A 62,142-nucleotide genomic window follows, 5' to 3' on the forward strand; every position below is an offset into this window, starting at 1 on the left:
TGACCAAAAGAAATTATTATAAACGACGCAATGTGTTAAAGAGGTTATTGTTGATCGCTAAGGAAGTAAAAATCAATTATATATTTGCCCGTATCTTCAAGACGTTACGCGATATCATGGTAAGACCGTATATTTTTTGTAGTATAAAGAAATTTCGACTGGTATCGCAGCTTCAGTCGTAATTAATCCATAGCTAGTATTCCATATTAAATGACATATGACATGTGAATATCTTCTATAATAAATACATCGCAAGGTTACATTTCATTTGAATGTTGTGTTGATGCCATGTTGATGTCGTGGGGATGCAGGTTGATGTCATGGGGATACTTGATGTCATGTTGATGCCATGGGGATACTACCAACAGCACAGTATTTTGGACACACATATCTTTATAATCCTGAGAAACCATTTTAAAAACAAATAGCTATCAATATACCTTGAATTAAAGTCGGAATCACTCATTGGTATACATACAGGGTGTTCCTAAATAAGTGTCGCAACGGAAAACTGTAAATTCCTCTTGAAAAAAGAAACAAAATTTTCCTCTTCCATTTTTCTCTCCGGGCTTTCGTTTTCGAGATACACGGTGTCAAAACTTTATTTTTTTTTTTAGTTTTTTGCCAATATCTTAGGAATCGTTTGAACTATAGGACTAAGCTTTTGTACACGCATTACCACTATTAATAGCTACTTTTTCGCACCCTTCTCGAATTTATTGGACGTGCCAGTGGTGGACATTTTAAGGTATCGTAAGGGTTCCCCCCCCTAAATTTTACGCCACTGGAAAAATTGACTTTCTAAAGCGCCAATGAATTTTAAGATATATAAGAGTTCTCTTGGTTCATGAACAAAAGCAAACATTTTGCTAACGTTTCGAAAATCTTTTGTAATTCAAAAAATAGGTAGTAATAATTAACAATTTTAACGAAATTTAACAACAGATAGGATTTTAACTTTTTTTATCAATTTGCGAGTAAAATTTACAGAAACTGTTCAAAATTACGTCCGTTGGCTTGAATGCACGCATTACATCTTCTAATTATGTTTCTTTCTGCTGCTGCGGCTTCACCTCTATCGGTCAACGTTTCGATAGTATTGACATGGAACGTTAGCAAAAATGTTTGCTTTTGTTCATAAAAAGTAATTTTTCTTGAAAACGGTTGACTTTAGAGCAATGAATCAAGAGAACTCTTATTGTGTAAAATTCATTGGCGCTTTAGAATTTGCTGTCAAAAGTCAATTTTTCCGGTGGCGTAAAATTTAGGGGGGGAAAACCCTTACAATACCTTAAAATCTCCACCACTGGCACGTCCAATGAATTCGAGAAGGGTGCGAAAAAGTAGCTATTAATAGTGGTAATGTGTGTACAAAAGCTCAGTCCTGTAGTTCAAACGATTCCTCAGATATTGGCGAAAAACTAAAAAAAAAAATTAAAGTTTTGACACCGTGTATTTCGAAAACGAAAGCCCGGAGAGAAAAATGGAAGAGGAAAAAAATGTTTCTTTTTTCAAGAGGAATTTACAGTTTTCCATTGCGACACTTATTTAGGAACACCCTGTATATTCATTTAAAAATATGGATATTATGGTACGCCTAAAGCCTAAATTGATAAATATAAACAGAATTACATTTATGTAAACCCAATCCTGCTTTGAGAACGAAAGTAGACTGATTTTCGAAGTTATACATGAGGTGATATGGCGATTTTTATTTTTAATTTAAATAAGTGTCCACTTTTTTCAGTGTAAAATATTCACCTGAACAAAATAATTTCAAAATAATGCACATGGTTGATGGTATTTTTCACAGGGGAAACATATAGTCTTCAATAAGCAAAGGTTAAAAGAAATATGACACAAAAAAGTAATTACAAACAATATACTAAGTGTATCATGTACATTGACAAATTAAGGAGTGATCCTTTGAGTAATTTTAAGTTAAAAATGTTATAAAGGGTGATTACTAAGGTAATATTTTTATAGCGTGTAAACTTTGTTAAATAAATATCTTTCCAAGCTCACTCTTCACGAAAACTAAAAAGTATAAAATTATTATCTTAATTTCAAAAACAACTTTCGGTGCTGCTTACATAACCGTAAATGAGCATATAGTTTCTCGAAAAAAGTCTGAAAATATCTTTTACGTAGACATTTTGCAGTTAGATTATAGCAGGAGACAACTCAATAAAAAATACACCATTTACATTTCGAGATGCTGATGATTGCATTGTATTTTTAGAAAAAAAAATCTATGAACTTTTTTGCTAAAATGAAGTGTTCAATATTCATTATTGTAAGTTAATAACAGTAATAATTCCAAAATGGTACATTTTTTAGAAATGTGCTGAGTCATCGATTTTCTAAAGGTCTTGTGTAGAATTTTAATGAGAGTGACAATCGGTATCTTTGCCATTGGTGTACGTATTTATATCAGAATTTAGTAGATTAGCCCTAGTTTCATCGTTCTGTATGAAACGCCTTCAGAGGCACCTACTTTAGGAAATACATAGGTATTTTACATGCTTCATCACTTTTACAACCTTTTTAATTAAAATCATTCAAAGAATCGCTCTTTACGAATACCCAACGTAATTAACACCCTGTATACGATCTTTTATGATAAAAAAATACATTTAGAGGAGTGGCAATTTGTGACGTAGGAAATCAGTTATAGTACTCTTGGATTGGTGAACCGAAAATTTGCTGTATTATATTATTCAACTCAAATCATTAGAATTGTTTCAAAATCTTATGAGCTTTGACCTTGATATGCGCAGAAACATAATTCCGACCATCGGCGTCGCCTAAATTATTCTACGTCCTAAAATCATTACATCCATTATTCACAGTCTATCTGGAGCTCTCGTAGCGTAAACAAGCCTTTGCTCCGATTACAAATATCATAATAAAATGTTCTATTCTTTATTATTTTAATTTAAGCAATAAAAATATATATAACGAACGTTCGCCAGTTGACTTTATTGATGCCCGAGCGCCGTAGTCCATTTCTGGTTGTAACGAGGCACGTGGTCTAATTCTGAATCAATGTTTTCACAACGTGATTATTAGAAGAATTATGTGGATACTCCACGCCTTTCGCGCATTTCGCGGTTCATGAGATTTTGAAACTACTCTACCATTAGATTTTATGAAAATATATCAGTCAGTAAACATTAAATAATGTCTTTATGTAATATCTGAGTAATTAAACTGAGGATTTCTACATCTGGGCAGAAATATCGGTTAAAAAATCATTTGTTAAAGAATTATAAGTATGTTCTAACTCTTATCAGGGCGTATGTGATCAACAAACAAGTTTATATCTGCAGATATACGTAAAAATGATGTAAAATATTACTTTCTGGTTTCCAGACACCTTGCAATCGCCTACCTCTATGTCCAGAAAGCTTGCAAATAACTATACTCGTGGTCTTCGTTTTGTGGTCGCCGCAATAATTTGTGGATATTTGCTAATTCCTTTGTCTCAATGCCACAATAACAGTCCGAAATGAGCAGCTGATGGCGATCTGGAAAAAAACCTTAATCATCGTTAACGTGAATCACTTGTTTTGCATTTTGCGGGACACATTTACTACTTCCATAAGGCAATCGCACAAGTTTTATATATTTATTTTCTTTTTAATTTAATTTCATTCTAGTATTAAATTAGTTTTTTCTATTAACTTTATAATATGCAGATGCCTTTAAAATTGCTGCCTCTTTATACTAAATGTTTCTTTAAAAATGGGACACATATTGTTGGGAAATTTCTGAGATCAATGTGACGATTAAGTCAAAATCAATCAAGTGCTGCTCAATTCCAATCTACATAGCATCAAAGTATAAAAAATTGAGTATATTTTGAAAATCTTTGCAAGAGCCAAGGTGTATTTATCTAGTTTAGTTCTTGGTATATCTTTGGGCAGGCCTACAGTAATAGATTAATAGACTGACAGGGTTAAAAGGCAACATTTAATATTTCTGGGAGACACCCTAATAACACACTGAAATAAATAAAACTATATAAAACTATTATACTATTGTGTTTCAATATTTTATCGACATGCCATTCAAAATAAATACCTACCCAAGTCTTCAATTTCTTTTATTACTTCGTTTTTCTTGCAGAAATTAATCATATTGCATTTTTAAATATTAACAATATATGATTTTTTTATACACCGTTCAAAAACCGTTGACGTAACATTATTTTATATCACTATCTGATATAGAATTGATCTCACTATGCATATATTTTAAAATCGTCTGCAAACATTAAGCACCAATATTATTAATGAAGATGAGAAACACAAGTGGTCCCATGTTAAAGCCTTGTGGCACACCAATGTTAAGTAAAACAAGGAGTCAAAATTTACCCTTAGTTTATTAAGGGTGAAGTCTGACTTCAAGCTTAAAGATGAGCTGCTAACTATTATTTTGTTCAATATATTTTAAATTAGTTAAAGTCTCACTTCCAAAATTACACATTTTTGACTATTCATGGCATATTTTCAGGGAAAAACAAATGTATTGAATGAGACACATTTTTTCATAGCTGCCTCGATAAAAATATGCCAATTTTTATTTGTCTCTTGTATGTAAATGTAAATTTAGATCCTCTAATATGAAACAGTGATGGTAACTGAAACTCTTGAGAAATTTTATTAAAATGCACAAATTTCTAGTTAAATTTAAAAATGTAGGTGTAACAATTATTACCAAAGACAACTCACCAAAGAAAGTTGTTTGTATTCAATTATTTACATGTTACATAAGATTTTTTTTATATTTCGGGTATTTTGCCACCTACAAAAAAATTTAAAAAATTAGTGAAATAAACACTTGCGCCAAAAAGATTAGTCAAGGGTTGTTTTTATGAAAACGGTTTTGTCTAGACAAAAAAATCACTAAGCAGAAAATACAAAAACAGCACATACAGTAAATAAGTTAAATCAGTTCATTTCCTTTTAACTAGTTTAATAAGTTTGCTGGTAACTGATGAAGGCATATTAATATTAAAATAAACATGTTCTCATTTAATAATAGTTTATTTAATATTTACCATTCATAATGTTTAATATTAAATAGTCCTGAAATGTATTAGATTTTCGTTTCTTTGATTTAAACTAACTATTTTCAAACTTATAATAATTTAAATGTAAAATTATGAAATGTTATGTACTTACAGGTAAATGTGATATTAGATAATAGTTTTCTCAGTTTAGAGGATATAAATTTACATGTTCCATCAGACAACAGTTGACATATTTTTGCAAACTCATTTGTTTGGTTGTAAATATGACTCATCATTCAAGAAAAACCACCCCACAGTTCATCTTCAAGCTACTCTATTACCTATATCTTCATAAGGAATCAGAATTGAAGCATAGTCTATTCGATGTGTTAATTTTTTCCAAGATCATCCTGTAGATATTTGGCAGTCAAGATCAGTGACACTCTGTATAAGATTTGAAACCTACAAGTTTCACCGGCGAATGCCAATTTTTGCAAAAACATTAGACGCAGTAGAATAGACGCATTTTCAATGAAAGACCCGGCGTAATTTAAGCCGGGTTGATAGTCCCTAATAGCGCATTTAATTAAAAATAAATAAGAATAAATTACAGTTTTACGGCGTCATTAATAAAGCTAAACTGTTGGTGTGAGCGGTCGCCATTTAACGCAATAGCGGCAATAACATTGTAAACAGCGGACTGTAAACTGTTTTGACACTTTTTATGGAGCGTAAAATTGCGTGAATACATGATCTTTGGTGCACATTTGTTGCTCTATGGACAAACGTACACACGTGGCGCTAAAAACGCACGCCATATTTTATAATTTCATTATGGCGTGGAAAGATTCCAATACGGTGTTGCGAGGAAACTTTGTGCGCTTTCTTGTAACGCTGATTTAAGTATTAAGCTCGAGAGAACTTGGAGGTTTTCCAAAACGCGGTGATCCGAGTTTTTAATCTAATCATGAACTCATTATTGGACTCGGGGAATTTGTATTATACCAGAGGCGGACTTGAAACTTAATTATGAATTTTCATTTACTGTGGTTAATGACATGAATATTATTTTTCGCTATCAACACATTGGCTATACATAAATATATGTCGGCATAATCCTTGTAACCGCTTATGAATTCGTAACCACTCGAAGAACTGTCGCCGTCGATGGAACGTTGAGGGCTTGTTTTTGTTTATGTTACAGAAATATTAGAGTATCAAATTGTTATCTCTTCAGGGTTAAGTTTTATCCTGTGTGTGAAAGGCCATCATTATCTAACTTTTGTAAACACTTCCTTATATAGTCATGTTTGGTAAAAAGTAAACTGATAGGGTAGAAGAATGCACTGGGTAACACCCCTGTGAACTGAACAAAACTGAAAGCCAGGGAAGCAACTGCATCATTCAATTGATGAAACCACTATGTGGCTTTTAATTTTATTATTATTATCATTGTTTTTATAGAAAAGTAGTGAACAGGTTGCTAGGGCTGACAGTGGCGAACCGTCCTATTTTATAACATGTACTTTAGTGTTCCAACTTGTAATAAATAGTGTCATGTCTCCGACATATACTTTTACAAATATTGTTCATGGTTGGTTTATCTCCTTTTGATAATCGTAAGAACAGCTTAATAAAACCTTGTAGGATGATACTTACATCTAGTATAGTATTTCCGATCTTAATTGAAGAACCAAGAGGTTGCCAGTATGTACTAGGTACGGACGCTGACGCAGCAACTCGGCATGGAAATATTTGAAAAACTTGTTCCCATATTTGTTTAGCCATACCCATATACAGGTCTGATCGGACTAAAAGTGGAGGTGGTAGAAATGCGCGCGTGGGTAAATGGCGTACACAAACAACCGAACTGGGCGACTGTGCAATAAATCTGAGCTGTTGACAAGTGGTCTGACAAATTGCCTAGCAGTGCAGTGCAGCAATGCGGAATTTGGTGTGATTCAGGTAATTTTAATTAATTATAGGCACTTTCTCTTAATCATTCATATTACAATTACGAAAGGGAGAAATAAAAGAGATACTTCGTTTATTAATTTTATTACAAGATGGCATTTTGCAGAACATTTTGTAACGGAACAAAGGAAATTTACCATCAATATGATAAAATTGTTTGAGGACATAAATAATTTAAATATGTTGTTGGTCAGATGAACATATAATAGACATTTTCTACACGTTATATACAAATTATTATAATTTTTTACCTTTAGTAGAAAACTTTTTTTAGGGACTCCTATGAAACTCATTAAATTTTATTGCTAGGCGTTTCTATACATGTTCAGCGGACTTCGGAAAGACTATACCATAGAACTATTCAAATTTCTATTGCACTTTGGTATTGATTCTTGCAATTGAAAAAGTTGCTGGCTATCGCTTAGTCTATTGAAAACTACTATAAAATAGTGTAAGAACTACGTATTTCAATTTTCATTACATGATTTTATAAATACGAATTTTTACGAAACGTTCTAAGCGTTATAATTTNTATATATATTTACGAAAAATTGACATACTCGGAAAGCTACATCAAAAACTGTTTTTCGACGTAATCAATACACTTTGTGATCCAAGAGATAAGCTTTCTAATACCTTCGTCAAAAAAATATAACGCCATCTTACGGGTCTATTGTTTCACTGGACTGCGGATATCATTGTCGATAGAAAATATTTTTCCACCCATAAACACCTTCAGAGAAGAGAAAAGATGAAAATCAGAAGGTGCCAGGTTAGGGTTATAAGCATGGTGGTTGATGGTGTTCCAACCGAATGAATCCAAGAGTTGCTTTGCGGTGTTGACTATGTGGGCACACTCCCTTCGTTATCATCCATGCAGAAGAGATCTGAAGATTTGTGGAAACACTGCGTTCATCTCGTCCAAAGTCAATCGCAGTCACCACGAAGCATTTTTTCGATCTTGTTCCCTATCTCATCAGTCACGATTCAGGGACGCCCACTGTTTTATTCATCATGAACACTCGTTCTGCCAGCTTTATACCCACCACAGCACTTGTACACATTACTATTCATCACGCCATCCCCTTTATCAGTTTTAATTTCCTTAAAAATCTGGAATGAGCCTTTCTCTTTGTAAGAAGAAACCGGATTACGTTCCTCACCTCGCAGCTGGCGAGATTCAAAATAGCGGCACTCACTTCAACACGCCGCTACAACAGCAGTTCTCAACTCACTGAAACAAATGAGCACGCGTTCTGCAACACTTTGGCGTTGAATGAGGTGTTGCCAACTTTGTCGAAAATAAAAACTACAGTACTCTTACTTGGTGGAAATGCCTCGTACTTGTCAGTGACGTAGATATTGGGAGACAGTATTCCTAAAGCGTTTTATGCCTATGACATTTTAAAATATTTATATATACTTGGTTAAAGCAACACATTTACAAAAAGGTTTATTTTATTTGTAAAATTTTTGTGTTTGTAAATTTTGGAATAAATTGTATAACAATGATTGAATTTTCTGTTCGTGTTACAGCTAGAACTACAGTTTCCCAAAAGAATTTTAATTAATAGAAAAACTTGGAAAAAATAAATGTGAACGAGGTTGATATAGAAAAATAATAAATAAACATAAATTAAATACGGAAAAAATTGTAAACATAGTTTAACATTATTACGACAAAACTGTTATTTTCTAAGTAAGAAACAGTGCAGTTTGTTTAAGAAAAAGATTACGGTTATGTTTTTGAAGATTAACTTTTTATAAAAAAATACCAGCAAAATGTCTTGTAACTTTTAACTACACATTCCAAGGTAAGCAAAAAAAAATATTTTTACCAACTTTGTAAATTATTAGATATGCCCGATATTAACACAGATCAGACATTTTGAATCTGTAATGTTTTGATTTTAAGATTTGTAAAGACTAAATAACAATTTGGATGGTACCTAACATTAAACTTAAATATAAAATTTGTATCATAAAATATAAACCTAAAAATATTCTTAACGATAAAAGGTCTGCTCACATTGGTCGCAAAATGTGGTGCTTACTATGAACATTACATAATACGCAACACTGAGCGATGCAACTGATAACCGGTAAATATGTTTTCTTTTATTAAATAATCTTATGTAAATCTCGCATGAGAACCAAAAGTCACGATTGCAACGACTGTCGCGAAATGCATTTACAATGATTTAGAGGCAGAAACAAAAACGACAATTCTTTCCCTTGATTTTGCGAAAGTATCCTCGTCCTCTGATTTTCATGCGAGATTACTCATTTACCGCATACGGGGTGGTCCAAATGTGGACTAGTTGCATCAGTGACTGATATTATTAAACGTTTCTTCTAAGTAATATTTGTATCTGTTTAAGACAGGACTTTCTTAGAAAATCCTATGGACAAAAATGAGCAGTAAAATTTTATTTAAACTAAGCTAGATATTTTTATCAATTTATCAATCAAAAATGGCATTAGGAGTTTAGGCATTGTACTGTTTATTACATAAGGCGTATAAACAGAAGAAATAGCTATTCTCACATAGAGACACAGCAGTATTATTAAAAAATAAAATAGGAACAAGGAAACATTGGAGAAAAAAAGGAACACAGTCACAAAATATAAAAATAAAATTATTTGCAACTAGACAGTTTAAGAAAAATATCAAAAAATTTCAACAAAATTACAGGAACATTTTTTTAAAGTACATATATCCGATTATACTTGCAATTTTAATTAGAAGGAAATAGAAACACTGTACGACTTGATATTATTGATAGAGTCGATTTAAAAATGTAACATAAATATGACCGAGTAACCAAACTATGATTTTTTTTTTTTTGAGATAATATAAATGATTTATGAACTGTACCAGCCAAAAGCGCGCGTCACTCTGTACACTTTCACTGCCATTGTTCGTTAGCGATATGTTTGTGAATCCGAAATGGCATATTAACATTTTTAGGTGTTCGGTGTCGTTGCTTCGGCTGGGAGAAATCGAAATCTCGTTACATAAATCTAGAAACTCTTACTTTGCACTAATTTCCTTGTACTCGAACCAAATATCTTAGTTTTAAGCGTTTTCTAATATTTAACTGAGTGACGACAGCTCTTTACGTAACCGCTCCAGTTTGAAGGATTGCTTAAATGATCCTATACAGAGAGAGCGTGTTCCGCAATTGTTATCAAATTTGTACACAGACTGTTATGCGCTTCAACAGTGTGTTCGCTTTTATCTCGAGAGCCTAATAAATTAAAATACGAACGTACAATTAACGTACATATACAAAATACGGAGTGATCGCAGATGAAGTTTAAAAGAAAGAACACCTTTTTATTTTTTATTTTATGAACTAAATTATTGTCGCCTGCTGTTGTTTAAAAGATAGGAATTAATGAACCAATATAATGGCCAGCGAAATCTCCTGACCTCTTACCACTTGTCCATTTTTTGTGGAGGACTTTTAAAAGCAGGGTTTATAAAACCACCATAAACTGTAAACTGACAAAATCTTATCTCTCTCACCATCTAGACTGTCTCGTGTTTCTTATACAGGGTGATCGAGAATGATTGACCGTGCCGCCTCATACTGATTTTTGATGTGCGGCATACCAGTTTTTGATACCAATACTAGAATCATGAGCGCAGGTTGAGGGATTTTAATGGTAAACAAATAATTACGTTCAAACGTCAAATAAATTAGGTTACTGTCAAAATGGAAACTCATAATAAAAATATCAATTATTTAACAAAAATCAAAGTTATTTCACAAATTAACCAATACTGATGGACCAATAAATGTTATTATTGTTATTATTATTAAAGAGGATGTCAGAATCAAATGTAGGTTTAGCCTAACTTTTCCAAAATTCTTATTTCATTTACAATTAGAAAAACGTTTAAATCAAAGTTTGATGTAGCTAATTTTGAATAACGACTGTAAGTGCTTCAGCGATTTTATTTTTAAAACGTTTTGAGTTAATTTTAAAACAGAAGCACTATTGTGGCTACATTCTTGGCATCTAAGACAATTCAGCTATACAGCGATACGCTGCAAGCTGCTGTTTTTCATCAAAGCAAACTGCTGTATGCTTATAAGACGACTATTTTGCAGCTACTGCTTTCACACTTCTGAATATCAAGCGCAAGCGATCCAGCCCAAAAATTTATGCTGAACATTTTAGTTAGCTGTCGAAATTCAGGAAAAGTGTCTTTTGAAGCAAACGTTTGCTTCAAGCAAATGCAAGCAGTTGGAAGTGCTTGATTATGTTAGATGGTAGGATTGTCTGTATGACCGAGAGCAATAAACAACAGTTACATGCAATATGTAATAACAGAGTAATTGGAATTTTTTCACATTTTATTGAATATTTTACCTTAAAATTACATAAAATCCATAAAAATATCTATATTTTTACAATAAATGTTCAATATGATGTCCATTGTTGTTCAAGCAGGTATTAATTCTTCTTTTCATATTATTAAATACATTATGTAAAACATTTTGTGTAATACTCCTAATTTTGTTTGTAATTGCCTTTAGAAGTTCTTCAATCGTGTGTAACCCTTGAGCAAATACTGAATTTTTTAAAAAACCAAATAAATAATAGTCTAAGGGTCTAAGGTCAGGGGAACGTGGTGGCCATCTATCTCGACTAATTATTCGATCATCATAATACTCTCTAATCAACTCTAAAGTTTCGTTAGAGATGTGAGCTGTTGCACCATCTTGCTGAAAGTATCCTTGATGGATTTCATCGTCGTGAAGTTCCTCAAAAAATGGTAACAATATTTGCTGCCGATATACCTGCCCAGTTACATTTTCACGGAAAAAATATGGTCCGATTATTCTTCTACGTGACATAGCTACCCTAACACCAAGTTTAATAGGGTGCAGAGTTGTTTCACGCAAAATATTAGGGTTTTCTGTGTTCCAAGAGCGATAATTTTGGGAGTTTACGTACCCACTTAAATGAAACCACGCTTCATCAGAAAAAAATGTTAGATCTAGAATATCGTCGTCATTCAGATTTTTGTTAAACCAATTACAGATTTGCACACGTTTTCCAAAATCTAACGGAAGTAGTTCCTGCACAACACTAACTTTATAAGGATGAAAATGCAACTTCTTTACTGCTTTATGGCATGATCCATATGATATTCCTATAAACAATTTAGGAATAATGATACAAATTTTAGAATAAATATTTGTTATTACCTGTTTGAGCAGATAACCGACGTAGTGATTTGGTTGGACTAGCTCGTAAGCGGTTTTCAACATCTTCCAAGACTTCCTCTGTAAGAATAAACTTTCTGCCTGGAGATTTTCCTCTACAAACACTTCCAGTGTTATGGAAGCGTTCCACTAATCTCTTCACGTGTCTCGAAAAAATTTCATAATCAATTTCATCATTTGGAAATTGTTCTTGAAATTGTAAATGACACGAATTCATCGAATATTTCCAACCATTACCATTGTTTTGTCCACTACGAAAATAGGCCTCCAGAAGAAATTTATCATGTTCTAATGAAAATGCCATGTTAACCTAAATTAAAAAACCGATTAGGTTAGGGAACAACATACGCAATAAATTAATTACTCACGTATAATATCCACCTACCCTAACTGTAGTATTGAAAAATACTGTTTTATAATGTCGCAAAATATATCAGGTAACAACAAAATCTACAAAATAATATTCAAGCCAAAAAATCCGTGCGCCAATGAACAGAACGTCAAATTGTGAAATCGCCACAGAACACCATGACATCGCACGGAAAAAAAAGTAATTTTAGCAAACGGAAATCAGTTTTGATAGCAATTGAGACGGGGTACGTTCAGAATCTGGTCAATCATTCTCGATCTCTCTGTATATGTCCTGTGCTCTGCAACTGCCGATTTTTCTACGTTGTTCTGCTTCAAGCAAACTTGTGTTTGTCGATAAGATACTTTGTAAGGGACGCTGTATACACCATAGACTGCTCTTGCAGTTCGTCTCGAAAAAGGCTATCCTTGTTTGAGATGCTGTAGATAATATATTGATATCATTACTGTATCTATCTAGGATGCAACTTATCCTATGAATACATACTTGTAGAGCTGATATATCTTTACGAGATATTCCTTCTTTTTTTTGCCCTCAAGCAATGAATTCCTCCATCTTCATGGCGAAGCTGATGTCGGATTGTTCATCCATTAATCCAGGAATCTATCTAAATTGTTGTATCCATGAGACTAGATCATACTCGTAAATATATCGTCATAAATATAACATCTCGACTTTAAAATGATTCTAAGGCTTTTCGCTTGAAGTCATCAATGTAGGTATTTGCTGGGGGCAAGAGTGGTTCCCAATTTATTCATACAACTGATCCTTAAAAGAGAACGAGCACATTTCTCTCTCTACTAAATTCTCATCGTTGTCTGCTACTATGAGCGTTCGATGACATTAATACAAAGGTTTGTGGTTTGTGAGTGAATCAGAAAATAATAATAGGACTCAGTTTTAATATTGAAATATAGTTTAAAATCTGAATTTTAATTTACTCTGATTTGTAGTTAGTTTAAGTAAATAAAAAAACGTTTCAAAATAATTTTGAAAAAGTCATCATTTTAAAATAAGCCAGTTTTTGGTTAAGCATAAACAAAACAAATCTTATTACATATTAAATAGGTAACTTAAAATTAAAGGATTAAAAGAAACACATTCGTAGAATGAAAAATGTCAGCTATTTTAATTTTTTTAATGAACTATTCCTTTTAATTTTTAACTTTGAAACGTCGTATCTAGAAAAATATACTTTAATAAAAATAGCATAAGGAATTTTCCTTTATTTCCGTCCATGGAAGCTAGGGTTCACGCCTTGACTTTCTTTTTCGCAACACCCTGTATAAGCAACTCCTATGTTGATAAAATAAAAGCATTTATTTGCTCAAGATTCTCCGGTACTGTTATTTAAAGAAGAAAAACTATCAAAATGACTCATAAATCAGCTGGCAATGTCTTATTTGCAATCACGATTAAGACATTCTACGGAGCTCACCAGAAAATGAGATATGAAGTCAGATATGACTTAATTGTTGCCATTTATTAATGAACGTTGCTCATTTCGGTCATGGCTAGCAAACAATAATACTCCACCTAAAAATGAATGTTGAAATACATCTGTTACGATCTGTGCCATTTTAGACGCATTCGATATGTAGGCATTTATAAATAGAAAAGAGAATGTAATCGGCGTTTGCAGCACCGAAATGTAAATTACGTTCAAATTTACCGCCCACTTTTTATTAACCTGGAATTTTCCTGGTAAAAATTTCTACTGCATGCAAATTAGTATAAATAATATGTTTCGAAATGTAACTCTCTAAATAAAAAATTCCCAGTTATTTCTATAATTTTAGCAACAAACCCCATTTATGTCAGTGGAGCACTTGGTAGAAACATGTACAATTATCGTGTCCCAAAATTCGCGAAAAATTTGAATTTTGCGCCATTTGTGCGGTAAAGTGTTGCAAACGAAAAAAAAAGATAGCTGACAGTTCATAGTTATTGAAAATGGAGCGCTACACGAAAGAACAACGCGTTTTCATTGTTGACCATTATTTTATAAATAATGAAGGTTTGGCAGCTCGAGTTTGACCTTCAATTAACTTCTAGAGGTCACTTTTACTAACAGATCCACATAATTTCTCGCTGTTTCGGATTCCGGGATTAGAAAAGTTATACCATTTGAAAAACGAAATTTGACCTTTATTTGACCTTGATCTAGTCGCGCTGGGGTCACGAGGACATTGGATTCGTGATCAGCGGCCCAAAAAACGTGAGGGTCAACTAGTTAGATATCCGACATCTTGTTTCGAAGCGGAAATTTCAGCCGGTAGATTCAAATCTCAGATTCGACCTTTCAATGACCTTCAGATAATCTCCAAAGGTCAACACATATTTGGACGTAAAATTTTTTACTGTTTCAGATTCCGGGATCAAAAAAGTTGTATCATTTGAAAAAGGAAATTTGACCTTTATTTGACCTTGTTTAAACGCGCTGGGGTCACGAGGACATTGGATTCGTGATCAGCGGCCCAAAAAACGTGAAGGTTAACTGGGCCAAGATCCGGCGTCTCGGTTCGAACCGGAAATTTCAGCCGGTAGATTCAAATCTCAGATTCGACCTTTAAATGACCTCCAGATAATCTCCAGAGGTCACTTTCACCAATAGGTCAACACGTATTTGGACATAAAATTTCTCGCTGTTTTGTATTAGGTGATCAATATAGTTATATATCAATCAAAAAACGAAATTTGACCTTCATTTAACCTTGATGCAGACGTGCTGGATTATACAAATACCGGAATCCTGATCAGCGACTTCTGATATAGAAATCTTGGTAGCAACTTTTTTGAGGCTCCAATATTATTTATTCTGCACGAAAATTATGCTCTTATCAAAATTTGCGAAACCATTTCGTTTTTGAGTCGTTTTTATTCAGGAAGGCCCAATTCTTGCAATTTTAAATCAAACTAGTGATCGCGTGACATAATATGTTAAAATCCAAAATCAATTTCTAAAGAACCAAAGAAAAATTCATCTATACTTTTTGCAAAATTAAACATTAGCTAAATTTAACGACGATTTTATTCCATTCAAATATAGCCACTCCAAATTTTCTATACAGTATTAGATTTCACATATTGAATTACTATTATAAGTCCCTTTAATAATAAACAAACACACTGTAAGTCACAAATACTTTGATTCATTAAATATAGTCTATAATATATTGCCAAGTCATATACCTGCAAAATAACAAACTTTCTTCCCCGCGCACTTTCTAATGGTCGATAGAATTAAAATAAAGCATACTCCTACTAGGATTGTTTGTGATAAACAAAAAATTGTGTCACTGATTTGCATAGTTTCAACAAACAAACAAACATACTGTCCGTAGTTAATAAATGCATGTACCATTTTTCTGTTGACATTCCTTACAATGCTTTCAAAATTATTCAAATTGCTTATGAATAAATATAAACTAGATCTAAGTATTACATACACCGAGCACATTCTTAAATGTCAATATTTGTTATAAAAATGAAATAAGTAGTCATACGATAAGTAAAACGGATATTATAATTTTTACAGAAATTTGCATGAATGTCACCCATTGCATGTCACTATCAGGTGGAACTTTACATATTTTTTTTTTTAATTATGAGATCCTGTTGCATTTCTAAAGACAAAAATTGTTTTTAGTTAAAAATTTAAACACAAACGTATTTAATTTAACATTAACACCCCAATGAAATTCCAAAAGGATCCGCGTTCCCCGATAATGTTCCCAGTTTGAGGGCTATCAAAAAAAACTTCACATAAAAATTGTAGTCGCCAATATTCTGCCGCCTTGGATTTGACATTGTGTTTCAAGGTCAAACCAAAATATTAGATGGAGTATCCCTTTTTTGTGCTAGCAATCGATAGAGCGTCAAATTTTATGTTCAACTTTGAGGTCGCGAAATTTTTTCTGTATGCCTTGTAGGTTATTTGTAGGTGAAACTCATTTTTCTCTGAACAAGTCGATAAAAATGTTTCAAGCAAAATTTGTAGGAAACTAGGTTTGGATGACCTTGGATTTGACCTTCAACATAAGGTGCAAGGTCAATCTAAGGTCAACTTAATGTCAAATGTTCTTTTTTATCCCTGCAACCGATACAGCTACAAAATTTATGTCAGGATCTGGGGTCAAAAATTTTTCCAGAATCTCCTTGCAACTAAAACTGTTCTTGACAATTTTTAAATTTAGCACATAAACCTGGGCGGATCTGTTCGAAATATCCCACTTCTTGAATCTAAGAGGAGGCAAGCTAATTTTTGCTAGAATACCTTCAGTACAACTCGCATAATAAAAGTGTAGATCCCTAGATCTGGGCGAGGTCCGGAACATTTTCAAAATTGCAAAAATATTTAAAAACCTTTTTAAAAATACCTATTTTATCTGAGTTTTTTTCTTATATATTGGAACATATGCATTTTGGAAGAATATTAAAGAGAAAAAAAAGTATGTATGTTAAAATTTATTACCGATGTTGCAAAACAGCAATAATTAATGAAAAAAGGCAAAATAATCAAGTTTTTTGGATAATTTTTTAAAAATATTTTAACTGCTCCGAGGGCATTCCAGTTTTGGTAAAAAACACCAAATTTCATTAAAATCGGTTCCATAGTTTTCGCAAAATATTTTTTTTTCAGAATGTTGCACAGCCTCAAATAAAGCATTTTTTCACATCAAAAAGACCGCTCAACTTTTCAAATGGTTTTTGAAAAATTGAAATCGGTTGATTATTAGGATGGCCACAGTAAATTTTTAAAATAATTTAATTTTTAAATATATTTTATAAAATTAAGAAAAAATAGTACTTTAAAATTATAATTTTTGAAAAAAACTAATGTTTAAAAATAAAAAAAAGAGTGTTAACTTTAAAAATTTACTGTGGCCGTCCTAACCAACCGATTTCAATTTTTCAAAAACCATTTGAAAAGTTGAGCGGTATTTTCTATGTGAAAAAATTTTCAAGTATCTAAATAGCTTTATTTGAGGATTTCTTTTTTCAAATTTTGTTCAAAAAATTATTTTGCGAAAACTATGAAACCGATTTTAATGAAATTTGGTGTGTTGTTATATTATACTCTAAAATTTATTTTACCAAAATTAGAATGCCCTCGAAGCAATTAAAATATTTTAAAAAAAATATCCAAGAAACTTGATTATTTTGGCTTTTTTTCATCAATTATTTAATATTACTATTTTGCAACATCGGTAATAAATTTAAACATTTTTAACTTACAGTGTATAGTGCAAAATTCAATTCTAACCCTTTTTTTTTTTCAATATTCTTCCAAAATGCATAGATTCCAAGATATAAGTAAAAAACTCAGATAAAATAGGTATTTTTAAAAATGTTTTAAACATTTTTGCAATTTTGAAAACGTTCCGGATCTCATCCAGTTCTAGGGATCTACACTTTTACTATGTGAGTTGTACTGAAGGTAATCCAGAAAAAAATTGTTTGCCCCCTCTCACATCCATCTCAAAACAGATCCGCCCTGGTCTATAATTACAGATTCTTTTATGATAAAAACTAGGTTATATATCCCAGACATAACTAGATGTGGCGTCAATTCTCAAGACGCCCTTTTTGCTTCACAGTTCGCTTTCGTTCGCAAAAAATCCATCACTCTGTTTTGGTAATTACCAAGTGTCCGTAATTTAAATTAGTTAAATTAAAATATTAACTAGTGTCGCAATGATAAGGGTAACATTCCAGCGAGTCTCGCGGGCATCTGCAAGACCGATTCACAATTTGTAGTACTTAACGTAGCAAATGAGTACCAGCAGAGTTCGAGAACGAGTTTTTTCTTTTATTAATTTGCGATATGGCGTGGCTAATATATGGAGTGAATAATTGGACGTATGCCCGTAGTTTGTGGCATAGAACGAGCCAAAGTCGACCTTCACGGGATCCTGTCTTCGAGTCATTTAACCAACATTTTAAAATTTCTTTGTTTTGCCGTCTGTAACACTTTTTTGCGTCGTCTCCCTCACTGCTGCCAAGCTCTATAGGAGGCCAGCTCGCATCCAATTTCTCAGTCTAATCGTTCAATTATGCAATGAGGAATAATAAATATATGCATGCACTTTGATAATCGAATGTTCTGTTATCTAAATCGAGATCGAGATTTTCAAATATTTCTGATAATTTGAAATAAATCCGTTACTGTCACTAAAACTGATTTAAAGAGTAAAATTGAATGCCAAATTTGTTCTTCTTCCGCTAAAAGTATTACTTCCAGTAATATGCAATACTTAATGAATATGAATTTGTCTATTTATTTGGTTAAAAAATCTTGAATATTTGTGTATAGTCGCATTTACAAATATATTATCTTATTGTATCCATGATGAATACATCATTTTAGTCCATGACTGAAAGAACATGATGTAAAAAGATATTTCATAAAATATACTCAAACAAAATTCGTACAATTTCTCGAAAATCAAGTGCCTCTGTCAAAAATAATATGACTATTTTCCTTAGAACATCTCATTTATTAAAGTTTGATACTAAATATGTATTAGGTATACACGAAGCGGAATACTGTTTCACAAAATTGTAGATTCTTAAAGCATATTTTGTAAATTGTCAGAAGACGTATTTAATAATACAAAATTTTAGTTTCTTCAGGCCTTAACTCTCATCATTATGTTTTGCGATGAACTTTCCAGTTTCTCCAAAACTTGTTTAGTTGCTAATTTTGTGAACAATATTACGTCAAAACTCACTGGGATATGATCTAAATCTAGTTTTTCTTTGACCTTGATGAAGTAACCCCGCTCAAAATCAATGGAAATGGGTCCCAGTCGATTTTGCTGAAATTGCAGTATGCTATAGTTTTTGACTTTCTGATCAAAAGTGATCCCATGAAGAGTTTCAGAGATAAAGAAGGGGGAAGTATATAATTTTGGCTGTAGGCCTGAGTAAGCCTCACGAAGTTTCAAGTTGATGGATTCAAAAGCTGAGGCATGTAATAAATTTTGACCAGTAGGCTTTTGGGATCGCTGAACCTGAATTCGGGGATAGCTTAGCTATCTAAGGTCACCTGGAGGTCAGGTAAAGGTCGTTTCAAGGTAAACTGAAGAAGGTTTGTACCAGAACACCAGGGAGTGTATAGGTTTTTGGGCTCGTAGAATCTGAATCTGGAGATAACGTAACCCTAAAGGTCATTTTTAAGTCAATTCAAGGTCAAACTAAAGAAACGGATTGAATTGAATTTCAACCAGTGCGTATATAAGCTTTTTTGGGGAGGGGGAACTGAATTCGGGGATAGCTTAGCCCTACAAGGTCACATTTAGGTCAAGTCAAGATCATTTCAAGGTCAAAGTAAAGAAAAGGCCTTTCACGAATGTTAAACTGTAAGTATGTATGGTATGTATGCTTTTGAGGTTGCTGAACCTGAATTCGGGGATAGTTTAGCCCTATAAGGTCACCTGGGGAGCTTAAATTGAGATAATTCAAATTAAATAACCTTGACTTGATTTCCAGGTGACCTTATAGGACTAAGCTATTCCCGAATTCAGGTTTAGCGACTTCAAAAGCATACTACATACTTCATTCGTGAAAGGCCTTTTCTTTACTTTGACCTTGAAATGATCTTGACTTGACCTAAATGTGATCTTGTAGGGCTAAGCTATCCCCGAATTCAGTTCCCCCCAAAATAACTTATACGCTCTGGTTGAAATTCAATACAAGCCTTTTCTCTAGTTTGACCTTGAAATGACCTTGAATTGACTTCAAGGTGACCTTTAGGGTTACGCTATCTCCAGATTCAGATTCTGCGAGCCCAAAAACCTATACACTCACTGGTCAAAATTCAATACAAGTCTTTTTTTCAGTTTGACCTTGAAACGACCTTTATCTGACCTTCAGGTGACCTTAGATAGCTAAGCTATCCGCGAATTCAGGTTCAGCGATCCTAAAAGCATTGTATCTACTGGTCAAAATTCATTACATGCCTCAGTTTTTGGATCCATCGACTTGAAACTTCGTGAAACTTATTCAGGCCTACAGCCAAAATCACTTTGAGCTTTCCGTTACATAGGAATATATCTGTACAGGAAAACAGGCGGTGTATTAATTTGTAAAGAAGTGTTATACCATTAAATGTTTTAATGATGTCATAAATTACTCTCAACTTTTAAGCACCATTCAAGGGATTAGCTGCTGGCCTATCGACCAAGCCATACGTGTGTGATACGAATATCAACGGTGGCACACGGGGGCAAAAAACTCCCGGCTAGCGAGCATCGCGCGAGCTTTCGTACTTTTTTTTGGTCTGTTTAGCGATCGGCTAAGGTTCAGCTTTTATTGTTTGATTGCGCTGTTATTTTGTTAAAAGCCGCACGAAGCCGGTCGACTCTGTAAAAAGATACCAACCGACGGCCGAACCGCCGCCTGCGGATATTAGCGGACTGGTTGCCTCTTCTGATTTTTGTCTTTTTGAATCGGCTCGTTCGATCAATACCCTTGCAGAATGGTGATTTATTTAACCACCCAAAGATTACGTGTTCGCACTTCACTGCTAAAAACTGACCAACAAACGTGTGTAGCTATACTATACTGGTATGGTATAGCTACACTATAGCTATACTGGTATAGTATAGCTACACCTAATTGATGAAAAAAGTATTTTCTGTAGAAATTTAAATCAAGTTTTACAAATGCTGTCAAAAACACAAAAAAAATTGTTACTTCGTATAAAAAAAGATACTAAATCAGATTCTTAGATATACAAGAGTGAGCTACAATATAAAAAGAACTATTCCAGAATATACAGGGTGTTTTTAAATGAAGTAGCAAAAATGGTACCAGTGAATGTAGACCCAAAAATTAGAGGATTTCAGTAAAAATACTTTATATGAAAGTTGCACTCCTGAGGCGATCTACCCACTTAAAGGAGGGGATTGAAATTCACATGTTAATTTTTTTCTTTAACATGAGGAACGCTAGAGACACAAAACTCGGTATGAGCATCCTACTAATAAAGAGACAACTTTTCAATCAATCAATCAATCATTAAAGTATTTTATAAAGGAGTGAAACAGTCAACCCTATTGCAATATTTTATTAGAAATTTTTTATATGAAGTAAATTATTTATTTAAAAATATTTACTGGAAAGACTGATTTATTACGCAACTTTTTTACCTCTTGTAATTTTTCGATAAAACCGATAGTTTTCTAGTAAAAAAATTAGATGCGTCATCATTCATTAAAGGGGTAATTGCGAAAATTTGTATTTGTTATTTATCATATTAATAAATTGACACTCTCTGTCAATAAACTGGTAATTTAATAATAACATTAAGAATAATTTGCTATTAATTAATAAAAAATGTTTAATAACTTATGACTATGGGACATGGGTAAAGTTATTTATCTGAAATAAAAATTTAATAGTTTAGTTTAGTTTAGTTTATTGGTGCTAGGTATACATAAGTATTTACACAAGTCAAAAAAATAAAGAAAGGGGAAAAGCGAATGAACATAATAATGAGGATAGAGTCCTATAGTAAGAGTAAGATTAAAATCAACGTCTAAACATACAAAATCAAAATGTAAAATACACATACAAATTAGATACAATATAAACATTAACATAAATAGTCAAACGTAAAAATACAGTAAAGACTGACAATAGGAATACATAGATGCAACATAATAAAATAAATAAAGCAACAAATAATTAAAACAAGAATAGACCGGAAACAGATGGGATGCATCTACTGCATATTTGTATTTAAAAATTCATCTATGCTATAGAAAGCATGTCTTAATAACAATTGTTTCACTTTACGCTTAAAACTAATAAAATTTAAAGTTTTTATTTCATGTAGTAAAACGTTATACAATTTAACACCCCAGTATGCTGTTCCATTTCTTGTTCTACTAAGCCTCAGGTACGCATTATTAAGCATTAATACAAACGAAAAACAAGAAATGCAAAATTAAATTTAAAGAATATTCTCGAAATAATTTCCATTTTGCCGCAAGCATAACTTAATGCGTATGTTGAAGTTATAACGCACTCGCACAAATAGTTCTTGGTTATTGCGAAGATCATCTGCTGCCTGAAATATTCTTAAGCGTAGTTCTTCTAAGGAGGCAACAGGAGTGGCATAAACAATACTTTTTATGTATCCCTACAAAAAGAAATCCATATGCGTTAAGTCAGGTGAACGTGCAGGCCAACAAACAGGAGCATCACGACCACGAACAATCCAGCGATTCGGGTAATTTAAATTTAACCATTCTCTAACGGCAAGTGTACTATGTGTAGGCGCCCCATTGTGCATATACCACATCACCTGACCTGTAGCGAGGGGTACATCCTCAAAGTAATGTTGGAAGAATTTCGTTCAAAAACCTAAGATACTCGGCCGCTCCAAACCTGTGTGGAAGAATAAAAGGACCTACTAGAGTATTTCCTAAAATTCCCATCCAATCGTTTAAACTGAAATTATGCTGACATCTTGAAACAAATATTTCATGAGTATTTTCTTCAGACCATGAATGAACATTATGAAGGTTTACTGCACCTTATTTGCTTCATCGGTGAAAAGTATATTCATTAGGAAATTTAAGTCATGCCTGGAAATATTAATGTAACATTGACAAAAATCCACGCGGTTAGGTAAATCTCTTAATATTAACACTAGTTAATATTAAGAGATAAACTTCGCCGTTTCACTAAAAAAAATGTTTTAACTTCTTCCAATACGCTACGGAAGTCTTGTCTCAACACTAAGATTTGTCGGGTAAGTGGTGCCAATTAAATTTATATAAAAATTTTATCTTCTACTTAGCCTTGCTTTTTGGTAATAGTACTATGTTGCGACATATTTTCTGTAAACATATCAATCTTTTCATTCGTAATCTGATTACGGTCCTGTTAAACTCCGCGCCGCACTAAGCCTAGTGGTGATATTGCCAGAAGGAACTACAATACGGGCTATATGCCTCGGCTAGCATTGAATTACACTAGTAATATCATTAAATACAGCTAGATCATTCATCGATCGAACACACCAGACGTATACAGGTTTTGGTCTTGTTAATCCTCATCAGTATGCCACGGCTGCGACAACTGCTTGGATTTCCTAAATGCATCTATGGCACACTGACGAGGGCTAACAAGTCCGAAACCGATAAATGTCTAGTGTCGTCGGCTGTATGCTTTAGCTGTATTTAATGATATTGTTGATGTAACTCAATATAATGCGTGGGATATGGCTCGTAGAGTAGTTATTTCTGGCAATATCATCATTAAAATATCCGGGTGCAAACTTTTTTAAGCATTTCGACGATTCAGATTTTGCGTCGCAGACTTCTAAAAAACCCGTGCCGCTAATCAGATTTAAACGTACAATCCTAAATAACGCCAGAATTTATTAAGGAGACCAGCTCGCGCAAAACCCAGTAAACACCCCTATAAATAATCACATTACGTCGAAAACACAGGTGTATGATTTTTCAAGACTGCTTAAAAACTCTGTGGGTATAATATAAAGCACCTGTTTATACGCGGCGAAGACGAACATTTAATTCTCCCGTTCTCGAGAACATCTATTCGAAGGCGAGTATACTGCAGGACACAGGTGCATCTGGGTCGAAAAGAAAATTAAATAAATATGTTTATAATTTTACGAGGTAGGCAGATGCACGGCCGAGCGAAGAGGAACCACCGTGTAATGAGTTTCTCGATTGTTATCGCGTTTTCGGCATCCTGTCAGGGTGCGAACGTTTCTTATCCGGACATATGCATGTAACTTTATATTAATTTTCAATTGCGTAATGGCTCAATACACGGGGTACGGAGTATTTGTTGGTACGAGAACAGAGTACAAGCTAAAAATTCAGTAGAGCTTTAATAATAGTAATCTTTCGAAAAGGCGCAGTTGCCGTCGTAACAAAGAAATCATAGACCATCGCAGATGACAAACTACGCAAATCGGAAGCAGCAGTGCGGAAAAATTTCCAGAATTTCCTTCAGTAAGGCTACAATTACCTCCAAAATGTCTCAGCCATATCAGACGATGCTGATAGCGCTTGAACCAAGCAAGAACGCACCAAGATTGCCACGCATGTTTTGAACATTTCCACCTAAATCATCATCAAGACGTAATTCACCTATCTTTCGAATTTTGGCAAAATTTAGTAAGTCCAAAAATTGTAAACTTGAACTCCAAAACGGTCATAAGGTCAACACGAACCATAATGATTTGATCACCACCACTCTTTCGAGAAGGCCACCACCAACAGAGCAATAGTTTTCTAAATTTAAATTCATTCAAATCTGGTGGGGATCCCACAATTGCGGATCCAGCGTCACGAGTGATCGAACGTCAGCCCGAGGATCATGCGGTTCAATAATAATGTGTGGGATACTGGCCAGCATATGCTGTATCTCCAAATTATTTTCACGATTTGTATTATATGTTCATTTATTGTTCATTAAACACAAGATAAGCAATAAATCTCACAATTTTCTCAATATCAAATTCGAGTTAAATATATCCTAAAAAAATTAACACGAACTCAAGGTTCCCATTGCTTGCATAGTGCACCTACCACCCAGACATTGTCCATCCTGCGGAGAAGATCCTAAGGGACATCAGCTCATAAAGTTGACATACACGAGCTCTAAAGCTTCCATACAAACACAAGCTCCTAAAACTACCATACAAGCTCCTGAAGCTTCCATACAAGCACCCTAAAGAGTGCAATAAGCACATAAACTTTAGTGCCTTAACCCAGCACACCATGGATAGTGATAACAAAGACAAGTATCATACTTGATTATGCTCCATAAATCAAAGTGATCAGAGTAAAAAAAACAAACTGAACCTGTTCAAAACCTCATAAACAAAACAAAAACCTTATATCACGCGAATATACTGCTACTATATCATGATACATATAAATTTCTGTCTGATCATTGTTGAACATGATGCTTGTCATTTTAAGATAGTAGTATCAGAAAGGAAGGACTATAGAGAAGTGAACTCCTGTTAAAGCCAATTTAGTATGGTATACGGACAGCTGGAAGACAGACACAGTAGTCGGAGTTAGTATTCTATGGGGCTCAGGGGAAGGTTAGAAAGAGAAACACAAAACCAATGAATCGTTATTTACTTCAACAGTGAGGCAATATTAAAAGCAATCTACGTTGTTATGAGATTGTTATAAGTCAAAATAATGTAACGGCAGTTTGGGTATCAAGACATGAGGGCCAAACAACGAGAGGCCTTAATCCACCTGCAGCATTATTACGACAGAAAAAAATACAACATAAGGATAGTAAAAATAGTGAAAAATAGTGAATAGTGGTCAAATCAATGTGAATAAGAGTAGAAATGCTACTGGTATATCGCAGACATCATACTTTAGTAACATTGGTCTGGTAAAATACTTGTCAAGGGAAAGAGAAGATCCTAGACTATGCAATGTACGAGTGTAAAGATCTAGCAAGGGATATTGGATAGAGAACATTTGGAAGTTGGAGTTTACATAAAGCTGCTTTCAAATCTGTAGAACATAATTGGAAGAATAGTTATATTTAAGATCATCGAGGTCCAGCCGTTATAATCTTATTATTTATGGTCTTATAATTTAGAGTATAATTTGAAATAGCTTGGATAAACAATGTTTTTTTAATTTTTATTGTTTGGGGTCTACTGTTATTAATTCTTGTAGTGTGTGTGCAATCTTTGAAAAATTTCTCATTGGAATTACAGGATTTTTTTTAATTGTATCCAACTTCAAAACCATATGATGCTCATTCAGAAATCACTATTAGTTATTGCACACCGAGAAGGGAAATTTTATTTCGAATTGATGATAATGAGGTAGCTACACGTACTGAATAGGTACACTGCTCCATCTATTGGTGTTTCAGTCAGTCCAAGCACATGTACAACCAAGTTATATCCAAAGTGTAGATACAATTGAAAATAAAAATGTAGTTATTTATAGAAATGAAGGTTTCCCATCTCACATCAACCATATCTCTTATAAGCAAAGCTGGATGCTGAGAATGTGAGTTTTAAAACAAATACCGTCAAAATTTATTAGTATGACAATTTAAAGTATCCCTGCAGTTAGGTGGACACTAATGGGGACGATTTAAGAACGTACCAAGAACTCGGGTAGATTATAATCGAGCTGATCTTTATCAGCGGATAGTGGCAAATTGCTCCAAATCTATATAACAATTATGGAGCGGATTTAGTGTCTTAGGAAATAGAACAAATATACAAATAAGTTGTTTGATTGTCTTTGTTTAACAACAATTTTTTTTTAACTTGGACATACTACATTAAGATAAAGCGAGATTAGAACTTCTATTTCTTGCGACTTTTAATTCTTTTTGACCTTTCTCTTTACAAAAATTTCTACTTAATAATTTTTTCTCATTTCAATGGGTGCTTTCCTCTTCTACTCTCGTAGAACAATTTGTAAAGTAAAACTCACAAATCAAAAATAGCAAAAGAATATTTTTGTCTAGTGGTGTGCTATAATTTTTGACAAAGCAAAGATTTAACCACCGTACCTCATAACTAAGCCACTTGTTTTAACTGAGACTTCATTCTATATGTTCATGTTGTTGGCAAAAAAAATTTTTTTTCTACAAACATGAATCTTGGGAAAATGGTGAGGTTTCGAAAATATGCTTATTTAGCAAAGAGCCATTTTCTCTACGTACACTCTGTAGATTCATTACTTGGCCAAATTGTACTGAGAGATTCTACGCCACAAATCAACAAAAAAAATTGTTTGACTTTATGCGGTTGGTGGCTGAGCGGTTCTAGGCGTCAGTACTTGAATCGATGAATGCTGCTGTCGTGGGTTCGATCCCAGCCGCTGTAAATAAGCGGCCGTAGATAAGCTAGATCGTAAAGAGAAATTAGGCACCCTCTCTGCGGGTAAGATAGGGTGGAAGAACGTTGGTTTGGGTCAATGTGAGAGATTGATACCGGTCGGCGTTTTACCATCCGCCTAATTTATGAGGTTTTCAAGACTTACTAACGTTGGTCGTTCCTGGGCGCAAATGCGGCCTACTGAATAATAATTTTCGTTTCTAGTACCCATTTAAGTATCTGCTACGAAAGTCTTTTTCATCGATTTCTTCAAGTTTTGTACTATTTTTCATGTGGGTAATTACTATGTTTTCCTGATTTTTGCATCCTTTCTGGTTTCAATTTTCCAAAGGTACATCTGAAACCCATTTTTTATTCCAAGTATTTTCTTATGGTTGTCCAATTTTTATTCCATGGATAGAATACATTTTAATTTTTATCGTTACAGCAACACATACCTGTATGTTTTGGCTAGATTTACCTCCACTCCAATTCAAAAATGGTGACGGATAAGTAACTAAATTTTCAAAAGGAGATTGGAAAACTTCTTAAGAGTGGAACTTATTTCGTTTAAAGCATAATTCTTTAAATCTAATAAGAAATAGTAGATGAGAATGGTTATGGTTAATGAGGAGGCCAACACATCGAGCAGAACTAATTCCTGTACTTGGTTGTCTCACGATTATTAAGGCCAGTTTACCTGCGGCTTCCGCGACTGCACAAAGGAGTTAAACAGATCGCAATCGTGGAGATTAACTCGATAGTAACTATCACTGCTTGTTGTAACACCGGTCTGCTGCATTCTTCGCGAGAACTCGGGACTCTAAAAATTAATTTTACACCCGAAGATATTTTAAATAGAAATGAGAGTTTACAAACGATGCCAGCACCAGCTTATCGAATACTTGTTTCCTTCGTGGACACAACTGCCCATCCTGCTCATTCTTAACTTAATAATATACAAATGAACATTTAAATATTAGGCGCAGGAAATTATAGCGATGTTTATCGAAATATTTTTAAAACAATTTGCATGACCATTGCGTACTCCAAAAATTTGTGAGAATTGCGAAGAATTTAAATAAATTTGTCGTAGAATATTTCTATAATTTCATGATGCGGCAATATATGGAGAACAAAACCGAGTCGAAGCGATGAATTTCTTTAAGACTTTACTAACATCATATGGGTCACAGATTATTATAAAAGTATCAAAATTTGTTATATAAAAAAATGGAATATTTCCAAAATTGACGCAAATACAAGAGTATACAAAATAGGTCACATAAATACAGACGTTACATTTGAAAACCTGAAAATATGTTTGCTTGTAAATTGGGCATGGCTATAGAAAATACTCTTTATAAAATAATGAAAGTTCCATAGATCTGTAGTAGTGAGTTTTGTTTTTCGCACTGTCAAATATTTTGTTTTTTAATTAAGTATTACCATTCAATAATTATTACAAACGAACAAGATGTTTTTTGCAGAATTTAAGGAACTTTAAGGAACTAGAAACTATACCAAGCTTGTCTTTAAAAAAGTTCTTGCTATATTTTGTAATTTTTTTGATAACTGCAATGTTTAATTTTTTTTCTTAATTCCAAATATTATAGATTATTGTTTTCATAACGAGGCAGGCTATGTCCTATGAAAATAGACAAGGGCGTCGCCAGCCAATGGGCTAGGGGAGCGCAAGATGAGACAGAAGATGGGAGAAATATAAATTATAGGTAGAAGTAGGTACAGCGAATAAATTTTTTTTAGAAACATTTTTAATAAAACAAGAAAAACATAAGAAAAAATACAACTAAAAAAATAAAGAAATTCAACGAAAATTACAAAATATATAAAATTGGTGCGCTACATATACTCATATAGCTTTATAATCCAATCAATAAATAGGTAGAAGAGCTTACAAAAAATACCACCTGGAAACAAAAAATATGGTAATATAGGAAAAAAATTCTAAAAAAATAATGTTTTCCTGTGGCGCATAAATGGCGAAGTTAACTTAAAAAATTCATAAAAATCAAAGACGGTTTTTCGCTAATAAAAAAAATTTGAACTCCAATCGAAAAAAGTTAAATAAGAAAGTTGTAGCTATTAAAAAAACCTATCGATTCGTATTTTTAAATATGTCGGTTGCTATATAACTTTTCGAGATATATTGAAAAAACCGTCAAAAATCGACTTTTTTTTGTTTTTGCTGTATCTTTTGCAAATTAAGGTTTTGAAACTTGTTACTTGCTGTAAATGTAGCCCTCGGCAAGCAAAAAATGTGCCTTTGTCAAATTAAAAAATATTAAAAATTTTTCGAGTTATATCGATTTTTCGGAAAAATGGTCATCTCGAAAATCGGCTCTTCTAGCTCGACGAAGAGTGAAAAGTCGTAGAGAAACGAATTAGGGCTCATTTTTTTCCTTAAGAATTGTACTTTCATGGTAAAAAAAGTGATAATGATTTTATTCATTTCAAGTGTCCAAAAATGACTAAAAAAAGTAAAAAATTTTTGGTTGTGTTTTTCTTGAATATCTTTTTCTATTTTCATTTCTCGGTTATGCCTATTACATGAATCGATTGCTGGCATTTTTATGCGAATTAAAAAAAAACCGTTGCTCTACGACCTTCTGGAGCCGATAATTTTTTTTTCAAAAAATTCCACAGGTTGCTATTTAGGTGCTATTTTAATGGTGTAAATTAATGTCATTTGTGTGAGAGTTTTCTAAAAAATGTAGCACCGCGATCGTGCAACTATTTATATCAACATTTAGTATTTTTTGTCTCCTTCAAACTTGTATTTGAACGTATCTCGATTAATAAGAGAGGTATCGTACTTGACCACACTAATGCACCACCCTGTAGATCAAAGTTCTATTTTAAAGGCCTCTGTAGACATTCAAGCTTTCAAATAATTTTTATAATAATGACCTTATTTCGATATGATTTCTGGGAAAATAAAAATTACATATTTTTGCTTGAACCAAGCGACCAGTTCAATTACTTATTTTATTATCGTATTTTTTTATTTTAGTTTTTTATTTTATAACAGTATATTTTATAATATTTTGAATGAAATTATTTAATAATACTGTGTAAAATGAAAATTGGAAAATGAGTTCATTTCTAGGGTCCGTCTTATTGTGATCTGTATTATTAATTATTATTAAAAATAATTCGAAGCTATTACTTTCACTTTCCGGTGGATGCTAACTAGTAGAAGGCCAGACGTCCTTTTAAACAACTATTATATTCATCTATATGCATGAGGTTTTTCTTTCGCGTGGCTTTCGTGCTTACGATGCATGGAATAAAACTAACCGTGGAGTAGTTAGTTGTTGTATTTTGATATTAATCCGAGTAGTGTATAATAAAATGGTAATTGCTGTTTTAGTGTAATTTATCAAAAATGTTGTTGACTGCAACTTTTTAACATAATTATAATTGTGTTGATAGTTATCAGTATCAGATAGAGTCATTATTTATTTAAATTACAATATTAAACGATTATGCGCTATTTATGATTTTTTCTCTATTTTCTGTTTATACATGACTATCAATTTCCAAGTTTTGAATAAATAAAAGAGAAGCTAAACGTGACTCATATTTTATGACATGTTTTCGTAATTCCTGCTAGAAATTTAACAAACGAATTATGAAACACACTGTATATATTTATAAAACGGGAAAGATTAATAATTGCTTAGGTACTATGAAGTTTTACTTAAAAATACACTTGAATAGAAGGAATGGAGAATACAGAATAAAATAAATTTTTCTTTTTTCTTTTTAAATAACTGTAAAAAGTATATTATATTCATACAAGGTGCTCCACGTGGAAATACACAAACTTTAAGGGGATATTTCTCTGGTAAAAATTAGCAATACAGTTTGTATAAACCTTTTATACAGGGTGTTTCAGAAAGACCTCCCGTAAATTCAGGGGGTGATAGTACGACTAAAAATAAGAATTTTTTGTCTTATGAACTATATGTCTATCTCCATTTGTTTTCGAGACAGAGCGAAAAAATACAATTTTTTTGATTGAATTTTTACGAAAATTTCCAAACGGTGCGAAATATTTTTATGAAATTTGGTTTTCCGGGGTTTTTAAGGACGCCAAATACGCTGGTGTAATTATTTTTTGTATATTTCATAAAGGACGCTAGTTGTGCTACATTCGTATTACATTGTAAGTTTTATTTTTTTTAAGGTTAGGTTTTTTACCATTTGGGCTCTAATTTCTAATGTACAATTTTATTTTCTAAAAATAATGTACTCTTGTTAGAACTTCCTAATGTGGACGGTTTTCGAGAAAAAAGTCTTTTAATTGAACTCTTACAATATTACGGTGTAGAAAATAAGTGACTTTTCTCAAAGTAGGCTTATGTCAAAACTTATTGATGGATGTCTCATAAACAACGCATACATTCTCAGTAATATTTTAATCTCTAATTAACTTTATATCAAAATTTTAGTGACTGTAATTAGTCATTACTAACTACAGTCACTAACAATCACTAAAATTTTGGTATAAAGTTAATTAGAGGTTAAAATATTACTGAGAATGTTGTTTATGAGACATCCATCAATAAGTTTTGACATAAGCCTACTTTGAGAAAAGTCACTTATTTTATATACCGTAATACTGTAGGAGTTCAATTGAAAGTCTTCTTTCTCAAAAACCGTCCACATTAGGAAGTTCTAACAAGAGTACATTATTTTGGGAAAATAAAATTGTACATTAGAAATTGGAGCCCGAATGGTAAAAAACCTAACCTTAAAAAAATTATAACTTAAAATGTAATAGGAATGTAGCATAACTAGCACCCTCTATGAAATATCCAAAAAATAATTAGACTAGCGTATTTGGCATCCTTAAAAACTCCGGAATACCAAATTTCATAAAAATTTTTCGCGCCGGTTAGAAATTTTCGTAAAAATTCTATTTAAAAAATTTTATTTTGTCGCTCTGTATCTCGAAAACAAAAGGAGATAGACATATAGTTCATAAGACAAAAAATTCTTATTTTTTGTCGTACTATCACCCTCTGTATTTACGGGAGGTCTTTCTGAAACACCCTGTATATCTACATTTAGCTCAAATGAAACCATGCTAGTAATTCCACATTTCAGTTGTAGATATGGAGAGTTAGCCCCTTTTATTCTACGCCTATGATTTTTTTGAAATGTTTATGTGTACTAGGTTAAAGTGACACCTGTACGAAAAAATATATTTTTGTTCTTTTTCTACAGGGTTAGTCAAAAGTATCTAAACACCTAATAACCTCAGCGGCAGAGCATTTTTGGGATAAATGATGAAGACAAAAGTCTCAGCATTTTTCACGGCGGATCCGATGGTAAGTTTGGTCAAGGTCATATCAAGATCAAGTCGGTTTTTTTTAATGACAACCCTCCTTTTCGACCCCGAAAATGGAAAGAGCAGAAAATTCTGCATCCGAATATAACATTGACCGCGACCTCAAGGTCAATGGTCAAGGTCAATTCAAGGTCAAATGTTGATTTTTACTGCAATTTTTTATTTTTGACTACGAAATCAGAAGAAGTGACAGTATTTGAGTAGATATCTGATGGTACTTCTTAGTGACCTTGATATTGAGCTCAAGGTCGAAAGAACATGTCAAGGTTATATCAGTCTTTGGAATATCGACGCAAAAAATAAGGTAAGAAGTAGAATTCTACATGTTATTATGATTATAACGTGACCTTAAGGTCAATGGTCAAAGTCAGGTAGAAGTCAAATGATTATACCGACTGTCATTTTTATTTCCGATGATGGAATAGAAGTGACTCACAATTTTTTAGTGAGCTGAAGATCAAGACCACTAAGTAGTACCATCAGGTATCTACTAAAACCCTCTCACTCCCACTAATTCCATAGTTAAAAATAAAAGATTACAGTAAACATCAACATTTTGACCTTGAACTGACCTTGACCATTGACCTTGAGGTCAGGGTCAATGTTATATTCGGATGAAGAATTTTCTGCCGGGGTTGAAAAGGGGGGTCGCCATTTAAAAAAACCGATTTGATCTTGATATGACCTTGAATCTTGACCTTGATCTCAAGGTCAAGGTAACCATCGGTTGTGCCGTGAAAAATGATGAGACTTTTGTCCTCACCATTTATCCCAAAAATACTTTCCCGATGAGATTTTTGGGGGTTTCCATACTTTTGATTAACCCTGTATATCTACTAAATTGCTGTTTTACAGCCGTTTTTCAAGAGAATATTAATTAATAGGTTAACACATAAAAAAGCTGAATCTGAACGAGTTGATATACAAATATAATGACACATACAAATACATATACATATCATTAAACAGAGTTTAACATTGTTATAGCATAGCACAATGGGCAGTGAATTACGTTTTTCTGAGTAATGATGCGTTTTCAGCGAATGCAACAATAGTACATTTTTTATGTAACTGAAGTATTTAGAACCCTCAAAAATTTACACATACCAATTTCATTGCATCACACTGATTTTTTGGAAAATATTGTTAACATTTTATTTTAAAATATCGTTATTGACACCCTGTATCTAAAGAACATAATACAATAGTCCCATGGTTTGCACAATAATATGTTTATTTGATATTCTGTCAATCTTTGAATTTATGGTATTTTTCTCCTAAACATTATATCTGAAGATTTTCATATAAGTCCATCCGTTTCATCCACTTGGATTACTCTGGAAACAACCCTCTAGCCGAGAAAGTACTTGGTTTCCTTTATTTTACCATTTTTTATATTATTTTTTGTATTATCTCCCTATTATAGGACTTTTAATTGAATACAGAAGAGCTTTTATTTACTGAAACCAATAGTCTTAAAACTTCTTCTGAAGAAGAGAACGATATGATTTTCGAAACGTTAAGAAGCTCAAACGACGACACGGCAATCTACTCGAGAAATTGTCAACCACTATAAGAGGTTTGTTTAGAAAATAACCGAACTTTATTTTTTTAAACTTTACATTCAATTTTCTAAACTACTATAAAATATCTTTCAAGTCGTCAGAGCTATTGCAATAATTAAAATTAACTCGTTTAATTGAACGTTCGAACTTTGTTCATAGTTCTTTCCAATTATCCATTCCTACTTCCCTTTTTATTATTTGCCTCACGAGATTTACAATATTTGCGTCGAAAAGCCATAAAAGGTCCTTGCACGGTCCTTCGTCTATTTCGCATGCACACACACACTTCATGTTTACCAAACTAAGCTAAGTGAACTACCTACGCCTTACACGATCACTGTCTTGAACGAAAAGTTGTTTGAAACTTTATAAGGGAACATCGTAGTACAGCAGAAGTCACGAGCCCATTTAATTACTTCCAAAATGTTGTAAATGAAATGGTTTTACATGCTTTATGATGACTAATAGATAGAAACTTAATTAATTGAGAAATTATATTTTTGTTCATGTGGTTCCCCTTTGAAACAAACACATTCATTCATAGACCCTGTAAAAGTATTTAAAACATACAGGATGTTTTCTAAGTCCATGTCACAGTTATACAACGTTGTGAGGCTTGAGGTAGTCACTTATCTAAACAAAAATAGACATTTGATAAATTGGTATGCTGTGACAAAAAATATTGAAAATCCCAGAATTTCCATACACCATATATACTTTGGAAATAAATCTATATTTTCCTTTAAAAAAAAAAGATTATTTCAATTTCAGAACTACGCAAAGTGTAATAGCGATGATTTGAATTGAATGTCTATGCCCCGACACGTTTTGAACATGGATAAAAAGTTTTGTCGTGTGAGAAGCTCCAAGCTATTTAAAATTCCATCTTTCCAATCAATTAAAAGAGACGCTCTTCGAAACTAAAAAAGCACCAAAATCACACACAAAGCAGAACATGTTCGAAGGCTTCGAGTCTATCACTCATGCCACTCGGACAGCATCGGTCAGAAGTCGAGAATTTCGCCGATCTTCCGAATTCAGTTTGCCCATAGAGACAAAAACCGCTTCGCTGATCCCGATCCCGATACTAATGCTACCACCTATAACCGTATTCGATCGCCAATGAAAATCAACGGAGCCACCAAGAAGTGCGATTGAATGTCGACCCTAGTTTAGTTTAAAATAATAATATCAATTTTTGACTTGAATGTACATTTGTATAATATATAGCATACAACGTTTCAAGGAAAATATAAATAACATGATACAAGAACAGAAGGAATCATTCATGACTCTTCCAAATATCGACATGCTTACAACGGAAACAAGGCAGTCTCGAAAGTCTTGCACTATCGCCCCCATACAAATGAATAATTGTCCAGGCCATGCACCAGTAACTTATATGGTAATATGATGAAAACCAAACTGTTGTTTTGTTTCAAGGCACCCAAACAAGACGCTCCTCAACAAATGAACAATAAATGAAGACTCGTCGCAGTGAAAAGCAATCAGTGGCGGGTTATAGGTCAATTTCATGATAATAATAATAATAATAAAATAGTTTCAGAGTCTACTAGCATACATAGCATATTTTTCAGCTGATGGTTATTTGATAATAAAGATGATGATTTATGAGATGATTTCTTGTATGGTATAATGAGTAGAAAAATTAGTAAAAAAAGAGCTGTTTCGGGTCAACTATGTTTTTTAAATGATAAGATCCTGAACTTTATTATTCTTTACTACTTCAACTCACAAAAGAAATGCAGAATTAACCTTGGGATGATCTTCAATGATCACTTTCACCAAGAACTAAACTATTTATTCTGACATAAAATTTTAATTTATTTTCATTTCTGAAGTAAAAATAGTCAATATTGTTTAAAAAAATTACTTGTCATTCAAAATGATCTTGAAAAAAGTTCAAGGTGTAATCCACGGTGATACGTTCTGAGGCAGATGACTCTTAACAATTCGTTATTCTTTTGAATTATGCACGAGATGTAAAAATGACCTTGAGATGATCTTCAAAGGTCACTTTCACCAAAAAGAGTTATGTATTCGGACGTAAATTTTTCGCTCTTTTTATTTCTGAAGTAAAAAGTAGATATTTCTATCTCAAAATAATAAATTGACCTTCAAATGACCTTGAAAATATGGACGAAAGTCAAATCCAAGGTCATCACAAGGATCCCCCCAACAAACCGAACAACTTTTGTTAAGGTTAATTGTATAGAAACACATCATATGCCATTAGAAATTAACTGATATTTTTTTATTTTCATGTGTCACAAAATTGCAAGACGATTGTTAACAAATATGGAACGATTTCTGAACAACTTCTAATAATTTGTTTCCCACCTCATACAAAAAAAGAGCAGTTACACAGAATGCAAAAATTAAAAAAAAAACAATGTAGACCGATTGCTAAGTTTGGAACATGCGAGTTTAAATCTGTAGGACTTTTCATAAAGAAGTTTTTTGATCTATAAAAAAGACACATTTAATACACAGAAACTATAAGACCAAGTTAATTAAGGAGGTATGTCGGGTTTACTCAAATGCAAAGATGTACTTGAAATTTATATAGCGTATTACCCAGTGCTACCTATGTGCGTCATATTTTTTTGAAATTTTTTTTGAATTTAGATTTTAAGATATTGTTGTTGAAAGTTGTTCATTTTAACATAGGTTTATATGGAGAAGATGGATGGTACGGCTCTTTTTTTTGCCCATAACTGAGAAAAAAATGTAGAAATTGTGAAACAAAACTTTTCCATAGATAGTACACAGTATTATCTTATTTTTGATGTAAAACTAATGCAAGTTTTGAACATAGTACAGCTGTATTAATTAGAAACAGAAACCAATAATTACATTTCTGTCTGACTTGAGGATTAATGTGACAACGTCGCAATCAGCTGACAGCAAAGAGGGAATACAATTGAAAGCCTTGATAAAAACGAAATTGATTTCAAACATATACATTTTTCTTAAATCTTATGTACCTTGTTATCAACAATAAATTATCCACAACAGATTATTTTTTGTAACGTTTTTAAAAAACTAAATTAATTCAAAAAGGCTAGGAAACTGTGATATATTTATTGGAATAAAATAATACAGTTGATAAATCCTTTTAATATGTTTAATGGTTTATAAATACGTCGTAATCACTACCCAGCAATATTTAGGGTTACATAAAGTTTTCTTTACTTGATTAATATAATTAGTAATACTTGAGATAAAAGCATTTGTACAGAATAAAAAAGGAACATAAATATTTCTCAGCAAACTTTATATCTAAAAAATTAGTTACCTTTTGTAACGTTACTAAAATAGAGATTAAAAACACGAACAGTGAGTAATAATGTAATTTCTATCACAGAACCTTCAAAATTGCATCCAACATTTTCTTTGACTTGGACGAGAGATGGGCACGAGTGTCATTTCATTTATTTAGAACTAAATTAACATAATTCTCGTTGTTTTACCAGTTCGCATGATTTACGGATTTTAAATAAAGGATACAAATCTTCGCGAGGATAATACGATATATTTGCTATATATAATAATTATATTGTACATAGTTTACACAATACATATTTTTGAACGCGTACGCATCTTTACTCGACGCGCAATATCTCCGATGTCCGAGATCTGTAGGTTCGCAGTGTATACAACTGCTAGTCAATTATTAGCGCTGTTGCCAGATCTACATAGTCTTTATGCGTTCATTAAATGTAATTTAAAACTACTTAAATATGACAATTTTATGTTGTTAATTAGTCAATATGTATGCTATATGCATATGAGTAGATTTCTTTGCTATATAGATAATGTTTATAGCAAATAATTTCAATGGAATTTAATTTTTTCAAATTGGCAGCGGGCTTTAGTCCCATAAGAAAAGCATAGCCCCCCCCCCTGCGCTCCTCACTTCCCTAGGACTCCGATATACCTCCTTAAGACCAAGTTAATTTTTCATAAAATTGCAGATTATTCCCAAAAAACCCAGAATGTCAAATTCCTGCTCAAAATCTTCTGTCATTAACACCAACGATTAAGACCAGAAGATACTGTATAAATAAATGTTAAATATTGGAAAGTTACGATTATGGACACACTATCTATTTAGTCTCCAAATTTTTTTGTTATTCACTCATTAATTATTTCATCAATGCTTTGTTTTATTCAGTGTTTATACTCAGAAATTTTTTAAAACATTTTTTATTTTGTTCAATTTACATTTAATGTAACGAGTGTTATACCTTCTGGCCATAAACGTTTAAATATTATTTTTCTACGTTCATGCAATAAATACAACTTTATTGAACTATATTTACTAGAAAAAGTGGATCTTTATTGCACTAGTGCAATAAATATTTATTGCACTCATCTGTCATTATAGTACAGCGGTTTGTGATCAAGACAAACATAAACATTCAAATGAGCGAAATATTTAGTCCTTTTTCTGTGAGATTATAATACGTTTCAAAGAATTGCGGATTTTATTTTATTATCAATCATATTTATTATGTACTGGATTACGAAATTACTAGAAAATGCATTTTTTTCTAAAATGCCAGATGATTACAATTTATAAACACAAACGTAAATGCCTCAAACATACGCGATCACGACTACTATGATTTGGATAATGCAACTCTGCAGTTCTAGAAATGTCAGTCAAAAATTAATTTTGACATTTAAACAAAGTTTAAAAATGAGTGATATTATTGGAAAAATAGATGATAGTGATGAAGAAGAATTTGTTGGGACCCCACCAGAAGTTAGTGAAATAGCAAATACAGCGTCATTAAACTTATTACCTAGCAAATCAAGAAAACTATATGAAAAAAGTTATAATCGTTTTAAAGAGTGGTGCTTCGATAAAAAAGTTGTAAATCTTACAGAAAATGTGCTTCTTGCATATTTTTCAAAAAGATGGAAAGATATTAAACCCTCATCACTTTGGTCTGAGTACTCAATGGTGAGAGCTTGCCTTTCTACAAAAGAAGATATTAATATTAAAAATTACAAAAAACTAATGGCATTTATGAAGCAGAACTCTGCAGGATTTCGGTCAAAAAAGTCAAAAGTATTTAATAGAGGACACATTTATAAATTTCTAAAAGAAGCTCCGGATTCCCAGTATTTGATGAAAAAAGTAAGTCAGTAATTATTGTTTAGCTTTTGTAAGACATTTTAAAATTACTTGTAGGTCGCTGCAATATTTGGCATCGCAGGGGCATGTCGTAGAGATGAGCTCCAAAAATTGAGTATTGAAGACATAGAAGAAGTAGGTTCAATATTAATTGTAAAAGTGCCACGTTCAAAAACTGACAAGGAACGAAGTTTTGTCATTAAAGGTGAGGTTGAAGAAGGATTAAATTTGATCGATATATACCGTAAATATATGAAATTACGTCCCAGTCATATTCCACATAAACGTTTTTTTATCAATTACCGAAATGAAAAGTGCACTGTCCAAGCTATTGGTGTAAACACGTTTGCTAAAATCCCGTATGAAATTGCAAAATTTCTGAATTTGGAGAATCCTGAGCTATATACGGGTCACTGCTTCAGGAGATCATCCGCAACACTTCTTGCAGATACTGGAACAAATATACTAGAGCTCAAACGACACGGCGGATGGAAATCGTCGACAGTAGCGGAAGGATACGTAGAGCAATCACTTGCAAACAAACTCAGTGTTGCAAAACAAATATTTCAGGCTGAAGAAAATGACAATGTACAGATACCAAGTCCTAGTACATTTAGAGAAGTCACAAATCAAGAAGTAGAATTAAAAAATAATTCACTAAGAAATATTAATATTGAAAATTGCAAAAATTGTACATTTACTTTTAATATTAATGGTACAAATAATGTTTAAGTTAAATTATTCCTAATTACTAGTTCCTAACTTTCTCAATGTTAACCGATAGTGTTAATTAATTATTATTAAATATTTTGCTCTTAAATTACGCTTTTTATTTTTCTACACCTAAATAAAACATTTTTTTTTTCATGAACGTAGAAAAACATTTTTTTTTCATGAACGTAGAAAAAATATTGTATGCAACTCGTGCAAAAAGTGTTTATTGCACTCGACGTATTGTCAAACTCGGCCTAACGGCCTCGTTGGACAAATTCACGTCGCGTGCAATAAACACTTACTTTTTGCACTTGTTGCATAAATAACTATTATTATTTCTAATTATGTTAACATTCTTTTTAGTCTACTGCTGTTGTGGTCGTTGTAAACCTTTCAATTACTACTAGTTCGCTAACAAGTCAGCAGTATATCCGTCACCAAAAACACAACCCGATGACAAAAGGGCATGAATCATATTCCGCCACTGGAGAAAGGCAGCAGCGCACCCCAGTTCGGAAGTCATTCCCACGGATCCTCGATTGAAAAGTGTGTGGTGGTGCCCCGTTCTCACGGACAGGATGAGACACGGGTATGTGTGGCGGTGGACGCACAGACAGAACGGTGGGTTATGTGGGGGCGACCCGAGCAGGGTTTTTATATCCGGAATTGGATTTACAACAATTAAATGGTTTTATTAATTTTTATTTGGAATTTTGAATGACAGATTAGGTTTTGTCCTTGGATTTGATTTTCATCCACACGATTGGGCTACGACGGGTGCCAGAATATAACGCCGGTGAACGAAACGAAAGAGGAGATGAGCTTGGTGGAAAGAGTCTTGAAGCAGTCTTTATGAAATAAAGTCTAGTACCAGGAGATTTGCTTTGGAAGGGTAGGTGACAATAAAATATTGAACAGGTTAGAATTTTAGTTGGAATGTGTTGATTCAAAGGAACTGGTGACTGTTTCATCGCACATAAGACCTAATGAGGTGTCACTGATTAATAAGCATCTCTCTACTACATCAAATTATAGAGGATTGATTGCATGCTGGGACGAAACTTTATTGTTTTGAGATTTATCCCACCTAGCAAACATTTATTAGGCATTTGTTAGGTTCCAATAAATCTATGTGAAACACATAAATGCCTTCATCACCAGGTCTTTTATAAGTAGCTGAATAGAAATAATTTAATATAATTGCCTAATGTAAACGCATTACTTCCCATATCACTTTTTTTTTGATGTGGTGTTTGATTGGCGAGGTTTTTGCTATAGCTTGACGACTTCGACAATAATTAAAGCGTCTTGTCGATTTGAGAGACAATTTTTTTTCCTCTCAGATGAAACTCTGAACTTAAAAACAGATAATCTAGTCTATAAATAAATTGACAAGTTATCCGCGTTAATCTGTTTCTAAGAACTGTTTTCAGGAAAAACTCATTTAATAATAATATTTAAATAATTTATTTTAATTAACAATTAGTAAATCATAATTATATTTTCAACGGAATACAGGATCGTCTCCGTCTGTCTATACGTATGTTCTGCTATATAGTTTCTTCCGATATTGGTGCCCTAGCGCCGCACCACAGAACACATTAAAAAATAAGCTATGGCAAAAACATAATTTGTTGTGGATGCCGGGTTTTGCACCACGTGAATAAAATTAACACGTAATAGACAGTCGCCTCTAAATGCCACTTATAACTAAAAATAAACTGAAAACTATATCTGGTGTGTAACTTTATTAATAACAATTATTGTTATTATCATCAGGATCGCCAACAAAATATGTTAGGTTTTTAAATGATAAATAATAATAATAAAGGAAATTAAGTTGAAAAAAATAATATTTAAGCCTATTAGACCATATCATCGCATTAAAGATTGTAAGGAAGAATCAAACTCATTACGTGCAGTTTCCATTTATTTCTTGTAATTATTTTCAAGTTCTATAAAGAAAAAAAGTTGGACGACACGCGGTGTTCCCAAGCGGTCACCCATCCAAGTACTAGCCGCGCCCGACGATGCTTGACTTCAGTGATCGGACGAGAACTGGTATTTTACATCGTGGTATGGCCGTTGCATATAAATCAGTAACATTCTTCGTATATAACAAATTACTTAATTCCTTTGAAAGATATTTTTTCCCATATTTATGCTCAAACTCTTGCCCAATATAGTTTAATCTGCTCCCACTCTAGTAAATAGACTATTAATACATTGTTTTTAAGGAAGTAAGTGGATTTTACCGTAGAAGTTGCTATGGACAGCAGGAGGTAAGTGAGGTAAATTACCTCTCTAGGGAAAACAGCGATTTCGAGTTATAAATGCATATTTTATGAACAAATAAACAGAAATATTTGATGAACATTACATTTCATTAATTATTATGAATGAATATTTATAGTAATTGTACAGTTATTTCATTTAGTAACATTTATAAAATTTGGATAATTATTCCCCTCGCGTTTACTAATTGTCACATTCTTTTCAAAATGATTTGACCGCTTCATTTCAGTCACCGGAGACTCAATATTATCTTACTGATCCATTAAAACAGCATGATGCGACGTACTACTAGAACCTGGAGTTACTTAAACTGCCAGCAACATAACTTTTTGCAATTGTGGCTGATTTCCACCCACCATGTCTCTTTATTGCTAATACATCAACTCCTGCATTAGCCAGTAACGTTGCCGATGTTGTTCGGAATGAATGGCCTGTATATGTTTCAGGATGTTCCGGTTTCAAAAACTGTGTAATCTTATTAGGAATCATAGAAAGGGTATTCTTGTCGACTGGTTGGTTGTAACATCTACCTGCTTGATAGCGCATAAAAAAGCGTGAAATTGCAGTTTTAATTTTCAATCTAATCTTGATATATTTCTTGATAATTATAAGGTAAGAAACAGAACCCAGACGAGAAGTAATTGTAAACGTAGGTGATATTTCAGAAACACCAGTATTTTTGTTCTGGCACCATTATTTGAAACTTTTATATGCTCGTTCGTAGGGCACTTGCGACTTCTCGGGCAATAAAAATTCGCAGGCAGCATTTGCTGCACTTTCTATTTGAAAATCACTCATTTAGAAATAATAATTCAAAACCAGCAAAATTGCAACTTTTATGTAGCTTTGTAAACACCTTAGAAACGACAAAATCCAAACAATCAAGGCGACTTTGCAAGATTTCTAATATTGTCAAAATGAATTGATTAAGAAATGTCAAACAATAAAACCTAATCTTCATTTCATGAACCATAAAGAACTGTGGGAGCAGATAAAATGCAATACACCACGCATCAGTTAAGTATAATTTACCAGTCTCGGACTCTATTGCCAGCCCTCGCTCCGTTCGGGCGCAAAATCGTCCTCGACTGGTAAATACCTAATACTTACCTCCTTTATGGTGTGAATAACTATTAAACATTTAATAACATACAAATAGTAAAAATTGTGTCAATGAACAAAAAAATACAAGTTACTTAACTAGAGATTATAAAGCCTATTCAGGAATCACTCAGGGATCAAACTTAGAAACTTCATTATTTTTGTTTTTATTAATGACTTACCACATAGCCTTTAATTTAGTAGTCAAAAAACCTTTTAAAAGATAGGACTCTTATAAAACTTCATTTTTAGACAGGTGCTGTTAGACCAAAACTAGAGTATGGATTTATTTTATGGCACTCTCAACCTTATCAATATGTGAAAAATATTAAAAAATTGCAAAAAAATCGCTGTTGTTATTCTTTCTGTTTCAATATATTCCTTCTCTTTCTTCTAAGTTTACTTTCCATTTTTTATTATTTATTATTATTTTTTCAATAATAGTCACTACTGTATACTTATATGGGAATCCCTATTATGAATTTCCCTGTTGTTTATAATCCTTAGTTATAAAAAAAATATTATTCAAAATATATTATTACCTGTATTATAATTAGGAAGACCTAAGTAATTATATGTTCTTTACATTAAAAATACGGAAAAATAATTTTTCCGTTCATAAATTCTTTAAATATTTCACTGCAAAATCTAATTTTACACTCCAAATATTACAATCATATAATAATTATTTATAAGATCTGCAAAAAAAGTTTGACAACGACACGCGGTGTTCCCAAGCGGTCACCCATCCAAGTACTAACCGCGCCCGACGATGCTTGACTTCAGTGATCGGACGAGAACTGGTATTTTACATCGTGGTATGGCCGTTGCCGACAGTACTTGTAATGTTTCTAAAATATAAACAAATTACCTGAATCCTCTGGAAGATATTTTTCTTCTATTTATGCTCAATCTCTTGCGCAATATAAACATTTCAGAGAGTCCATTTAAGAACAAGAATAAAATTCCAGTTAGGTAAAGGTAATAATAATAATAATGCATTTATTTTCCTTTAAGACATGTGTACACATATATAGGAAAGGTCAATATTACTTAATCTCAGATGACAGAAATTCATCTACAGAATAAATACACCTGTCCACTAAAAACAACTTTAATTTACATTTAAAACTTTAAAAAAACTGGATTCGCTTTAGTTCTTCTGGAAGATGATTGAAAAGCTTCAAACCAAGATAGTTAGGAGAATTTCGTGATATATTAAATTTATATAGGGGCATCCGGAAGTCACCATTTTGACGCGTATTAATTGAGTGAATGTCCCTATTAATTTTGACTGTTGCTCGATTTTTAAAAATATATATGTACAGTTCAAAAATTAATAATCCTGTAAGAGTTAACACACCAAATTCCCTAAACAAAGCTTTGCACGTGTGATAACTTGGAATACCCGCAATACATCTCAATACCCGTTTCTGGGCAATAAATACACCAGGTGATGGGGTAGTATCCCCCCAAAAACATACACCGTATCTCAAGCGAGAGTCAACTTGAGCGTGATACAAATTCATAAGCTGATGCTTTGTCAGAACTGATTTCAAGTTTCTAAACAAGTAACACAGAGAATTTAATTTTGCTATTAGGCTGGTGCAGTGCTCTTTCCAATTTAAGCACTCTTCCAATGTGAAACCTAGAAAATTGACGGTTGTTATAGTATCAGACAATGGAGAATTGTATATCTGAACATTTAGTTTAAAACATTTTTTCTGATAATTATGAAATCTAATATAAGATTTTTTTGAGGGATTAAAATGTAATGAGCCACACCAATTGCTAACTTTATTTAGGACCGAGTTGCATTTGAGTGCCAGTGCATCATCAGTTCTATCAGATACAATTAGCGACGTATCGTCAGCATACATAACTGGGAATACAGCGGAGATTAAGGTATCAAGTTCACTCGTGTACAACACAAATAATACAGGTCCCAATATCGAGCCCTGCGGCACACCCACACCCACTTACCCTGTATCCTGAATTTATTTTTTGAACGGTACCAACTGAGGAACAAGAAATACTTACATATTGTGTTCGATTTTTGAGAAATGAAGAGATCTATTCATAGGCCACCCCCCGTATACCATAAACCATCTAGCTTTTGTAATAATTTTTCATGATTCACACAGTCGAATGCCCTGCTGAGATCACAGAAAATCCCAACAGGGCACTCGCCTGCCTCCATAAGCTCAATAACCCTTTCACAAAACGAGTGCAAAGCGGTTGTGGTTGATTTACCCGCACAGAACCCATGTTGTTTATCTGTAACAATATCATATTTGTTGAGAAATTTTACTAATCTATCGTGAAAATAATATTCGAATATTTTGGAAAAACATGAAGGGACGGACACTGGCCTATAATTTTCCACATTATGACAATCGTGTTTTTTAAAAACAGGTACAACCTTTCCAATTTTCAGATAGTCTAGAAATGAACCAGTCTGAAAGGACAAATTAATTAAATAACAAAGAGGTTTTACAATAGCTGTCAGAACTTTTTTTATGATTAATACCGGAACGTCATCCGGTCCCGATGAATTTTTATTTTTTAATTTATTTCCTAATAAAATCAACAACTCGTCAGACGAATACAGTTGAATAATAAAGAAGGGTACATTTGATTTTAACTAAAAATGGGGTAATTATTACTAGCCAATGGAATATTCTCAATCAACTTAAGGGGAGCTTCTATAAAATAATCATTGAAAATTGAAGCTACAGACAGTGGATCGGTACACAATTCTCCATTATCTAATTTTATACTTACATTTTTTACAATGCTAGACTTATTGGACAGTTCTGAGATTACTCTCCAAGCGGTACGGGTTGGGTTATCAGAATTTACAATTTTACTTTGATAAAATTCCTTTTTTGTTCTACCAACGAATTCAGCATGTGCTTTTCCTGCGATTTTATAAAAGGGGTTCAACTCGGGATACAAAGCTCTCAAAATGTGCAAGTCTTTCAGTTTAACACTGGATGTTCTTACAGCGTCATTTACCCACCACTTATGACTTTTCTTACAAAATTTCCGCCGAGGAAAACTTTTATTGAAGTGATATAAAAAAGTATTATGAAAACCTTCATATGCAATATTTATATCAGAAGTATTGTATACCATAGCCCATTGCTTTCTCAATAGATCTAATCGAAACTCTTCGATATTATTAAAGCTTCTCCGAAAGTGAGAAGCCTGAAAAGGCTCCTCATCCCGCCCGTAAAACGCATGTGTGCATATAGTCATTTTACAAACTTCTGCACTAAATGTACGTTACCAGACCAAGGTATCCGACAGTATTCTGACCCGTTGGACACGAATCTAAAGTCTGAATCTCAGATCAGTTCGGGTTTTGATTACAATGACAAGAAGCTCCTCCAGATTTTCGAGATTTCAAATCGGCTTTAAGTAAGTGATTGGAAAAACATTGGGATTCATAATTTCATTGCGCCATAACTCAATAAACTTATAACCCTCTAACCCCGTAACCGTATAGCCCCGAAACATGTTATTGAAACGATTTTCATCACAAAAACTCACGGTCACTGATTGTACGGTAATGGAAGTACAAATACATTTTTTCGACGTAGATACAAAGAGAAAAATCCCGAGTGATCCGTTTTTTTTTCTTTTAGCCACTTCTGGAGAAAATGCTTCTTACACCCATGATTGTGGATAAATAAAAACCATTTTACTGTGAGACTTAACACTTTACGTTTTATGTGATATGTGTATCGATGACAAAAGTTTAAAATGACACTCGTTGTGCCACAATCAAAAATACATACATCAGCCCCAGTCTCCCCGACACCCAGCCCACTGGTTTGGCAAAGGGTGCACCGGAAGGAAATAGCTACCTCTACCACAAAGTGCGCTGCTGTTCGATCTCCGTTCCACTAAAGCGGTGTTAACTAACGACAGCTTATATTTTATTACGGGTTAAGTGGATACGCTCTAATCACGATAATAATCTCCTACCGGCGTACCATTAAACCAATTAATATGTTAAAATTAAACGCTAATAAAATATTTACAGTCAATGATGGTTAAGCGGGTATTAGTTTTCCATTGCGATCGTATCGCGACTCGTTTTAGCCCAACTCATCAAGATTATCTTATACAACCAATTAGAAGTACCTACTTGAAGATATTATAAGTGAATTTTTGAAAAATAAAAATTATGGAATTTGTACTTTTAATTTTTTATTACTTCTTGAATTTTCTTGAAAGTCCTAACATTTAAAATTTAAATAAAATTGTATTTAATTAATTTTTTATGTTACTTATTTATTTTAAGTACGACTGCTAAAACAGATACATATAAGATCCAGTTATTAGGCATGTAAATAGATGAATTGAGATTAAAATTAGTATAACAACAGAAAAACAACGACAATAAAATATTAACAAGGAATATAAATAAATAAATAAAATATATATAAATTTGAACTTACTTTAACATTTATCGCATTTATAGCAATAGCAGAGAGTTAAAAATATAAAAATATGATTGGTAAATCTTATAATTAGTGGACATTTAATAGGAACACAGCCACACAGAAAAAAAAAGTATACTTTTTATGCGACATATATTTTTCGTAGTAATTTGGCCTCCTGAACACGAATCTGGGGTCAGAATTGGCCCATCACGTCACAATTTTTTTTACCTCAAAAAAATTTGTGAAAAATAGTGAAAATTGATGAAAATTTACTGAGAAAATTTAGAAAAAAAATTATTTCCACATCAAATAGTACATTTTTATGTAAAAGACTGCTGAATTCAAATCCACTGTCAGAATTGAGCTAGAACGTGTGGTTTTTTTCTAACCTCAAAAAACCGAGCAGGAATCGCTATTTTCAAATTCTGAGCGGATTTTGACCAGATTTTGTATAAAGGGGTTTTTTGGGTCGCTGATTACGAATATGAATTCACATTGTAAAAATTCAAGATGGCTGATCCAATATGGCGGGTGTACTTTTTTGAAATCCACCGATTTCAGTAAAATTTGGCATCATAAGGATTGCTGGTTGATCTCACCTTCATTAATCACACATCTGGAGCCAGATTTTCATAAATCAAGGTAAAATTTGTAGGCAGAGTCATAATTTTAGGCCGAGTAGGCGGCATTTTTTCGGCAAAGTCACATTTTTAGATTGAAGGCATAAGCAGATGCAGTGATGTGCTGTGTGGCAGTAATGTGTCCTTTTCCTTGAACTTTAAAATTATTAAGAAATAAAAGCATCTAAATGCCATAGGAAAACTGCATAGTAGTTAAAAAAATCTGATTGGAAAACCATAAGCCCATGCACGACTAAATAAATGAAAGAATAAAGTAGAAACTTTTTTGTCTTGTCCCATGGAAACAAGCACATCACACTACACATCATTACATGTGTAGAGTCCTTAAGTCATTTTTTTAAGCGAAGTCACATTTTTAGACGGAGTGGAATCTTTTACCTTGATTTATGAAAATCTGGCTCCAGATGTGTGATTAATGAAGGTGAGATCAACCAGCAATCCTTATGATGCCAAATTTTACTGAAATCGGTGGATTTCAAAAAAGTACACCCGCCATATTGGATCAGCCATCTTGAATATTTACAATGTGAATTCATATTCGTAATCAGCGACCCAAAAAACCCCTTTATACAAAATCTGGTCAAAATCCGCTCAGAATTTGAAAATAGCGATTCCTGCTCGGTTTTTTGAGGTTAGAAAAAAAAACACAAGTTCTAGCTCAATTCTGACAGCAGATTTGAATTCAGCAGAGTCTTTTACATAAAAATGTACTATTTGATGTGGAAATAAATTTTTTCCAAATTTTCCCAGTAAATTTTCATAAATTTTTACTATTTTTCACAAGTTTTTTGAGGTTAGAAAAAAATTGTGACGTGATGGGCCAATTCTGACCCCAGATTCGTGTTCAAATTACTACGAAAAATATATGTCGCATAAAAAGTATACCTAACTTTTTTTTTCTGTGTGGCTGTGTAATTTTTAAGTACGTTTCTTCTAGTAGTTCACAAATAAAAAAGTGCCTTAGAGCCTGTTTGAACACCTGGAATATTAAAATTAACGTTTCTTAAAATACCTGGACAATATGCCCTTTCAGATAAAAGTTTAAACAAAAAAAAATGGAATAGTATACACGACGTATGGTCCAATAGGAAATACCCTGAAAAGAATAAGTCATTTGTCAAATACGATGAAGCTACGATACTTGAAATATATCAGAATTGTAATATGAATCATGTACATAAGATGTCAAACAATACTCGCATATTTTGGCTTGACAAATGCATTGAAAAGCAAGTTTGAAGCGTCTTTAAAATATTTAGAATTTCTCATAATAAAACCCAAATGTGCTCAATATGACGAATAAAAGACAACCAGATCTTTAATTTATGTGCATATATTTAATAATAGTTATTTATGTATCGAGGGAGATACAGGGATGATTATTATGCCTGCAGGCGACAGGTTGCTTCCGAGGACAGTTTAGGCCCGAGGAAAGCAACTCGTCTAAGGGCATAATTATCCTAGTATCTCCCGTGATACATACAACGTTTTATTTTTTACATAGACACCTGATTTTATATTTATTTTAAATTTAATAATTAAATGTAAATGAAAGAGGAAATAGTTTTTCAATATATGTAGTACAAACGATGTATTCAAGATGTATCTACAACACCCGTAAATTTATTAATTTTGATAGTTTCACCAAAGGTTCCTTCTCAAATTATACTTTCATTTTTAAAGACGGTTATAAATGATTTTTGTTATTAATTTAAAGCAAATTATTGTTATATATCAAATATTAATATTAATGATACACTTTGTACTTTCATTTGTCTGCTTCATATAATGCAATACTATTCTACCCTTGCAGAAAAGAAGGGTACAAAATAGGGTCAATATGGGGGCGATAATATTTAGGTCCGCTTATTTCGCCCTAGAGTGGATACGACGTTGTTCTCCTATTCCTTTTCCTAGTAGTAAACAAGATATATCGCCTAAGTGAAAAATAAAGCATCATTTGAACTGTAGTTGTACAGAATGGGAATAGTTTTCTTTGTTAGGCTCATAACATTTCACTTAGATATATTCAACTTGTTATTTTGACGAGATAACTTGTTGCAAACAATATTGAAAGGAGTCATCAAATGCAAATAGTTTTAGATGGTCAGCATATAACACAGCATCTATTTGGATTTTCTAATATATCATTTATCAACATAATTTATAACTATGATGAATTATGATACTATAAGATTTAGAACTCTACTACTTAAATAAGAATAAGAAAATATTCTAGATAATTTTAGGAACAAAAGACTATGACCAAGTCTGTTAAAGGCTTTTGCTAGATCCATGCATATCTTATACAATCAGGTACATTCACACTACAGCTCAAGTCAGGATTTTCCCTGCAAGTATCTCGATGTTGAGTTAGACTACGTTGCCAGGTTTTTAATCAAAAAATAATAATTTTCCGAAAATTTACTTGCAAAAAAAAAATTCTGCAGGTCTTGATTTACAAAGTGGATCATCGTGATTGGTTAACGAAACATATCTAAAAACGTCACAAATTATATAGTTCTTAATGGGCCAGACTGTATATACCTAAAAAGTTCCCGATCTATTGTTTTTATCGGTAAATAGAAAATTTGTTCCAGGAATGACGACAGTGTATTATGTCAGCCTTGAGCATATTGTTTACTGACGAAACTCATACTAACAGCGTCACGTTACGCAAACTAATTAAATGATTAGTCGTCTAATTACCGTCTTATGAGGCAGGTCTGGGGTCCGAGTCGTAGTTTGCTTCTACTTGTCACTCCAAACATGCCCAAGAATGATCCTTTTCAGAGGTTGATTATACAGAGTGTCCCAAATAAAAATGCCTGGGGTTCGTTTACGTTATATCTGCTTATGATGATTATTTTAATTTGTTTGATATATATGGAAAAAAGCAGCAGATTCTCTACATATTCTTGAAATTACTTTTGTCACATTTTCCAATATAACAATAATTTGACAACTAACTTGACGAATGTCATGTTATTTCAATTGTTTTTGCAATGTTTCTGGTCATGGCCAATTTGACAACAGGTCTGATATGAAAAAAAAACGTCAAAAAAATTGAAAATAGCAAATATCTCTAAAAATAGTAACGGCAACCCTAACAATGCATGACTTGAAAGGAAATTTCAATCTGCATACGACAGAGTAAAAAAATATAGGGTGTTCCACTTAAGTTAACAAAGTCATAGCTGTTTGAAGTTATCAAAATGTAACAGCAAAAATGAAACACCTAGTATATACTGTTTTAATTTGACATCACGCTCCCGAAAAGAGTTACTAGCATCTCCGCTAACCCTTGCATCTGTTAAATTTTTTCTTTAATAATTAATATCCCAAAACTATAATTCCTAGGTATAGGGAATATTGAATAAAGTGACTCTCAAATTTAATGTAGAATACGAAATTGCAATAATATAAAGGGTGTCCCATTTAAAATAACAAAGTTGGTGTCGACTTCCGGTATAACCGGAAGTGCTGGAGAGTTATAGATATTTTAGTTGCGCTCGCCCCAGGGACATTGCCATGTTGCCAAATTTTTTAATTTTTCGGAGCAGTACTTTCCTAGATATCGATCGACGCAGTTCCCGGTGGGACACCCTGTATACGAGTATGAACGTTTCACAAGAGTAAGGATTCACGTTTTCTTTACTTAGAAAAAAATCTCAATTTTAATACAAATCACAAGAATGATGTTACAAATAAGCAATAACGGGGACGGCGGGAATAGGTAAAGACAATGCACGACAACCATTGCATGGGGTGAGGTCACTCAGTAATGAGGGCATTTACTCCGATTTAGGTACAAGTGTACCAAATACCAGTTTATCTGCAGAACTTATTTAACGGGTACTTATATTTGAGTGAAAGTACTCAGTTTTGGTTCAAATGTTAGCACAAATTAATAAAATTATCAAAATGTTCAGTATTGAATAAAAATGTAATTTCAATCAATGGGTTCACTCCGTATCTTTATTATTTTCACTCACACCAATTTTTTTCCGGTGCAGAATGGCATCAGTACACATTTTATCTGCTCTAACTTCAGGTGTGAAAAGTGGCTATGCATAAATTGTCTGCTTAGAAATTTATAAGAAAAATACGTATTCTGGCTGTTCGTGTGAAGTATATTCTGTCATCCAGTCACGAATGCTTCTGTATAAATTTTATTACAATTATTTCACTGTGCTGAAGGAAGGACTAGAAAATTGCGCACCCTCCAGTTTTTTAAGAATCATTATACTAGATGCCCAAGATAGGCCAGGAAATATAGAGTTCGACGCGACTTTTTGCTTCGGCAAGCTGAATTTATCACTATAGATGCTAAATATTATGTACAATAACATATTAGTTTCCACAGTCATAAAAATGGGGGGAAGATTGTTTACAGGGTGGTTAATTGTATGATTTTTACGTAAATTCAGGTTTTTCGCTTATAACTTTTTTCCGTTTATTTCCACGAGAAAACAGTAAAGCACTTTTTTTTCGTCTTCACAAGACTTACAAAACTAGCCCTCGAGCGTCAAAAAATACTGATTAGATCAAAAGTTATAAACAGAAGAAATTTATTTATGACTTAAATTAAACATTTGTAAACTGCGTTATTACCAGAATGTTTTGGCATCACATCCTCACATACCTTATCACTGTCTAATAACTCAGACGAAATTTGAAATTTGTAAGATGAATAGTTTACAAGTTATGGCCTTATAAACAAATTAACTAATTATTATTAGACTGGACGATCCCGAGGATCTTTCACAATCGCACTGATTTTTTTCATCGTAGATTTCATAATAATACATTGAAATCTATCATTTTTTTTTTAATTTCAAATTTGCAACCTGGAAATTTTTTTTATTTTTTAGCCTTAGTTGCAAAATGAAATATACGACGCACGAGCATGATATAGTCACATATTATTACATATTCGGAAAGCTTATGAAAAGAGCTTTAAGTTAAAAATAATCGTCAAGAGTCGTTGAAAAACAACGGAGTTACAGACTGTCAAATATATTATTTTCAAGCGAATTTCCCTTATTTAACGGTAGGACTAAGAATATTATCGTCATTTTCTTCGGACTCGCTGTCGTTCGCTTCCCCCACCCTTTCGCCGTGCCACGGCTCGCCGAATATTAAGCGACCCACTGACTTTTGACAATATTTCTTATGCACTTAACATACTTCCACAAATAAAATATTTTTATCTGGGAAAGTACTCGGGTAGTCCGTCAACTTTGACAGTCTGTAAATCCGTTGTTTTGCATCGAATCTTATTATTTTTTTTTTTTAACTTAAAGCTCTTTTCATAAGCTTTCCGAATATGTAATAATATATAACTATATCACGATCGTGCGTCGTATATTTCATTTTGCAACTAAGGTTAAAAAATAAAAAAATTTCCAGGTTGCAAATTTGAAATTAAAAAAAATTATAGATTTCAATGTATTATTATGAAATCTACCATGAAAAAAATCAGTGCGATTGTGGAAGATACTCGTGATCGTCCAGACTTATTAATTAGTTAATTTTTTTATAAGGCCATAACTTGTAAACTATTCGACTTACCGATTCCAGTTTTCGTGTGAGTTATTAGACAGTGATAAGGAATGAGAGGATGCGATGTCAAAACGTTCTGGTAATAATAACGCAGTTTATAAGTGTTTAATACAAAAGTCATAAATAAATTTCTTCTGTTTATAACTTTCGATCTAATCAGTATTTTTTGACGCTCGAGGGCTAGTTTTGTAGGTCTCTTGAAGACGAACAAAAAAAAGTACTTTACTGTTTTCTCGTGCAAATGAACGGAAAAAAGTTATAAGCGAAAAACGTTTTACGTAAAAATTATACAATTAACCACCCTGTAAACAATCTTCCCCCCATTTTTATGACTGTGGAAACTAATATGTTATTGTACATAATATTTAGCATCTATAGTTATAATAAATTCAGATTGCCGAAACAAAAAGTCGCGAAATGATCATTTCCCGGATCATTTTCCTTGCCTAAAGATTCACGCCCTTTGTTAAAACGATCTAGGTATTTATGTATGGAACTTGTTCTGAGAAAATTATAGAAGTAAAAAAACGATAATTGAGAATAAATCCTTTCTTTCCAGTATTTTCTTCGCTTAAAGAGGCCAGCAATTGAGACGTACAAAAAATATAGTCGATATACGTATAATAAGCACCGACTTGCCTGTCTGGGCGTTGTGCCTGTATCGGTATCAGGCGTACGTCAGCCCACCGGCCGTCACCTACATCAATCCGGCCGCGATTGCCGGTGGCGTCGCGTCGGTGTCAAGTCGGAGAGGCGCACGGACGCAGTGCAGCGTCGCGACGGCCGCGCTGGCGCCTCCTAGCGCCGCCACCCGCACCCTCACACTTCTACCACCTTCCCGCCACCGCCGCTATTAACAATTGATTGTTTTTTGCGGGATGCCCTGCCTCGGATAAGGAATTTGCGTTCCGTTCGCCAAATAGCTCTGTTCTACTTTAGGGACAAACAACCGTTCTCTCGCTCCAGCCGATTACGACGCAGACAACTCATCTATGTACACTAGGCACAAAAATTAAGGGATATTAAAAAAAAATCCAAATTTTTGGGTGATTATCAAAGAGCTGTAACTTAGAGGAAAATGGTCGTAGAAAGAATAAAAATAAAGTAAATTGAAGTTTCATATTTCTAGTTTTCGGTTCTGGCGTTTAATCTTTTTAGCGTCAATGGTTTGTAAAAAAAAAAACAAAGAAAAATAGTTTTCCAAATGTTTGCTTGTCTTTAAAAAGGTCTATGGACTTCAATAAATTTGTTATGCTAATTTCACAGTAAAACTCTTTTAGGTAATTTAATTCGTCGACCAAAATCAAAAAAGTCATTTTTAACTTTGGCAATCAATTACTCGGGAAATAAGGACCGTAAAGAAAATCCTAGTAGGGCTTTGAAAACCGCAAAATATTCTCTGCAACTCGTAATCATTGGTTACTGATAAAAAACAATTTTTCGAAGTGAAAATGTTGATTAGAACTACTACTCATGTTCATGATTTTTGTTTTCTAAAAATAATTTGTTGTATACTCTTTCAGTCAGTCAGTTGAACAAGTATAAAAATGCCTAGCAATAAAATTTAATATGTTTCATAGGCGTCAGTAAAAAGTTTTCTGCTAACGGTAAAATCAATATTTTGCAAACGGTTGTGGCCGATTTTCTAGATGATATACCTTTAGACCAACTAAGGAAGTGTTGGTATCAATTAGACGGGGCTCCACCTCACTGTCACAATCAAATCGATCAACAGCTGACTGAAATGTTTGAAGATAGATGGATGAGACGCCTAGGACCGTGGAATTGGCCAGTGAGGTCTCCCCACCTCATTCCATTAGATTTTCATGTTTGAGGAGTAATAAAGCAAAAGGTTTATTCTACACCCGTTGCTTCAAAAGAGGATTTGATTGCTCGAATACGAAGAGCGTTCCATGAATTGCCTGCAGCTGAAATAGCAAAAGCGGTGACTGATGGTGTTATCTCTAGAATCTACAAGTGATTCGCTGTTAATGGGGGTCATATTGAACACTTATGACTTTTTTAAGTCATTTTTTTATCCTAGTGCATTATTATTATCAACATACATAATTAAAATTGTGTATTACTATGTATGAAGTTGATTTTTTAGAATTCTTCTCATTGGTGGAAAATTGGGATATGTCTCATTAAAAACTGTAAATGTTCTGCTTAGAATCCCATTGCAACGTCTGTGAATAAATAATAATAAATAACTGCTGACAGTTTAGTTGTTTGTTTTGAAGTTTTGCTAAAAATTCCACTAAAATAATACGTAGAATTCAAAATTGCAATAATATATAGGGTGTTCCATTTAAAATAAGCAAGTTGATGGCGACTTCCGATATAACCGGAAGTGGTACGTGGACGCCATTATTTTAGTTGAGAAGGGCATGCCCGAAAACCCGGTATCCCAAATTTTCAAAATTCAAATCGAAGTAATCTCTGAAATAATTCTACTGGGCCGGCACCGTGAGACATCCTGTATGTTCATTTGGCAAACAACATACATATTTTATTTATTTATGTCCTCAAACAATTTTATTATATTGATGGTAAATTTCGTTTTGTTCCGCTAACAAAATATCCCTCTTATTTCTCCCTTTCGCTAATTTAATATCAATGATTAACAAAAGGTGCCTATAATAAATTAAAATTACCTTAATCACACCAAATTCCGCATTGCTGCACTGCACTGCTAGGCAATTTGCCAACCATTTGTCATCAACTGAGATTTATTGCTCAGTCGTCCAATGCAGCTGTGTTTGTATTTCGTTTGCACGCGTGCGCATTCTTCAACTGTGCGTATACATTTCTACCACCTCCAGGTTTAGTTCGACTAGACCTGCATATAGGTATAACTAAATAAATATGGGAACAAGTTTTTCAAATATTTCAATGCCGAGTTGCTGCGTCAACGTCTGAATCTGGTACATACAGCCAACCTCTTCGTTTTTCAATTGATATCGGAAAGACTATACCATCTGGTGACATTTTTCAATTAGAACTCGACACACCCGTATTATTCTGTATTATAATACGGTAGAAGAGAGTTTCGTAACGGTTTTAAAAAATATATCAAAATTTGAAACTGTATTAAATTTCAAAATCTTTCCTTATTGTATCTAAAATCGAATTTTAATAATTTTCTTTCCAAATAAGACATAACTTTGTTTAAAAGTCTGTTATTGTAACTCCAACCCTGAAATGAAAATAAAAAAATCGTTCCACATTCCAAGGCATCACGATTCTGTTACACTTGACATTTTACTACTCTTTCAATATTCGCGTGGTATGTCATAGGTTACACAAAATTTAATGATTTTACAGTTTATTTTTGTACAAAGCAGAAGCAAGATCACACAAGATAAGGTTGAATCTTAAAAATACGAAATCCCTTCGTACCTACTTTTTAATTCCTTATGTTTTTACCCAGAATGTTCAGAAACGTTATGTAACGGGTGATTCATTTAGAGGTACTTTTTTCAACAACAAAAAAAACAAAATTCTATTTTATGGTGCAATCTTTATTATTATACAAAAAAACTATTTCTGACATTTATTTTTTAAATATTATTTCTTTCAAATGTTGTCCTTGACTGCGGTTGAGAAGGTCCATTCTGAAGTTCCAATTTTCGATGACACGTTCGAGCATTTCGAGTGGAATTTGACGAATGACCCGAGTAATGTTGGCTTCCAATTCCTCAATCGTATACGGCTTATCCATATAGACTTTGGACTTCACGTAGCCCCAAAGGAAAAAGTCTAGAGGTGTGATGTCACATGATCTAGGAGGCCAATTCACTGGTCCAAATCGTGAAATTAACTGTTCATCGAATTGTTCTCGCAATAAAGCCATGGTTGCACGGGCTGTATGGCAAGTGGCGCCGTCTTGTTTGAACCAAATGTCATCGAGATTACGGGCTTCAATTTCAGGCAGCAAATAGTCCGTTAGCATGGCGCGATAACGGGCGCCATTCACAGTTACGTTCCTGCCGGCCTCATTTTAAAAAAAAATGGACCGATGATTCCACCAGCCCATAAACCACACCAAACCGTTGTTATGTCTGGATGGAATGGCAGCTCTTGAAGTTCTTCGGGTTGTTCTTCATCCCAAATACGGCAATTTTATTCATTAACATAGCCATTAAGCCAGAAATGGGCCTCATCGCTGAACAAAATTTTGTTTCATTTTGTTCAGTTTCAAAAAGTCTCCAAAATGTTATGGTGTAATAATATTATTTCTCCCTTTCGCAATTGTAATATAAATGATTAATAGAAAGTGCCTCCAAAGAATTAAAATTACCTAAATCACACAAAATTCCGCATTGCTGCACTGCACTGCTGGGCAATTTGTCAAGCACTTGTCAAAAGCTGAGATTTATTTCCCAGTAGCCCAATGCAGTTAGATTTCGTTTGTCCGCGCTCGCACTTTTCAACTGGGCGTATACATTTCTACCACCTCCACGTCTAGTTCGACCAGACCTATATATGGGTATGGTTAAATAAACATGGGAACAAGAGTTACTGCGAATCTGTCATAGATAGAGCAAATCTGATAGACGAGTCCAGAGCTCTTTTTTCGATAAGAAATAATAAATAAAATAAGAATGGCACAAACCGCATGTCTCTGTTTGTCATCGTTTTCGAGCTACAGGACGTTTCTCGATTTTTTGCTAAATCGGCTGGTGCTCTTTTCTCGTTTCCCTTTCAAAATATCCTAAAACGATTTGAACATTCTACAGGCACTCTTTTGAGTATATTCGATGGCATAAAAATAAATGTGATACTATTTTTAGTTTTTGTGATATGACTACAACTTGTGTTTTTTTATGTGGAACACTCTGTATTTCAAAAACGGGCCAAAAATGCATTCCAAAAATATATACTTTTCTTCTTATTTTTTGTGTACATTTGCGGAAAATATAAAATTTTCAGAATACCACCAATTTTTAAGTTTTCTGACTGAGAAGGCTTTGAAAACGCGAATTATATTTTTGGGGGATTATTTTTTACACCAACCCCCGAACTGACACCGTTTACAGTTTATTCATTTATTAATAGCTATTCGAAACGTCTTAAATTCAAAATGGCGGATTGAAAAGTATCGTAAAAATTGATATTTACAAGCCAAAGGAAGACGTTGTGAATGTTTAAAAAATTGAGGAAAGATAGGCAAATGTCTAAAAATGAAAAACAATGAAAATAAATTCGATTCGCAGTGTGCCGTTTTTTGGAATTTCTAATCTTTATATGCTACATTTACGGTCATGAAAACCTAGGGATTAAAAATTCAGTAGCTTATTTAAGCAATAATTTTACCTGATCTCTAAGTTACCCCTCACACAAAACCTCATAACCATAAAAAATTCAGGACCTAATTGTTCCTCGCTATGGGATTTAGGCATAAAAAATACGCATTCGCTCCATCTGAGATTTGAATACATCCGCGTAGTAGCTGGGGGGGTTTCTGTAAATAATGAATACCTTAAACATGTTAGATTTCTTCGACGTGCCTGTTCCGCCATGTTTCTTCCAGACTTATTAATTTATTAGACTCGAGCCTTCAATAATTAAAAGACTTGCTCTACCCCTTTGTCACTTCGCGACGTTCCTAACTTGATTTAACTCTTATAATCGGGAGTTTTCACTGTGGTGTTAACCTCGTCGAGTTCGACTAATTTCGGAAGTAGTTCTGTCGGAGTTGCCTTTGCTAACTTCGTAATACGGGAATATTTATTTAAAATGACGAGAATAGTTTATTTATTGTCTAAAACTATTTCAATTTTCTCTAATAATAATCCCTATGTAGTTCCAAAAGAATCAATCAAGGGTTATTTTTGTTAAAATGTAATTTCCTAACAGAAAATGATACACTGAAAAAAGCAGACAAATAAAAAATATACATCACTGTACTTCAATTACAGTTGACATTTCGAAAAATCTATATTTAATTAGAACTGCCAATTTAATGCAGTTGTATTATTAGTTTTTGTTCTATTTTCACGCTAGTTACCAGAATTTACCTTACAATTCAAAAATGGAATAATATACAGAATGTTACAAAAAATCAATGACGACTTCATATGTTCTTCTTGAGACACCACGTATACAATTTTCTTATGTCAAAAAATCCGCAACTAAAAATACTAATAGAAGTGTCCGAGCGTTTTTTACAAAATAATTACCTGAATTTTAAACGAATTTGTTGCTTTCATCATGAGGAGCGCACTGTATACACAGGGTGTTCTGCTTAAGAATATAACAGCATACACCACAGATTCTTCACGAATGGTTATTCAGTGTCACAAAATAAAACAGTCGAAAATGCAAAATACCTATAAAGGAATCATCATGTCGAGACTTGGTAGTTTTCGCATTGAATTTTCCTCAGAAAATCCAGCTCGGGACATCTGAACTACAGAAAAGATTTAAAGATTTGTCCACCCTATACAGCGTGTAGATAAGGTGAATATTTCGCACACAACAGTGGAAAAACATTTCTCGTTTCATTAAATTACTCGGGTACCCGAAGCGCGATTGAAAAAAAAAATAGGGTAGTTATTTCAGTAACAAGTGTTTTAGACACGCAAAGTACAAACACAAGAACGTGAAACGGTTATTTTCCTACAAATGTCATTTACAGCAATGCCGTTAAGAAAAAAATAACTAATTAAGTCAATTTGTTAACATGACATGAATAAAAATTTAAGTATTTGGTTACTAATAAATTTAACACCAACTGAGGAGTTATTAGCTTTTCATGCATTTGTACAAAACACTGCTAAGTAAATCTCTTAAAGAATTACTGAAGAGGTCTCGAAAAAATTTTTAAAAATTGGGAGACCGAGGATGACTCAGGAGCTACCCTGATCATATAAAAATACAAGAAATCATATGAAAGAACTTTTGAACAGTTTGTCAAGTAACAGAAGAAATATGTTCATTTATAGCTTTCTTGGAAGAAAATAAACTTATATAGATTCGGGTCACCTTTTATTTTCTTAAAAGTTGAGGGCTTTAAATTTTTATTCAATTTCTTTCCTTAACATAATATTTAACAAAATATGAACATCGCTAAGAATACCTAAAAAAATCTATCACTTATAAATTAGGAAGATTCAGGAAACATGATTAAATCATTTTGCAATTTATCTCAAAATATTTCTAGGAAAGATTACAGCCAATGGCCTATACAAGATAGAAAACTGATGTATTTACAGTCAATAACTTATATTAAATTTTAGTGCAATACTATTTGAACATATAAAATTTCTTTCTGATCATAAATGGTGTGCTCAAACAAAACTGTTTTTTTTCAAATAAATTGCAGTTATGAAGGATCCGATCATTTAATAAATAATTTAGGACATAAACTAAGACTATTTAAATTTAGAGTTACACTTACTAATTAAAAACTAATTACTACTCCAGACAATAGCTAAATGTGAAATAGAAAATAATGGGATTAAAATTTTCAAACTCAATTTACTCGAAAACCATTGGAAATATCGATTTGGACAAAGATAATAATTTTTACGTAAAATTGTAAAGATTTTATAAATCTGTAGAGAAAATTGTAAAAAAATTAAATAAAAAAAATTACGGGCCGAAAATCCCCTTCACCAACCTAAATGGGACGCATATGATTTGCATGTCGAAAACCGGAGTAGCCCATGTTATTTAACGTAAAAAGTTATGTAAGACCCATAAATTTTTTTCTATTTATTTGCGACCGTTTTGTCAATAACAGAAAAAAACCAGTTTTGTTTGAGCCCTTTTAAGGGCATATA

The 62,142-nt window shown here is 33.0% G+C and overlaps 1 non-coding gene and 1 pseudogene across 1 annotated transcript; both read right to left on the reverse strand.

Annotated features, from left to right (window-relative positions):
- Positions 1–42,266: 42,266 nt before the first annotated feature.
- LOC111691693 lies at positions 42,267–42,386 on the reverse strand (annotated as a pseudogene).
- Positions 42,387–44,404: 2,018 nt separating this feature from the next.
- On the reverse strand, positions 44,405–44,524 carry LOC111691692. The gene has a single exon (XR_002763025.1). It is a non-coding gene; the product is annotated as a 5S ribosomal RNA (ribosomal RNA).
- Positions 44,525–62,142: the final 17,618 nt, after the last annotated feature.

Source organism: Anoplophora glabripennis, unplaced genomic scaffold (genome assembly GCF_000390285.2).
Source record: "Anoplophora glabripennis isolate ALB-LARVAE unplaced genomic scaffold, Agla_2.0 scaffold208, whole genome shotgun sequence".
Classification (NCBI taxonomy): Eukaryota; Metazoa; Arthropoda; class Insecta; order Coleoptera; family Cerambycidae; genus Anoplophora; species Anoplophora glabripennis.